General features: G+C 39.1%; 3 protein-coding genes across 3 annotated transcripts; 2 read left to right on the top strand and 1 right to left on the bottom strand.

Moving 5' to 3' along the window:
* Window positions 1-7412: 7412 nt before the first annotated feature.
* TFPI2 (tissue factor pathway inhibitor 2) lies at window positions 7413-12161 on the bottom strand. The gene is made up of 5 exons (XM_068550645.1): window positions 11835-12161; window positions 11377-11559; window positions 9970-10149; window positions 8593-8763; window positions 7413-8262 (listed from the first exon to the last, which is right to left on the bottom strand). The coding sequence occupies exons 1-5, from the start codon at window positions 12118-12120 to the stop codon at window positions 8180-8182; spliced, it is 903 nt and encodes a 300-aa protein (XP_068406746.1). The 5' UTR covers window positions 12121-12161; the 3' UTR covers window positions 7413-8179.
* A 16343-nt stretch (window positions 12162-28504) lies between these two features.
* Window positions 28505-40759, top strand: GNGT1 (G protein subunit gamma transducin 1). Its single transcript, XM_068549988.1, has 2 exons — window positions 28505-28600; window positions 40538-40759. Exons 1-2 carry the CDS (start codon window positions 28505-28507, stop codon window positions 40664-40666), a joined length of 225 nt encoding a protein of 74 aa, XP_068406089.1. The 3' UTR covers window positions 40667-40759.
* Window positions 40760-47790: 7031 nt separating this feature from the next.
* Window positions 47791-52698, top strand: GNG11 (G protein subunit gamma 11). Its single transcript, XM_068550644.1, has 2 exons — window positions 47791-48321; window positions 52271-52698. The coding sequence occupies exons 1-2, from the start codon at window positions 48226-48228 to the stop codon at window positions 52394-52396; spliced, it is 222 nt and encodes a 73-aa protein (XP_068406745.1). The 5' UTR covers window positions 47791-48225; the 3' UTR covers window positions 52397-52698.
* The last annotated feature ends 19391 nt before the right edge of the window (window positions 52699-72089 follow it).

The following is a 72089-nucleotide window of genomic DNA, read 5'->3' as shown; positions in this document are numbered from 1 at the left end:
TTGATATGTCAGATTTATTTTCACTTAGCTGAAATCTATTCCATTGTGATTTCATCTTTGGCACATGTGTTATATAATATTATGTGTTTAATTTCCAAAACTCAGAGATTTTCCAACCATCTTTCTGTTATAAGTTTCTAGTTTAATTTTGTAATCAGGGAATATACTCTATGTGATTTTGATGCTTTGGAATAGATTGAGACTTACCTGCGGATCAGCAAGTGGTCCATTTGGTAAATATTCCATATATACTTAAAAACAATGTTTATTCTGAATCTGTTGGGTATAGTGTTTTGTTATTAAAATTTCCTATTTCATTAATTTTTCCTACTTTTTCATTTACTGAAAGAACTGTGTTAAAATATCAAATTATATAAATTACAATATGGATATGTCTATTTCTCCTTTTAGTTATCTCAATTTTTCTTTCATGTATTGAACTTTTTATTAGACATGTAGACATTTATAATTATTATATCCTCCTATTGATTAAATTGAGCCTTTTTATCACTGTGAAAGTCCCTCTTTATTTTGGCTATTCTCCTTGTCTCAAAATCTTCTTTGTCTGACATTAATAAACTATTTTGGTTAGTGTTTATATGGTATGCCTTTTCTACTCTTTATTTTCAGTTATTTATAACATGTATATAAAGCATGTCTCTTGTAAACAGTATTGAGTTGAATCTTTTCAACTCAATTTTTGATTTTTGTTTTTTAATTCAGTATGACTATTTCTTCCTTTAATTGGAGTGTTTAGCCAACTTATATTTAATAATATTACTTAGATAGTTGGGTTTAAGTCAGCTATCTTGCCACTGTTTTCTAATTGTCCCATCTTTTGTTTCTTCATTTCTTTTTTCTTGCTTTCCTTTGGATTAATCATTATTCCATTTTTCCTATTAGTCCATTCTTTCCTCTATTCACTTTTTAGCCCTATCTGTTTTGTTATTCTTTCACCAATTACCCTTAACTTACTGTATGTATTCTAGCTAGTAAGTTGTAATACTTCCCAAAGTATACAAGAAGCTGAAAAGAGTTTAATTCCATTAACCAACACTCCTACCTTTGGTGCTATTAATTCCATATATCTAAAACCTACATGTTTTAAATACATAAGATATAATACTCAATACTTTTAAACAGAATATTCATTTATAGTTTTTCACACTTCTATCTTCTAGTGCTCTCATTCCATTTTGCAGTTATGTGCTTCCATCTGGGATCATTTTCCTTCAGAATTTCCATTAATGTTTTCTGTAGTGCAGATCCGCTGACAACAGATTCTCTTGGCTTTTATTTATATGTAAACATCTTCATTTATCCTTCCATTTTGAAGGATATTTTTGCTGGGTGTACAATTATTGGTTTGCAGGTTTTGTTTGTTTGTTTAGCACTTTAAAATGTTGATCTGTCATTTTCTGACTTCCATAGTTTCTGTTGAAATATCAGTCATCAGTCTTTTTGATGCTCATTTGAAGATACTTGTTTTTTCTAGTTATATGAAGATTTTCAATTTGTTTTTAGTTTTCAGAAGTTTGACTGAGATGTGGCCAGTTGTATTTTTCTTTGTATTTATTCTGTTTGGAACATGTAGAGCTTCTTGAATATATAGACATATGTTTTTAGTTAGGAGAAGTTCTTAGCCAGTAATTTTTCCAATATTGCTTCTTTTTATATTCTCTATAATAATTCGTATAGTATATAACACTTTCCTTATCACTTTGTTCAAAATGTTGCAGTGTTTTATTGAGGAAATATCTCACAGTCTACTGGGCTTTGGCACAAATATCATACTTCCTGCTTTCTTGTAAGGATGTCACATAATCAATTTAAGAGTTGAGAAAGTGCTAAATGAACCCTGCTTAATGACATATCATGAAATAATGTAGCTTCACAATCCAACTTGCAGAGGAAAAACAAAATAACATCACTATTTATACAAATTGGAAGAAGATATCTGTAAATCATAACTAACAAAAGATTCTTACCCAGAATACATAAAAATATACAAATTAATGATACAGAGTCAAAGGGAAAAATGGAAGAAATACAAATGGACAATTTATAGAAGAGGAAATGAGAATGGCCAACAAAATATAAAAAAATGATTCTCAGCATCATTACTAATCAGGAAAATAAAAATTAAACAACAATGAGGTACAATTTCTCACTTATGAATGGCAACAATTAAAGACTTTGACAGTGTTCAATGTTGTCAAAAACTTGAAGAAAGAAATTTGTATACATTGGTGCTTAGTGGTACTAATATTTTGGTGAGCGATTTGGCAAAATACAGTAAGTTGAAGATGAACATGTCTTTAACTAGCAATTCCACTTCCAGGTCCATGTGTGTGTAATATGAGATATGTATATAAACATTTGTTATTATATTGTTTATAAAAGCACAAATTTGGGAATATACATCAATAGGGAAATGGATGAATATACTGTACTGTATTCATGTGCTGGAATAACATTGTGTAGTCAAAATAAATGAAGCAATCTACATGAAACAATGTGGATTTATAGACTATACCTAAAACATAATGGTAGCAATGCATGATGACAATGGATACATAGTGTGACATCATATAAATAATTTTAAAACGTGTAACAATACTTCATATTGCTGTGGGTGAATATATTCATAATACAAGCATTAAAATATGCACAGAAAGTATATACTCCAACATTAGGAGAGCAGTTACTTCCCAGGAGAGTAAGGGAGAGATAGGATGACAGAGGAACATTTGAGTCTTAAGCTCTATTTGCAACATCTCATTTCTTAAAATAGAAAAAGCACCTGAAACAAATCTGGCAAACTCCTATCATGTATTTTAAATTGGGTCAGTTATAATGTTTTCTGTAATTTTCTATATGTTTGAAACAATTCATTATTAAAAATTAAATTATAAAATATTAGCTCTATTTTTATGTTAACATTGTAAGCTAAGTTTAAAGGGAAGTATTAACCTTTAATGAGAGAAAATGTATAATTTTTTTAAGTGCAACATTTAGTAATAATCTTGGAAATACCAATTAAAATAATGATTAGATACCACTTAATTATAAAGAAGTGATTTATTTTTCTGTTTATTTTAAACCAAATTGTTGGACATTTGCATACATTCTTAGATTCTTAGGTGGGGATAAATTGATTTAACTTTGTAATGCAGTTTGTTAGTATATACTGAGAGCATAAAAATGCTCATATCTCTTGACTAAGTTATTTCTCCCTCAAGGAGACAAATGTTAATCACTTAGTGGTAAAATACTGGATTGTTTTTATTTTTATCCTTATATTTTTCTTTTATTTTCTGTATTATACAGTGAGTATGATAATATATTTTAAAATGAAAAACACCTATTAATTTTGCTTGAAAAACCCGAACACCCTAACAATAAAACTCCTGGGAAAATAATTAAATACTGCGTTAGAGAGACTAGGAGTTGTATTGGGTATAGCCAAGCCCACAGAACAAATGGGAGGGTCAAGGAATGCTGTGCCAACAAGAAGATTCAACTTGCCAAGTAGCTCTTAAGGAGGGATGGATACTATTTTCGAAGGAAAATTAAACATTCTAAGGCATAAAACAGTGTTCCTCACGTGTGATGCAAGTATACATTCTAATCATTTGGAGCCAGTGTTTTTAATGTACATCTTTGAGTGCCAACTCAAACCACTAAATCAAAACCCCTGGGCAGGAGCTGCGGCGGGGTCTGGGGCTCGGAGCAGCGGCGGCGGGAGGAGGCGGACACGTGGCAGCAGCAGCGGTAGCAGCCCCGGCAGCGGCGGCAGAAAAGGCATCGGCCCGAGCCGCCGGCCGTCTTCCCTCCTTCCCGCCCCGCGGCAGCCCTAGCTCCCTTAAAAAAAAAAAAACAACCCTGGGCATGGGGCTTAGGAGTCTGTACTGTGCCTGGCTGCCCAGATCGTTCTCATGCACAAAATTTAATAACTGTATTATAGAAAAATAAAGCACTATGACATGCTTTGGAAGTTGAACACAATTTAGTGCAACTGAATTGTAGGTTATAGATGATGGTGTAATCGGGGAGATGAATCTGGAGCAGAATGTCATGGTCCATTTGTAGGAAGTCTTAAATGACATACTAGGGGCTTGGACAGTAACATGAAGATTCAATAGGAAACCACTAAAGAGTGTTTTTTTTAGAATTTTATTTATTTTTTTATACAGCAGGTTCTTATTAGTTACCCATTTTATACATATTAGTGCATGTATGTCAATCCCAATCTCCCAATTCAACCACTAAAGAGTTTTAAGCAGAAGAGTAACCTGATAAGATTATTTTTTTTTAAGAAAGATTACCCTGGCCTTAGTGTGGATGATTGGATATGGAGCAGACATAGGCAGGGAGGAAACTTGGGAGAATGTTTTAATTTTCCTGGAGTAAGATAAGGAGGATTAGAATAGGTTTGAATAGATACACTTGGCGACCAATTGATACAGGGGTGAAGGGAGAAGAAATAATTGTAGATGATTCTGATTCCCACATTTACTTGCTTCCATCTCTATATTTATAACAGAATATATATACAACGAATATTTAAAGCTACAACTCTGCACTTTTCTACTTTTTCTTATTTTTATTGCAAGACCTATTTCTCTTCTTTTTTATTTTTTAGAAACATGAAGCTCCTAAAGACAAGCTTCTATGACCACTCTTACAATACAGGGAAGGACATGCCAAAGGACAGTCCCTTACTGAATAACATCATTAGCTAAATGTCTACAAGACTGTTGGCAGAGATAACATGTACACTTGGAGGTACCATGATCCAGGCAATCTAGAAGGCTCCATTGCAGTTTCTATGGGTGAACATGTGACAATGTGTGTGCATAAGTGGTAGTCCAGAGTAATTTTTTTCAGTAAGAGGCTGTGATATTTGAAAGCTAGCCATTCCTTTTTTGTGTCACGGAATGAGACATTCCTTTTAAACAGCTGTCTGGTGAAATCACAGTAGTGACCTGTCTTCAAGATGATTGTGGCAAAAAGGAATTTCCCTTCGACTGCAGAATGTCCTACGGCAGTTCTATTTATTTCTTCATTAAATTAAAATGGCAGTGTTTTGGGGTATTAGAACAGTTATATCAGAAAGGCTGCCTCCTACCCTTGCTGAACAGAAAGCTGTAGCTGTAAGCTAAGTCAGGTCCATGATCCCCAAAGGGCTTTGGTCCCAGGGTGGGTTAAAGTCAACAAATAAATCAAGCCTCCCTGTAGTGCTTGGAACCCCCTAACCACCATGCCCAGAGGCTCTGTATCACTCACTCGACCATCCCAGAGCACACACAAGATCCTTCTGCTATAGTCATTCTCAGAAACCACCAAACAGTCATAAATACAGGCCTTATTCAACTGAAAACCTTTTAATGACGGGCTTTTTGTTGTTACATCTCATACTCTCTAAAAGCACTGTCTCCTCCTCTTTTTCCTCCTTTTAAAAATTTTTTTGGTTTGTTGGAGAAACTAGGATATTTGTCCTGTAGAATGTCCAATATTATGTATTTGGCTGATTGACTTTCCCTGGTTTCTTCCAACTTGCTCCTTTACCCCCCAAGAGTGCCTTACAATCTGGCAATATGATAGACAGTAAGCTCTAGAGACTGGCCTAACTTCAGGTTTAATTTTTTCTCTCTTTCTTTCTGCAAGATTACTTCATCAGAAAGGGTGTACACTTCTTATTGCATCACATCCAGAAGTGAATAACGTCTGTTGGCACACTTTTAGTAATGTTAAAATTATCCATGGGCTCAGAGACATTAGTCTGATTTCTCCATGGTACTGTTCCCCATCAATCTTTCATGCCATGGTTTCAGCATCCACAGATGATCGTTACCTAGATGCATACTTCATTAGGGGTATCTTCTAACATTTTATTGCATGTATTAGGTGGCACATAGCCCACTACATAGCCCATAGCGAGATCTCAAGGAACAGCTATTGCTTTGGGAAGATGACAAGGGCTTGTCGTTAAAATTGCTGGGAGTACATAACTAGCACCCTTTTGTTATATATATATATATATATATATATATATATATATATATATATATATATATATATATATATATATATATATATATATATAGACAGGCATACCTTGGAGATACTACAGGTTCGGGTCCAGACCACCGCAATAAAGCGAATATCCTATAAAGCAAATCACACGAAGTGTTTGGTTTCCCAGTGCATATAAAGGTTATGTATACACTATACTGTAGTCTCTTAATGTTATATTCATATTTATATACTTATATATATTGTGGTCATTATTTGTTTTGATGCTCATATTGCCTCATTTTAGGTCAGTGGAAGTCCCCTAATGTTACTCTTTGTTTTTGTGACGTGATTCATTAGTCTTTTTTTTTGATTCATTAGTCTTTGATAGTTTCCTTGCTTTTTACAGCATAAGATGGTCCAGGTTCACCTTACACATTTTCTGTCCCAGACCTAGACTCAGCGAGCTCTGGTTTCTTTTAGTGACCATAATCTGGACAGTAGGTGTACTTACTCCTACTGAGGTGTCAAAAGACTGTTCAATGAAAGGGTGGGAAATACATTTTTATAGAATATATAATATAGTATTCTATGTATGATAGTTTCAAAATAACAATATTACTAATCAGGCTAAAAAATGCATTTTTAGATATCTTCAGAATTTATTTGACTCAGATTATATCCTCCAAAAGATACAGAGTCAAAATATTAGTTTTGAAAGTCACTGAAAATAATTATATACCCTTTTTGTAGTTATGCCACTATTTGATATTCATTTAGGTTCAATTGTTTTGTTTCCAATTTTAGAAGGAATGCTTTTTATTCTTTTTGATTTAATTTTGTTTTTTAATTACACAAAATATTTACATGGTCCAGGATCAAAATTATAGTAAGGTACATTCACATAAATTTCACTTCCATACCTGTCCAATCCTTTGTCTCCTACCTCATAGGTAACCATTTTTAATATCTTTGTATCTTCTGTGATTTGCGTGTGTGTGTGTGTGTGTATTTATTCATATTGTTCTAGACCTTGTTTTTCTTTAATGTATCCTGAGGATCAGATGATATCCACATATAGATAATTTGCTGATTTTTCATCCATAATTTCTACAACCAACCCCCTATTGATGAGTATCTGGTTTGTTTCCAGTTTTCAGTTATTCCAAATAATATATCAACTACAGCATATAGCATTTTGGGGGTTTTTTTTTGTCACAATACCTTTGGGATAGATTTTTAAAGGAGGGATTGCTCAAGAAAAGGACAAATGTACTTATAATTCGGACATATCAGGGGCATACTTTTAAACATTAATCTTGCCAAGAAAATGTAGGAATTTTTAAAAATCTTGTTGTTACAGAGAAAGAAAAAAACTGTTTAAAATGGGATGATCATATTTATCAGGAATATTTTATTAGTGGAATTTAAATTATTAAATTTTTGCATTGTCTCTGGTATAGTATAAATAAGCGCCTTGAACAGTACAAAAATTTTAACAACTTAGGCTGAGTGGGGATGGATGGATAGATGAAGAGAGAGAGAGACAGAGAATCCCCCCACCCCGACCCGAGGAGAACATTTCTGGTTGTAATTACTTTACTAGCTTTTTAATTTAGTCAAAAAAGTTACTTTATTTTATTTTATTTTAAATGACACCGTAGAAATAGAAGTAAGTTAGCAGTCTCTACATAATAGCATTTGTAACATTTTTTGAAGTGTCGGTAAGTCTGCAAGTTTGTCTCCTTGGGCCCAAAATATAATCTAACTTTTAAGTGCAAAATTAAATATATTTGCTGGTCCTTTTTATAATCCTGTGTGTTAAAAGAATATGATTATATTGTCTTATATTTTTCAGTTACTATCATCTTCTGAAATCAGGGAGAGCAACCCCAAGAACTGGGTGAGTCATATTTGCTTTTATATCTTACGCACAGCAAGAATTTAACCTCATAAAAAAAATAGTTGAACATTAAATTTAAAGTAATAGATTCACATTTGAATAGCAGCTAGTTATGTATAAAAAATACACAAATTTAAAAATGTAACATATAAGAACTGGTGAATAAATCACTAATGATTCGCTTACTTGTGTTACCATATTATCCTTCAGATATAACCATAAAGGCATTCACAAGATGACATATGGAAAAAAAAAGGGTTAAAATTGCTTCTTCTTAATTTTCAGTCTTCTACTTGCAAAGAGAAGCCTTGGCATCTTCTTGTTCTTTTTCTTTTTCAAGGCTAAGGTCAACAAAATAAAAATAAACATCATATTCCCCAGTCTGTAGGCTCGCTATAAATCACCACTTCCGACATGCTTACAAACTCACCTCATCTTAATTTTAATGATTATAAAGTCAGTTTTACTCACTATCCACTTAGTCAATAACACTCTACCTAGCCAGTATAAGCATTTTGACAAAACTGACCAGTACTAAAGTGCAATCTATGTAGAAGTAGTCTAGAAATGGCAATATGCTATTAGTAAAATGGATACATCAAAATATAATTTTGCTTATGAGTTATTTATAAAGTTAGTTTAAAAATTGAATAAGAAAAAAAATCCACTACCTTTTACACAAATGCGTTTGCAGTCCTTCACGTTAACAAAGTTATTGTGATTCCCTCCACAGCCAGTATAGGTGAAGGCCTCACAGGCTTTGTGTCTTGGATTAAAATAATAGCGAGTTGCATTAGCAGAGCATAGTCCCTCATCTTTTGGACTATAGCAAAATGATGGACCTTAATGAAAAAGAAAATAAAATTAAAAGTGCAATAATACCAGATTTACTAAACTGTGCTGATTACTGAAGTAACTGAAGAAAATCTAATCCCATAGAAGCTTCGTTCTGAATCCAGAATATCATACTACGCCATTTAAAAAGTGTGCCTTGAATTTCAAAACAGCTTACATGCCATATTTTGTTAATTCTAAATTTTTATAAAGTGGACAGAATATCAAGCTATATCCTTGTATCGTTTGAATGTGTAAAGAAATTAAACCCAAAAAACAGATATGGCCAGGTAAAAATGGGCTACATTTCACGGGGAAATATGTGACATGCTTTGGTAAACTCTCGTGTGTTGGTAGTTTTATTTTAAATGTTTTTATCAGCTCTCCTTCCATTATTAATCAAGAATACATGTATCTAGTTCCCAGGTAGCCACTGGAACACTTACATTTACATAAACAATTTAAAAGAACGCCAGCAACAACCATCTCCTCATTAATTCAAGATTTTGCATATTCAACACTGTATAGCTACAGAGCTTTATCAAAGTCTCTGCCAAAGCAAGTTTCCCTTGTTTGTTGAACTTATTTATCTCTGTGTACTTGTATCTCCTGTGCCTACGGAAAATGCCTATACAAACATTACATACTACCCAAGTAACCCATGATTTTAGGGATTGCGTGGGGGGGAATGTAGGTAAGAAGTGGGGAAGAGAGAAAAGAGGGATAGAGATAAATTTGTGCTACAATTTGTAACTACTAAAGAACACAGAAATCTAACCAAAAACTTTAGAAATTTTCAGGTTTCACCATCTGAAGTCTTTCTATCGCACTATCTCATATATACAACTGATTTTATACAAACCTGAGGTCATGTCATTCATTAGTGAAGATTGTAATTTTTTACATGTAAATTAAGTAGATGAGAAATAGTTCTAAAGAAACAATGCAGAAGAGGAAGCAAAACTTGAATCATAGCTTTGTCACTTTCCAGCCCTGAGAACCTGGCAAGTTGTTAACTTCTAGCTCGCACACTAATATGTAGAACAGGGGATAATAATACTCCCTCACAGGGCAATAGTGTGAAGATTGATATCATATTATATGTGAAATCACCAGAATGCAAAGCATGTTCATTCCACATCACATTATTAACTTTTTCACCCTAAAGCCTTAATAAAGAAATGAAATAGAAACACCGTAAAAAGAATATTTACCTTTCTTTGGCGCACAGAAGCCCATACAAGTAGCTTCATCTGGGAACCGGTTCTCACTGCTGTGACACCCGCCAGATATGAATTTTTCACATGCCATGGAACTTAGATTGAAGAAATACACTTCTCTGAGCTCCCCACACTGCCTCTTACTGACTTCCAACCGGCAAATCTTGGGAACTTCTAGGACAAGGAGAGCATAAAACAATGTTAGTAAAAAATTAACCTTCTTAGTATTACTTTCAAAACTATACTGTATTTTCAGAAACAACTGGTGGTGGCCGGGGATGGAGTGGGGGAAGGCATCATATTTAGTGCTGGGCTAGTAAACCCCCAAAAGACTGCCCACTAGTCCAGTTACAGTGAGACCTTGTATCCCTGGGTCCAGAATCCACAGATTCAACCAACCCCAGACAGAAAATATTCAGGAAAAAAAATTCCATAAAGTTCAAAAAAAAAAAGCAAAACTTAAATTTGTCCTATGGTGGCAACTATATGCCTAGCATTTATGTTGTATTAGGCATTGTAAGTAATCTAGAGATGATTTAAAGTATAAGGGAGGATGTGCATAGGTTATATACAAATACTGTGGATTTTGGTATTGGGGGGTGGGGTCCTGGAACCAATCCCCACAGACACTGAGAGGCAACTGTATTCGGCATTTTTTTTTTTTTTTTAACAGTGTCTCCAGACCTGACTTGGCTATGATGAATTTTTCAACTTCAGTGGAAAGACTGTTCTCTCAGAGTATTCTGATTGTTTCTACATACGAAGTTAATCAAACTTATTCATAGGAATACACATTTTTCCCTGGCTCAATTCCTTGAATAGCAGAGTCCCATGTTCTGTTACAGGCCTTAACAGAGATAATAAACATAATTAAAATAAAATCGAAAACAGCATCGTGAATCTCCACTATATCTCTATACTAATCTAAGACCTGATGGGGTGTCGGGGACAAAAGTAAGGTTATAATTAGCTAAATCACACTTTAATAACAAAATCCACTAAAAGTATTTCAGATTGATAGTGGACATGAGAAAATGCTATTCTCAAGGAGGCATAAAAACCATAGGTTTAGAACCATGATAAATATAGACAAGCCCTTATGTTGCACCTAATACGGTATACTCTTGCAGTGTTACGTCTTACTGGTGAAATCTTTTCCTGAGTCTGCACACGCAGTGTATTATGATAAATGCCAGTTAGGAGAGAGGAGATGTCTTAGGCGTTGTAAACTTTGTGATCACTTGTGGTAAACTGAAAAGCATTAAAAGCCTTACTTAATATTTGAGAAAAGTCAGGCTAAAACACTGTATTAGATGGGGTCTGGAAAATAAGCTAAGTTACTACTGGCCCTTCAGTGCAAGGAGCAGCGCAAGAGTTCTGAGTGTGCGTGCGAGCACTTACTCGGTATCCTCCAGCAAGCTTCATCGCAGGCCTCCCAAGTTTCGAAATTGTTGGCATTGCCCTCGCAGCCCCCATACATGAACTCGCGGCAGCTCTGGGTATACCTGTCATAGTAGTAACTGGGGATCCGAGCCCGGCAGGGCCCTTCGTCCGGGGGCAGGAGGCAGATCTCCGCGTTATTTCCTACAGGAGGGGCAGAAGGAGAGCCAGAGAGAGAGAGAGAGAGAGAGAAGGAGGTCAGCCACATCTCCGCGGAGGGAGAGGCTTCCCGGGGAGTTCTGTTCCGGCAGCTTCCCAGCACAGCAGAAGGGCATCTGCAGAGAAAGAAAGTGCAAACTTGGGCGCAAGTGCCCCGTTGCATGGTGCACGGCAGGGATCGGGGAAAGCGGGGCACAGAGAGCGAGTGCAGGGGTCCGCCTGGCCGGGGCGATAGGGGGGTCCCCTGGGCAGGGAGATACCTGGCGGCGCTTGAGGAGCATCTCCCAGCGCAGTCCCCACCAGGAGCAGCGGCAGGACCACCAGCCGGAGGGGGCGAACAGAGTACATGGTGTCCGGATTCAAGCTGCCCGTGGGGTGAGGCGTCCCCAGAATGTGCCAGCGGGAGGAAGGTGCACAGCGTCCAACCTCGAGGCAGTCTGAGTTCCAGCGTGGTGGGTGCCGCTGCTTTATGTAGGGTGAGCGTCCTTCTGACCCGGGACAGGGCGGAGTGCGCCTTTGCGGAGCCTGGAGGGGAGACTGATTCATGCCCTGAGAGCTCTGACCCTGCCGCCCCCGGGCGCTGGAAAGTGTGTGCGGGGATGTGGGGGGGGGAGGGTGGGGAGAAGAGGAATTCCCCACCAAGTTGAACCTGCCTCCCAAACTTTCTCCAGTGGCCGAGCAGGGATGACCAGATGGGGCATTGTGTCAGAGATGGGAAGTCCACAGGCTAGAGGGAAATGACCTGGGTGTGATTGCACAAGGTTCCAACTTGCAGCATCACGCTGAAGCTTGAATCCACACTTTGAAAGCACAAAGTCCACGTCTTTGAAGGGCAGAAAGTGTGAAATTCACAGGGCCAAGGGGAGCTGGGCTCATTGCATTAGACCCTTTAATAGAAATTTAAGTATATGTATTTCTTTACATTTATATATAGATATACACACATATTCATATTTCAATCGAGCTCTAATTTACATTTCATAAAAGGCTCATAATATTACAGTTGGATCAATTTTGACAACTATATATACCCTTGTAATCACCACTCCAATCAAGAATTAAACATTTCCATCACCCCAGAACATTCTCATACCCTTTCCCAGTCAATCCTTCCATCCCCAGGCCAGGGGCAACCATTCTGAGCATCACAGATTGGTTTCACCTGTTGTAAATCTCATGCAAATGGAATCGTAAGATATGTACTGTTTTGTACTTCTACTCCAGTACTGTTTTTAAGACACACATGCTATTGTAGAGTTTGTTCCTTCTAAGTGTTGAGCAGTCTTCCAATGTATGAGTATACAACAAAGGTCCTATTATTGGACATTTGTGTTATTTCTAGTTTGGGGCAACTATGAATAAAGCTGCTTTGTGTGTGCAAACAACTTTCATTACTCTCGAGTAAAATATTTTAAAATATTAGAAACTGCTAAACAGTTTTCCAGAATGATTATACCATTTTACACCCCCATCAGCCATGTATTCGAGTTTTAACTATGTTTTTGGAGCTGGAACATGAAAGTCCAAAGAGAGGTGGCCTTAGGGGGGGATCCTGAAGCTTTGGCCAGATCAGCCCCTTCCCTTACATTTCTTAGTGTCAGTGCATCTATTATAGTTCATTGTTCCTTTGATATATTAGCCTGAGCCTAACTTTTTATTTATACAAAACAAATTATCTACACTGGGATTTTACATGAAATATCAAGGATATTTTTGGAGAACATTTTAATGGGTTCTCTTGATGAATGTGTCTTCCCTTCCTCCCCCTTTTCCTCTTGCTTTATTTAATATTCTTAAGGGAATAATTATCCTTGGCTTCTCCTAAAGATACTGGAGGGAGTTTACAGGAGTTCTCTTTCAAGTTTCTGAGAATCTCTATGCTCAGTGAGTTAAGAGTCTGGAATGTTTTCACACTATAACCCCTTGGGCCAGTTTTCAGTTATCCTGATGCCCTGACAGAGAACCATATTCCTTGGAAAACTAACCTGGTCTGGAAATACTCTGTGTCATTTATTCTGTCAGATTACTAGATATCTATGATTAAGAATGACAGAGATGTAAGGATACATGTTTAACAACAAGCTCACCAGGAGGAAAGAAAAAGGGCAGGGGGTGGGGTGGTGGTTTGTATATTTTACTGATTTCCATGGAGTAAATGCTCTCACTTTGGCTTGATTTCAGGCTGCCAGAGTTGGAAATAGATGGATACAATCAGTTCACCAGAGCCAGTGTGAGCTGACTCCAGCATGCCAAACCCTGGGGCAGCCAGCTGGTTTTGGAAAAACACACTCATATGAGAATCAGATTAGACCTTCACAATACCTCCCAAATATTATTAGGGGAGGAAAATTTTACCAGACGTTTTATACAGGATCATGTTCGGAAGAAAAGCTAATTCAACGTCAAACTTAACCTATTTCCATTCTTCTGAATATGATTAAATATATCTCCGAAACGGACTAAAACAAATTCAAGGACGGAGACTGAGTCAGACTTACCATTTAGCATTAACTATTGTCACTTCTGTTCTTTGTTCTCAGCTGCTGGCAGTTTGTTTTTAATCATCTTTGGCTTCATGTAGAAAGAGAAATCTTTGGAATTAGGGCAGATTATTTTGGGAAATTGCATGGTGCAATGGGAAAGCAGACTTGGGAGTCTGAGGAAACCTGGATTTTATTCCTTGTTCCTTTGGACAAGTTACATAAACTCTCAGAGCCTCAGTTTTCTTATCTGTGAAATGGATATAATAACCGTCCCTTACAAGTGTGCTATAAGGATTAAAGGGAAAGCGCCTAGGAACTCTGAGAGATGTGCTCCTCACATACAGGCACAGACTCCATCGGAATCATCCCATGTCTCAGTTCCCACTCAAAGCCTTGGCAGAGCATTTTAAGATGGAGCATTAGCCACAACTGAGAAGCACAGCAACATGAACTGGCCTTGCGGGACTACAGCCTGTGGCTTTGCTCCCATCAGCTCTCCTCTTTGGCTGCGCTCAGAGGTCACCTCTCCACGTAGGAAGGTGTCACACAATCAGATACCCCTTTGTGATAGTCTCTTCTGGGGAAATGAGCTTCAGGGTTCTCTCAGCCCCAGCAGAATACTCAGTCCACTCAGGCCTGCTGTGTAACAGATGGAGGGGGAGGGGTTCAAAACCAGGCTTTTCACCCCTCTGTGGTACGGAGTCTATAGACACAGGTTGAAATCTGTATTCAGAGATTCTCTAGAAATGTTAGCTTCCTCCCTTGTTCTATGCCAAATCGGGTGCGTCTCTAACACCTCTGTGACCGCTGAGCAGGGACAGGGAAGGAGAAGTGAACAAGTGGGGGGAGTTAGAAGTTTGAGATTGTCAAGCCAGATGATCAGGAAGGAAATTACTCCTCAACTGCAAAACACTTGAGTATTTTTATATTCATGAAAAAGATATTTTCCAGTATAAGAGGAATTTAAAATTCCTGGGACTACTTTAAATTACTGGATTTATCCTTAGGACTATGTGGAAGGAGCCATGTGACCACCACGATCAGCCTCCCCATAGGGATGTCATAGTACTTCTATTTCCTTAAACCAGTGTCTAGGCCAAAAGGTTACCACAGCTGAGGAAAAGAATTCCTTAATCCAAAGTCAACAGGAGGTACAAGGCTGGAGGGAACTGGGAAGAACAGTCACCCAGATTGATTTGTCATTGCCAGACCAAGTGACAGCTCTAGTGGCTGCGGCTAAAGACAGAGGCTCAAAATAGTTTAGATCTCTGTAAAATAAGGCATGCAGTTCTTATAATTTGAATGCTGAAGAGAACTATCAATACCATCTGTTCCAGTATTTTTATTTTACATTTACAAATTGAGACCTAGAAAGATAAAATGGCTGGTCATGTTTAATTACCTTAGTTTGTTGGCAGAGCTGAGGCTAGAACCCACATTCTTGATACTCACTCAGCCTTGTATTCTTTCTGACATACCCAGACCTAGGCTCTTTCTACTGTATCAAGACCTTAGAGCAGAACACTAAACTCCAGAATTAAAACACACAAAGGCTCCCGTGAGTTCAGGAGCAGCTTTGAGGTGCCAGATCCTTACCTCTGTTCTTTTCCACACCCTCCCCCGCGTTGGACCCATAACAAGTGGATGTGAAGTTGACTTGGAACACAGTAGCTCCTAGAATTCCCAAGCCTTGAGCATGCTGTTCTATCCTCTGAGAGCCCCACAGTCTTGAAAGGTGACCGTGAATTTAAAGAAAAGATTGAGGTAGATGGTCTTCCTCTCTGTCAGACACCTTAGGGAGAGGTGGCATGTCTAACTCATGAGTGAGTGAGGAGAATTAATTTAGCCCAGTGATTTGGGGATGCGTATAACATAACATAGTCACTTAAGGAGTTACATTGGTAACTTCTTGATAAACAAAGTTCTTGCTGCCCGTTAGTTTAGCCCTGTCAAAATAAAATCGGAAATGAGTCCAGCTGGCACTAACAAGGAGTTTGCACATCTGCTAAGAAAGGCAGTTAATCTCTTCTGAGAGATTAGGGGTCATGAGAGTTTTGTTAAAGTTTAGACAGCTCCTTCACCAACTAGACATTTTTCCAGCGGGTTGGGCCTTGTAGGAAATGTTTGCTCTAATGCACCCTCTGTCGGACACAGAGTACATTTGTCAGTGTTATAATAAAGTGGAGTCACTTAAAAGATGAGACATTCCCCATGCCTAATTTTATTATTCTCCTTCTCCCTAGGCAGAACAAGATAATGGAGTGTATAATGTGTCTCTTACCGTGGTCATTCTCTCATTCACCTATTTTAAAAATAAGCAGATTAAACATTTAAAATGTGCCCAACTTTGTGCCTTTGTGCACTTTAGGGATACCAAGATGAATAAACACATTAGGGATGTCACGGCAAAATAGGGTAGACAGATGAACACTCTATGACCCAGTCGCAATATAGTGTTCTTATTATAATATTAAAAATATGTACCAGGTTCTATGGGACTATGGAGGAGGAAATAAATAAAATTTAAGCAAGAGTTCAATTAGAAATAAAAACCAGTCCACACAAACATATCTCACATTACATCTTCAGTGCCTGTGGGACACAGACACTTTTCTTCATCAGCTAGTTGCTTTGGTTGGTTCTTTTAGTAGCTGTGGTTATGGCAAAGCATTGCCTTCTGCAGAAGGGCAGAATCTCAGAAACCCCCTTTCTCTTCTTCCTAGATGTATGTTCCCTCAAATGTCGTGCCTACTTAGGATGCAGACCGTCTTTTTTCTCACTCAGGTGCTGCACATTTAACTATGTAGGGCACGCAGAAGGTTGGAACAAATTTTGGACTATTTTATCCAAGACCTTTCTGGCATAATGCAGCTTCACCACCTACCCAGAATTCTAGCTGGGGTAACCAATCCACTAGAGAGTGACACATTAAGAATGGGGGAAGAAGGGGAAAATTTCCCCTAACTCTTGGAAACCTCAATAGCAATAACTACAATACTGGATAAAATGTTTATTATTGAGAGTTTGCATTGTACCCTGCATTCATTAGCTCATTAAACCCCCCATGATAACCACTTGAGACAGGTACTTTATTCTCCCCACTCTGCAAATGAGGAAGCTGAAGCTTTAGATAGATACATGACTTGGTCAAAACCATACAACTAGCAGTCTGAATTCTGGTCCCCTGGTCTCACTGTGCACACATCCTTTTCTTCCACATTAGTGGGGACCAAAGTCAGGCTCATTATATAGAGCATGTGCTCGTGACCCTCGTTCAGTACCTGGACAGCTCTATCTCAGATTTCCTTTTTCTTCAAGCATGAAGTTTGTAATTGAGAACTAGCAGATAGCTACAATTTAAATACATTGCTCTAATGCTCTAAGAGAAACATCTGCCAGAGTTGGTAATCAGATTAGAGGATTGAGAGAGTTAATCCCTAAAGACCTTATTATCAGGGTTATATTTAGCAGTAAGTAATGGATCTTGACCTTTCAAGTATAAAGATACCCTTTCATGAAAATGCCTTGTTATTTTTATACTCTAACCCAAATCTCATGTTGGTTATACATTACTTACTAAAGTGTCATAAGCCCTCCAAATGTTCATTTGTTCTAGCTTTATGTAGAAAAGCTGTGTATCTTAAATCACACAGGAGGGACAACCTGCCATTTGGGGGCAGGAGAAAACATTAGTTGCAGTTTGAAATGGGCATACATCTGCTAGCACTACCACTATTTTTTTTTCTCTTATTGACTGTCTATTAGCTGAGGGAAAAACTGAGTTGAACTGAAATGTCTGTATTAGAAGAGAATTGAGTACACTAGTCTGGACTGGATATACTGAACCAGCCAGAGAAGGGTCAGTTGTTCCTCCTGGTCAACTGAATGTCCTGTATTCTCTGTCTTGCTTTTTCTTACATTGGAGGGCGTGCCCTGGTCCAGTCAGAGACCAACCCCTTGGCTACTGCTCTGGGTCCTTTCCTCTCTTGCCTTCTCAAGGACTTCACTCACTCCTCTGCGACATTCAGCACATACACCCAGGTTTTACGTTTCCATCTGGAGCGCTCTATCTCTGATTCTTTTTCATCCCAAACTTAAAATTCTTATTTGGTTCTACATCCCTTTCCTGTTAGGACCCCACTTCACTGCTCCCTTTCCCAGCAAAACTTATCAAAAATGTTATCTTCACTCTCTGCCTCCACTTCCTCATCTCCCTTTTTTCCCACATTCCACTCAGTAAACTTTCATACTGGGAAGAGGAAGAACAGGAAGTGCTCTTGTCAAGAGTAACTCATCATGTTGCCACATCTTACTGGACCTCTCAATACATATGACAAAGCAGCTGGCCCTAAGGTCACCAAAGACCACATTTTCCCATCTGCATTGTGTCTAACCTCTCAGCAGTATTTAACAATTTCAAATCCTTCGTCATTCTTGAAATGCCTTTTTTTTAGTCTTTACCATACCACATTCTTTTGGTTTTTCCCTACTTAGTTGACTGCTTTTCAATCAATCTATCCTCCTCTGCCTGCCAATTAAAGGTTGGGCTGACTCAAGGCTCTAACTCTACTCTCTCCTTACGTGATTTCAAGTACATATACACATAAACTTTACATACACATATACATATATTTATGGATAGTCTCGATCTCACCGCCGGATTCCAAACACTTTTATCTACTTAACATATCCACTTGGATGTCTAACAGGCATCTCAAACGCTATGTGTCCTAAACTGGAGTGTTGGTGATAACCCCCAGTCTTGCTCATTTCTGTAAATGACGCACTTGGATTCTCAAGCTAAAAACCCTGGAATCATTCTTAACACCTCCCATCCGTTCATTGCCCAGTCTATCAATGGTCCTGTCGATTCTACCTCCAAATCACGTTTTTAATTTGCCCATATCTCTTTATATCTGCAGTCACCAGTTTAGTTCAAATCTGTCTGTTCTTATGGGATCATTATGTTAGGTTAGTGGAAACTCCCAGTTTCCACTTCTGTTCTCCATTAAAGCCCACAGAGCAGAGTATTTTTAACACATTAGACTGTGTCACAACACCTGACTCCTTCAAAATAAAAATGAAGCCCCCCATTTAGCTCCTCATTTTATTTCTCACCATGGAAGTCACTAACTCTGAGTGACTATGGGATCTGACCACTGTCTCCCTTTACTGACCTCATCCCATCACTCTTTCTTGATCTTACTAGACTCAAGTTACACTGTGTGTTTTATTCTCCTCCTACAAGCTTGTTCCCACCTCGGGGCCTTTGCATGAGCTGTTCCCTCTGCTTAGCCCTTATCCCTGCACCAAACGCTCATCTCCTGATCTTTACTTCCCTGACTCCTTCTTGGCATTTGGGTGTTGGTCCCACTGGCACTACCTCTAATCAGCCTATATGATGTTGCCCCATATCTCAGTCACTCCTTATGACTTCATGGTATCACAAACTATCCTGATAGCTTTATCATTTGAAATCACTATGTTTATTATTTTACTTTGACTTGTCTAACCCTCTCACTATTATATAAGCTCTATGAGAACAGGTAACTTACCTGTCGTACTCACCATTGTATCCCGATGCTAAGAACAAGACCTGGAAAGTAGGATCTCATAAACGTCTGTGGAACAAACAAATTACTTATTATTGCCACAATCACACTTCCTTCCAAATATCTTGAAAACCCATCTGGCTCGGCAGAAACAGAGAAATAGAGTTGCCCTGGGGAAGGAAGCGAGTTGTCACAATATATTTGAAAGTCTGTGAGTCACACGTGCGTGCCTTAAGTATAGGCTATAGGTTGAGAGAGATTGGTATTCATGTAACAAAAATAGCAACAGATACAAAAGCAACCGGCTTTTTTTTTTTTAATCTCTTTATTTTATGTTGGAGTATAGCCGATTAACAGTGTTGTGATAGTTTCAGGTGTATAGCAAAGGGACTCAGCCATACATATACATGTATCCATTCTCCCAGCAACTGGCTTTGAAAAGCCAGATATGATAAAATGTGTGATCAACTTGATTAGATGGAAGAAAAAACCCAAAATACAAACTACCTTTTATGTGATAAGAAAAGAATCCTCAACTGAAAAGAATGATTTATAGCGTGATGTAGTATAAACACAGTAAGAGATAAGAAAGTTGATTTCGTGTGCTGCTTCAGCCCCTAGCAATCAAGAGTGCCTGGTCCCTGGTAGTTACTCAATAAATATTTGCTGAATAAATAAACACTTGTCAGCTGCTATCATTTTATTGGTCCCCGTACGAAGACAGAAGGAAGAAGAGTAGACACATACAGATATAAAGGGATAGAGGTATTGCATATGTGTGTTCAGCACAGTGTCTGGCACGTGGTAAATGCTCAAAAGTTGTTAACTAATCCTCATCACAACAAACTCTCTTTCCTTTATTAATTTTGTCTCATCTCCCTCACTTTAGAGGGTTAGTGTTTAATCCTTTGTTCTCTTCTCTTTCCTGTTCATCCTGGGTATTCCCATCCATTCCCATGGCTCTCTCCTAAGCTCTGGCCTTTCCTCTGAACTCCAGACTGCCCATTCAAATGAATGTGTTAACAAGCATCTTAAACATGGGATTCCCCTTCTCAAGTCTTCCTCATCTCAGGAAAGAGCAAATTCCTTCTTCATTTGTTCAGACCCAAATCACTGATGTTATCTTGACTTTTTCTTTCTTTCTTTTTTTTTTTTTTCCTACATCTGATCTCTCAGCATATCCTTTTACCTCTACTTTCAAAATATATTTAGAATCTCACCACCTGTCCCCACCTACACTGCTATTACCCTGGTTTTAGCCACCATCATGTCTCACCTTAATTACTGAAATTGTCTCTTCTCTGCTTCTACCCTTGCCCTCTATGGTCTAGCCTCAAAATAGCTGCCAGAATAATGCTACTAAAATATATGACAGATAGTATCATTCTATTACTCAAAACCCTCCAGTGTTCCCTAAGTCACTCAGAGTGAAGCCAGAGTCTTTACAATGGCCTGAAAGACCCACGTGATCACTGATACCATAAACGATTCTTCCCCCATATTCACTTGGCTCCTCATATTCAAACTAGCTCACTCTTCCCCTTGTACTTACTGTTCCCTGGAATAATCTTCTCATAATCAATAATAATCAATAATCAATAATCATGCATGGCTCACTCCTTCAGGTCTTCATTCAAATAACATTGTCTTGGAGAAGCCTGCCCTGGCCACTCTCTCAATAATTGAAATACTTCTCTTGACACTTCCTATTCCTTCTCTGTTTTATTTTTCTCCTTAGGACTTATCACACTATATTGCCTCATTTAATTTTTTTAACCTTATTCATTGCCTCTCTCCTTCATTAGACTGTAAGTTCCCTGCAGGCAAAGTTTTCTGATTTTTTTTTCTCTGCTCTACCCTCAAGCATCTAGAATAGTGTCTGGCACATAATAGCACTTGGTAAATATTTGTTGAATGAATGAATAAAATGTTAGCTGTTATTCTTTAATAGTCCCAAGTATAACGTCAGGATGAAAAAGAACAGTATGAGACATAATTTATACCCATATGATTACAAGCTTATTGTACATAACAGAGTAGATTTGTTTCTGAAAAAAATGCGTCAAACTGAATGTTTATAAATCAACATATTTAAAGTGCTAATAACAACATTTCTATTTCAAAGAATCTGTGATTGACCCTCTGTATAAAACAAAGGACTTTTAAAAATTAATTTTAATAGTCTCCCCTAATATAGCCCTTATAAGTTAAATATTTTATTAGTCAAGTTTTCTTTTTTTTTTAAAGAAATTTATTTATTTATTTTTGGCTGCATTGGGTCTTCGTTGCTGAGCATGGACTTTCTTTAGTTACGTCGAGCAGGGACTATTCTTCGTTGTGGTGTGCGGGCTTCTCACTGCGGTGGCTTCTCTTGTTGTGGAGCACGGGCTCTAGGCATGTGGGCTTCAGTAGTTGTGGCACGCACGTTCAGTAGTTATGGCACGCGGGCTTTAGAGCGCAAGCTCAGTAGTTGTGGCACATGGGCTTAGTTGCTCCGCGGCATGTGGGATCTTCCGGGATCAGGGCTCGAACCCGTGTCCCCTGCATTGGCAGGTGAATTCTTAACCACTGCACCAGCAGGGAAGCCCTAGTCAAGTTTTCTTACTTCAAAATACGTTAATCTATGATGTGTAAAAGCAAACAGAAAACAAGTAGCCTTTTGACTTTACACTAGGCCATTTTAGTTCTAAATAAATTATCAAGAAACCTATGGAAACTCTGAAAGACATTAGTGAGACACTAAGCTATTCTACGTAGTTCTATCCTTAACATCCCTCACCCGTACCTACAAAACCAGTGAAAACCATAAACAACATGACAGTTTCAAAAGGCCCCCTAGGGGGCACTATTGCTCCCATTGAGAACCAATGCTCTGTGGATGGGGTACAGCTCTGAGATACTTTCTCCCCCTCCTCTTCTCTTCTTGGCTTTTTCGGGCCTTAGCTCCTCTGATAGTAGTAGTGCAGGATGGAGGAAGAAGTAAAAAGTGACATATATTCTACCTAATGGGGGTATGTTTCTCTCCTGAATTAGCTGTAACTGCTACCTTAGCTTGTTGGTCTATGAGTCTTCATTCCTCCCCTTATATTCTGGTGAAGGTGGGGGTAGGGATACTTGGTAACAGTTCCAGCAATCTGATCTAGCCCCTCTTAGGTCTTCCCATGGAGAGTGGCCCAACCTGAAAGTTTAGAATGTAAGTGGCCTAGTTAGTGGAGGAACTGGGGGGATGGAGGTGGTTAGTGCCCTTGGTCGTCAACTCTGTGCTTTCTTTCTCTATGTAATTCTGGAGTAATGGAGTATATATTAAAAAAAAAAAAAAAAAAGCAAACCTACTCCTTAAAACTAGTTTGAAGAGGGTAACTGAGAGAAGTGAGCTAGAGTGGAAAACATCCCAGACCAGAAAACAAACATTTGTGTTATAACCCCAGCTCTGTGGTCACCAACTGTGTGATTTGGGGCATTTCAATTCTCTGGATCACCTTTGCCTCATCTGCAAAATGGGATAAAGAGCAATTAAATGATAAAATGGCCAAAAAAGCACATGAAAAGGTGCTCAACATCACTAATTATTAGGGAAATGCAAATCAAAACTACAATGAGGTATCACCTCACACCGGTCAGAATAGCCATCATCAAAAAAATCTACAAACAATAAATGCTGGAGAGGGTGTGGAGAAAAGGGAACCCTCCTACACTATTGGTGGGAATGTAAATCGGTACAGCCACTATGCAGAACAGTATGGAGGTTCCTTAAAAAACTAAACATAAAACTACCATATGACCCAGCAATCCCACTCCTGGGCATATACCTGGAGAAAACCATAATTTGAAAAGATACATGCACCCCAGTGTTCATTGCAGCACTATTTACAATAGCCAGGACATGGAAGCAACCTAAGTGTCCATCAACAGAGGAATGAATAAGGAAGATGTGGTACATATATACAATGGAATATTACTCAGCCATTAAAAAATAACAAAATAATGCCATTTGCAGCAACATGGATGGACCTAGAGATTGTTATACTGAGTGAAGTAAGTTAGACACAGAAAGACAAATATCATATGATATTGCTTATTTGTGGAATCTAAAAAACAGGTACAAATTAACTTATTTACAAAAACAGAAGTAGAATCATGGATACAGAAAACAAACTTACGGTTACCAGGGGATAAGGTTGAGGAGGGATGAGATTGGGATTGACATATATACACTACAATATATAAAATAGGTGACTAGTAAGAACCTGCTGTATAGCACAAGGAACTCTACTCAATACTCTGTAACGGCGTATATGGGAAAAGAATCTAAAAAAGAGTGGATATATGTGTATGTATAACTGATTCACTTGCTGTACACCTGAAACTAACACAACATTGTAAATCAACTATACCCCAACAAAAATTTTTTTTAAAAAAGAGCAATTAAATGATATTATATCTGAATCCTTTTATTTTTTAATTTGTAACTTTATATTTTCACTATTATTAAAATGAATATATGTATATAACTATATATTTGATATAATAAATTTACATATAATTTTTAAAGATTCCACTTATATAATTTTTGAAGGTTCTATATTATTACTTTTTTTTTTTTTTTTATACATCTTTATTGGAGTATAATTGCTTTACAATGTTGTGTTATTTTCTGCTGTACAACAGAGTGAAACAGCTATATGCATACATATATCCCCATATCCCTTCCCTCTTGAGCCTCCCTCCCACCCTCCCTATCCCACCCCGCTAGGTCGTCACAGAGCACGGAGCTGATCTCCCTGTGCTATGCAGCTGCTTCCCACTAGCTATCTATTTTACATTTGGTAGTGTATGTATGTCAGTGCTACTCTTTCACTTCGTCCCAGCCTGCCCTTCCCCCTCTGTGTCCTCAAATCCGTTCTCAAAGTCTGCATTTTTATTCTTGCCCTACCACTAGGTTCCTCAGTACCATTTTTCTAGATTCCATATATATGCATTAGCATACGGTATTTGTTTTTCTCTTTCTGACTTACTTCACTCTGTATGACAGACTCTAGGTCCATCCATCTCACTACAAATAACTCAGTTTTGTTTCTTTTTATGGTTGAGTAATATTCCATTGTATATATGTGCCACATCTTCTTTATCCATTCGTCTATCGATGGACATTTAGGTTGTTCCATGTCCTGGCTATTGTAAATAGTGCTGCAATGAACATTGGGGTGCATGTGTCTTCTTGAATTATGGTTTTCTTAGGGTATATGCCCAGGAGTGAGATTGCTGGGTCACATGGTAGTTCTATTTTTAGTTTTTTAAGGAATCTCCATACTGTTCTCCTTAGTGGCTGTATCTATTTACATTCCCACCATCAGTGTAGGAGGGTTCCCTTTTCTCCACACCCTCTCCAGCATTTGTTTCTAGGTTTTTTGATGTTGGCCGTTCTGACTGGTGTGAGGTGATACCTCATTGTGGTTTTGATTTGCATTTCTCTAATGATTAGTGATGTTGAGCACCTTTTCATGTGTTTGCTGGCCATCTGTATGTTTTCTTTGAATCCTTTTAAATCCTTGACTTCAGTACAACTCTGAGCATTTGAACTCTCCATGCAGACAATATATGCTGTGCTCCTCTGTGTATCTAGGTGTCCTTGAGGGTGGTGAGAGTTTTGATCCTCACTCTTTGGAATTTTTCATACAAGACCCATGGTATCAAATTTGGCAAGCATTCTCAAATCTTCTAAGATTCACCTCCACCAAATGAAGTGTGTTTGGCTTAAATTATTATTAAATATGGTGAATCACAGCATTTTAGAGTTAAGAAATCATTTGTTATTAATATGAAGTTATATACTGGAGGGGAGCAGAATATGCCACCCCAAAGTACTCCTCTCTGGCATAAGGAGTATTTTGAGCTAATTATTTTTAAGAAACAGCAGACACAGGAGAAGCCATGAAAACCAAGTAGAAGTTATCCTCTTATAAGAGACATTTACATTTATAAGGGAAATCTCCACTTGTAATTGTGTCTCCCTCTCTGTACCAGAAAGAGAAGGATGAATCTAAATCTCTAAAAGCTCTTATCAATGGAGAAGGCAGCATCTCAAATCTCATAATCCTTGTTTACTGTGCTTTGCCTGCTAACCTCCCATGTCTGACTCCTCCTCCCGCCTCCCCAACATCTTCTTTTGTCTTTAGCTGGAAGCAGCGTTTAAGGTGGTGGCTTGGGCCATTTGTGGGAGTTACTCAGTTTTCCTGGGTCTCTCCCACATACACAGGAGGTATATACGTTACTAAACTTTTGTTAGTTTTTCTTCTATTAATCTTGTATTACAGGATGGTCTCAGCCAAGAACCTAGAAGTGTAGAGGGAAAATTATTTTTCCTCCCCTGCAACATGGTGCACTTTTCTCTATGTCTAGGTGAATATTTCTGATGTAAGTTGCAAGTGACTTTATCAATACTTTATGATTCTCTTCTGTATACCAAACAATATACAAAACAATACACAGGGATAAGGACATAAGTTATGAAAGATATGGATGCTCTTGTAAAGGTCTTTACAATCCTTTGTGTCTTAGAGTTCTTAGAAGCAGAGATAAGACAGGGACACTTATCCAAGTGATTTATTGATGGTGAGCTCCCAGTAGAAATCTCTGAAGGAAGGAGGAAAGCAGGATGAAGGAGGAGAAGGTAGGCAAAGATGCGATTTCAGAAGTCTAGCTTCATCCTGAACCCATGGGGTGCTCAGGAAGTTTCTCAATTACACCAAGGCTTTTCAGCCCAGAGGCAAGTCATCTGGGCTATTAGAACCCCACTTCAGCCAGCCATTTGCTACAGGACACCCACAGGGGCCCGTTGTCATAATCTTCCAGACATCACCAGCTGAAGTGGCTAAGGACAAACGTATGTAAAGGTTTGGTGGTCAACAACCGCAGTTTCTGGAGGTATAAATACCCCACCCTGGAAAGGGAAAGGGGGGCCTGGGAAGGGCACCAACGGCATCTACTACACATGGTATTAAAGGAGCTAAATCATGTCCACATGATATCCTTGAAGAGCATTTATAAAGCCACCTATCAGCGAGTGACAGGTAAGACAACACAATCTGAAACTCTAGAGGTACAGAGTAAGTGAGTAACATCAGCTAACATGTACTGAGGGCTTGCTCCATGCTATGCAGTGTTATGCAGTCTTTATTCTTCTCAGAAAAAATCTACAATGTAGGTACTATTATTGCTCCTATTTCCTAGTAAACTGAGGCACAGAGAAGTTACATAACTTGATCACGACCACACAGCTAGCAAGTGCCAGTGAATGATTTCATTGGCAATATATGGTAAAGTTTCCCTGGAACAGAGAAAATGAAATTCTAACCCCTACCCCAAATCAAAATCTCTTAAGTTGGGCCCCCATTTTAACAAATTCCTAAAGTGATTCTTCAAAGTCACTGCCAAGTGGAAAACATTTTCCAAGATGGAGAAAAGTTGTGCAAAAGACAATGTCAACAGGTAAAAATGAGGTGCTTGTGAATTTTTGCAGATAGTCTAAAGGGAGTAAGAAGGAAGGTAAGAATAACACTGAGAATGGGCTCTTGAATACCAAGCAATAATTACACAGGAAGATACAACTTTTTTGTTGTCATATTGATTCTTAAGAACAGAATAAAATAAAAATTAAAAGGATACCCATTGGCTTTGGGTACCCGTCGGGTGTTCTCTTCTACTTCTGTGCTGGCCTATGTAGGCATTTATCCCTAAAAAATAGGTTAAACTACCTCTTTTCCAGAGAAGAACGGAATATTATAAAACTAAGAAGGAAAAGAATATTTCCTCAAATGTTTCGGAAATGAAAGTACTATATAAATGCAAGGAAGTAAGTTAATTGCTGAAATGTGATTAGCAGCATATTTTTATGTCGATGTATGATGTTGTTTTCTGAAATAACGTGTGACCTGAATGTGTCTACTTTAATAAAAATACGTCATCATAGAAGTTGGACCAGAGAAACAAAAGAGAAGAGGGGACCGAAAGAGGAGAGATTTATAAAGCATGATGCCACTTGGCTACAAAGAAATGTCTTCCAGGCAATTTCATACAGGAATCATTAGCTACTGTGCCATCTTCCCATTGCCCATTGATCTAATTAAGAAGAAGAAGACATTGTTAAAAGGGCAGAAGAGTCTGGTTTTTTATGATGTACATCAGGAGATCAGACTCACCGCATCCCCTTTAACCTGCTGCATTTGCTCGATCATTGCTGTCCAATTCGTTGTGACAATTACGTGCAAAAAAATTCCAGGAGAAACACATCTAAGTAGTATGCTAGTTTGTTTCTAATTAACAAAGTTATTTGTTTGTTATATTTTCATTCCATTGGTTTATATTTCAATTCATTATTTATAAGGAACTTATAATGACACTTTTTGTATGTTTCTCTGTTAATACCAGATCAAATACTCCAGCGATTTAGGGGATTAATGGGCAGTCCTCAGAATGACCTCAAACTAACTTAAATGGCATAAATCACATGAAGGAGGGCTTTGGAGTTGGAGATAAGGGTTGGAACCTCAAGTTTTTACACTGTGTCAAAACAGGGAAAAGGAGGAGCATTGGATATTTAAGATTATATACTGACTGAACTGACCTCTCCCCACAAACCTACTAGCAGGTGTTTAGAGTCAAATACTTAGTTTAATCATATTAATGAAGATTATAAGGAAGCTTTAAAATCTCAAGGCTAGTGTGCAGTGCTAGAATTGTTCAGAGAGCATTCAAGAGAAATTGATTATCATAGGAAGTTAAAACAAACGGTTCACTTAGTAAGTTAAGAGCTGAGGGAAGGGTTGGCTAACATTAACTTGACGTGAGTCTAGCAATTCAGGTGTATAAACTTTCTACCTTTTCAGCAGGCAAAAGATGCCAGTGATCAATATTGAGGACCTGACAGAAAAGGACAAATTGAAGATGCAAGTTGACCAGCTCAAGAAAGAAGTGACACTGGAAAGAATGCTGGTAAACTGCTGCTCTGTTTTGAATTTTATTTTTAAACTAGAGATGACTGTAGCGCTACCAGGTTAAAAACCATTGAAGGGGAGCAGAATTTGCCACCCCAAAATATGCCTTTTTGGCATATGGATTATTTTAGGCTGATGATTTTTGAAAAATGGCAGACACAGGGGAAGCTCTGAAAACCAACTAGAAGTCACCCTTTCCTAAGAGACAGTTACATTTATAAGGGAAATCTCCATTAGTAAGGGTGTCTCCTTCTCTGTATCAGGAGGAGAAGCATGACTCTAAATCTCTAGAAACTCTTATCATGGAGAACACAAGGACTTAGATCTGCTTAACAGCCTTACCCTTGTTTACTGTTGTTAAAAAACAAAATTCAACTGAGTAAATTTGAAGATATAATTGACTTTATTAAATAATTCATGAATTGGGCAGCATCCCATCTAGCAAGTAGAAAGGCTCACCAAGGAGCTGTACAAAATGGAAGGTTTTTATAGGCACAAGGCGGGGGTGGGGGCGGGGGGGACAAGGAAGTCATAAACAAAAGAGAATTATTTCAGGCAGGAGCAACTTCCTTTGGGGGAAGAGCAGGGGTCTATCATGCAGATTACCTCACTAGTGCTGATCAGGAAATTACAGACTGATAGATATAAATTCCACTCCTGGGAAAGGCTGAAACTGCAGTTAAGTTAGGTATTAAGTTTTGGTTTGTTGATGTGGGGCTTTGTCCATTTAGGGACTGTTCTTTGTTTTTGCTTTTTTTTTTTTTTTTTAATACTGTGCTTTTCCTTTGTTTTTTTTTTTTTTTCCCAAATAAAAAACGTGTATTTGGGGTCTTAAGAATTACAGCTCAGGAGACAGATTTGGCTAGAACGGAAAGAGTGTTCCAGGGAAGAGAAAGAGTCAGCGGCTTACAAAGGCAAAGCCAAGAAGTTGTACTCTGACATAAGGGAGGAAATATTTGTCCTTAAGGGATAGGCTGCCGTGAATTATTTTAGGGTAAGGTTCTGGTAATTATCTTAAGCCCATAACTGGCTCCGCACACCCCTGTCATCCACACCTACCATCTTCTTTTGTCTTTCACTGCAGTGGGATTTAAGGTGGTGCCTTGGACTATTTCAGGGAGCTACTCAGTTTTCCTGAGTCTCTCCCTTGTATACAGGAGGTATACATGTTATTAAACTTCTGTTTGTTTTTCTCCTGTTAGTCTGCCTTTCTTATTAAAGGGTTATCTCAGTCAAGAACCGAGAAGTGTAGAGGGAAAATTATTTTTCCTCTCCCACATCATTCACTGGAGAAACTCAATATAGTTGAAAACAAGTTGTTCAGATAAAATTCATCAGAAATTAAGAAAATTAATAATCATAATTATCTTTTGATTAGAGTTAAAATCAACAGTTTGGCAAACTAGTTTCCATAAGCCAAATCCAGCCCTTAGCCTGTTTTTCTATGGCCACTAAGCTAAAAATGTTTTAAAATTTTTATAGAGTTGTTTTATTTTTTATTTATTTTTTAATTTTTTTTAACATCTTTATTGGAGTATAGTTGCTTTACAATGTTATGTTACTTTCTCCTGTATAACAAATGATATACATATATCCCGATATCCCCTCCCTCTTGCATCTCCCTCCCACCCTCCCTATCCCACTCCTCTAGGTAGTCACAGAACCCCAAGCTGATCTCCCTGCGCTATGAGGCTGCTTCCCACCACCTATCTGTTTTACATTTGGTAGTGTATATATGTCCATGCCACGCTCTCACTTCATCCCACCTTACCCTTCCCTCTACCCGTGTCCTCAGGTCTATTCTCTACGTCTGTGTCTTGATTCCTGTCCTGCCCCTAGGTTCTTCAGAAAAAAAAATTTTTTTTTTTAGATTCCATATATATGTGTTAGCATACAGTATTTGTTTTTCTCTTTCTGACTTACTTCACTCTGTACGACAAACTCTAGGTCCATCCACCTCACTACAAATAACTCAATTTCGTTTCTTTTTATGGCTGAGTAATATTCCATGGTATATATGTGCCACATCTTCTTAATCCATTCATCTGTCGATGGACACTTAGGTTGCTTCCATGTCCTGGCTATTGTAAATAGTGCTGCAGTGAATATTGTGGTACATGACTCTTTTTGAATTATGGTTTTCTCAGGGTATATGCCCAGTGGTGGGATTGCTGGGTCGTATGGTAGTTCAATTTTTAGTTTTGTAAGGAACCTCCATACTGTTCTCCATAGTGGCTGTATCAATTTACATTCCCACCAACACTGCAAGAGGGTTCCCTTTTCTCCACACCCTCTCCAGCATTTATTGTTTGTAGATTTTTTGATGATGGCCATTCTGACTGGTGTGAGGTGATACCTCATTGTAGTTTTGATTTGCATTTCTCTAATGATTAATGACATTGAGCATCCTTTCATGTGTTTTTGGCAATCTGTATATCTTCTTTGGAGAAATGTCTATTTAGGTCTTCTGCCCATTTTTGGACTGGGTTGTTTTTTTTTTTTTTCATATTGAGCTGCATGAGCTGCTTGTATATTTTGGAGATTAATCCTTTGTCAGTTGCTTCGTTTGCAAATATTTTCTCCCATTCTGAGGGTGTCTTTTCATCTTCTTTATGGTTTCCTTTGCTGTGCAAAAGTGTTTAAGTTTCCATAGGTCCCATTTGTTTATTTTTGTTTTTATTTCCATTTCTCTAGGGGGTGGGTCAAAAAGGATCTTGCTGTGATTTATGTCATAGAGTGTTCTGCCTATGTTTTCCTCTAAGAGTTTGATAGTGTCTGCCCTTACACTTAGGTCTTTAATCCATTTTGAGTTTATTTTTGTGTGTGGTGTTAGGGAGTGTTCTAATTTCGTTCTTTTACATGTAGCTGTCCAGTTTTCCCAGCACCACTTATTGAAGAGGCTGTCTTTTCTCCACTGTATATTCTTGCGTCCTTTATCAAAGATAAGGTGACCGTATGTGTGTGGGTTTATCTCTGGGCTTTCTATCCTGTTCCATTGGTCTATATTTCTGTTTTTGTGCCAGTACCGTACTGTCTTGATTACTGTAGCTTTGTAGTATAGTCTGAAGTCCGGGAGCCTGAGTCCTACAGCTCCGTTTTTCTTTCTCAAGATTGCTTTGGCTATTCGGGGTCTTTTGTGTTTCCATACAAATTGTGAAATTTTTTGTTCTAGTTCTGTGAAAAGTGCCAATGAAAGTTTGCTAGGGATTGCATTGAATCTGTAGATTGCTTTGGGTAGTAGAGTCATTTTCACAATGTTGATTCTTCCAATCCAAGAACATGGTATATCTCTCCATCTGTTTGTATCATCTTTAATTTCTTTCATCAGTGTCTTATAGTTTTCTGCATACAGGACTTTTGTCTCCTTAGGTAGGTTTATTCCTAGGTATTTTATTCTTTTGGTTGCAGTGGTAAATGGGAGTGTTTCCTTAATTTCTCTTTCAGATTTTTATCATTAGTGTATAGGAATGCAAGAGATTTCTGTGAGTTAATTTTGTATCCTGCTACTTTACCAAATTCATTGATCAGCTCTAGTAGTGTTCTGGTAGCGTCTTTAGGATTCTCTATGTATAGTATCATGTCATCTGCAAACAGTGACAGCTTTACTTCTTCCTTTCCGATTTGTATTCCTTTTATTTCTTTTTCTTCTCTGATTGCCATGGCTAAAACTTCCAAAAACTATGTTGAATAATAGTGGTGAGAGTGGACAACCTTGTCTTGTTCCTGATCTTAGAAGAAATGGTTTCAGTTTTTCACCATTGAGAACGATGTTGGCTGTGGGTTTGTCATATATGGCCTTTATTATGTTGAGATAAGTTCCCTCTATGCCTACTTTCTGGAGAGTTTTTTTTTTTTTTTTTTTTTTTATTTATTTTATTTTTATTTATTTTTGGCTGCGTTGGGTCTTTATTGCTGCAGGCGGGCTTTCTCTAGTTGCAGAGGGCGGGGGCTACTCTTCATTGCGGTGGCTTCTCTTGTTGCAGAGCATGGGCTCTGGAGCGCAGGCTCAGTAGTTGTGGCGCACGGGCTTAGTTGCTCCGCGGCATGTGGGACCTTCCCGGACCAGGGCTCGAACCTGTGTCCCCTGCACTGGCAGGCAGATTCTTAACCGCTGCGCCACCAGGGAAGCCCATGGAGAGTTTTTATCATAAATGGGTGTTGTATTTTGTCAAAAGCTTTTTCTGCATCTATTGAGATCATCTTATGGTTTTTATCCTTCAATTTGTTAATGTGGTTTATCACATTGATTTGCATATATTTAAGAACCCTTGCATTCCTGGGATACACCCTACTTGATCATGGTGTATGATCCTTTTAATATGCTGTTGGATTCTGTTTGCTAGTATTTTATTGAGGATTTTTGCATCTATGTTCATCATTGATATTGGCCTGTAGTTTTCTTTTTTCGTCACATATTTGTCTGGTTTTGGTATCAGGTTGATGGTGGCCTCATAGAGTGAGTTTGGGAGTGTTCCTCCCTCTGCTATATTTTGGAAGAGTTTGATAAGGATGGGTGTTAGTTCTTCTCTAAATGTTTGATAGAATTCGCCTGTGAAGCCATCTGGTCCTGGGCTTTTGTTTGTTAGAAGATTTTTAACCACAGTTTCAATTTCAGTGCTTGTGATTGGTCTGGTTATATTTTCTGTTTCTTCCTGGTTCAGTCTCAGAAGGTTGTGCTTTTCTAAGAATTTGTCCATTTCTTCCAGGTTGTCCATTTTATTGGCATATAGTTGCTTGTAGTAATCTCTCATGATCCTTTGTGTTTCTGCAGTGTCACTTGTTACTTCTCCCTTTTCATTTCTAATTCTGTTGATTTGAGTCTTCTCCCTTTTTTTCTTGATGAGTCTGGCTAATGGTTTATCAATTTTGTTTATCTTCTCAAAGAACCAGCTTTTACTTTTATTGATCTTTGCTATTGTTTCGTTCATTTCTTTTTCATTTATTTCTGATCTAATCTTTATGATTTCTTTCCTTCTGCTAACTTTGGGGTTTTTTGTTCTTCTTCCTGTAATTGCTTTAGGTATAAGGTTAGATTGTTTATTTGAGATGTTTCTTGAGGTAGGATTGTATTGCTATAACTTCCCTCTTAGAACTGCCTTTGCTGCATCCCATAGGTTTTGGGTCATCGTGTTTTCATTGTCATTTGTTTCTAGGTATTTTTTTATTTCCTCTTTGATTTCTTCAGTGATCTCTTGGTTATTAAGTAGTGTATTGTTTAGCCTCCATGTGTTTGTATTTTTTCCAGATTTTTTTCCTGTTATTGATATCTAGTCTCATAGCGTTGTAGTCGGAAAAGATACTTGATACGATTTCATTTTTCTTAAATTTACCAAGGCTTGATTTGTGACCCAAGACATGATCTATCGTGGAGAATGTTCCATGAGCACTTGAGAAGAGAGTGTATTCTGTTGTTTTTGGATGGAATGTCCTATAAATATCAATTAAGTCCATCTTGTTTAATGCATCATTTAAAGCTTGTTTTTCCTTATTTATTTTCATTTTGGATGATCAGTCCGTTGGTGAAAGTGGGGTGTTAACGTCCCCTCCTAGGATTATGTTACTGTCGATTTCCCGTTTTATGGCTGTTAGCATTTGCCTTATGTATTGAGGTGCTCCTATGTTGTGTGCACAAATATTTACAATTGTTATATCTTCTTCTTGGACTGATCCCTTGATCATTATGTAATGTCCTTGTTTGTCTCTTGTAATAGTCTTTATTTTAAAGTCTATTTTGTCTGACATGAGAATTGCTACTCCAGCTTTCTTTTGATTTCCATTTGCATGGAATATCTTTTTCCATCCCCTCATTTTCAGTCTGTATGTGTCCCTAGGTCTGAAGTGGGTCTCTTGTAGACAGCATATATACAGGTCTTGTTTTTCTTTCCATTCAGCCAGTCTGTGTCTTTTGGTTGGAGCATTTAATCCATTTACATTTAAGGTAATTATCGATATGTATGTTTCTATTACCATTTTCTTAATTTTGGGGGTTTGTTTTTGTAGGTGTTTTCCTTCTCTTGTGTTTCCTGCCTAGAGAAGTTCCTTTAGCATTTGTTGTAAAGCTGGTTGGGTGGTGCTGAATTCCTTTAGCTTTTGCTTGTCTGTAGAGGTTTTAATTTCTCTGTTGAATCTGAATGAGATCCTTGCTGGGTAGAATAATCTTGGTTGTAGGTTTTTCCCTTTCATCACTTTAAATATGTCCTGCCACTCCCTTCTGGCTTGCAGAGTTTCTGCTGAAAGATCAGCTGTTAACCTTATGGGGATTCCCTTGTATATTATTTGTTGCTTTTCCCTTGCTGCTTTTAATAGTTTTTATTTGTGTTTTTATTTTTTGATAGTTTGATTAATATGTGTCTTGGAGTGTTTCTCCTTGGATTTATCCTGTATGGAACTCTCTGCACTTCCTGGACCTGACTATTTCCTTTCCCATGTTAGGGAAGTTTTCAACTATAATCTCTTCAAATATTTTCTCAGTCCCTTTCTTTTTCTCTTCGTCTTCTGGGACCGCTATTATTCGAATGTTGGTGCATTTAATGTTGTCCCAGTGGTCTCTGAGACTGTCCTGAATTCTTTTCATTCTTTTTTCTTTATTCTGCTCTGTGGTAGTTATTTCCACTATTTTATCTTCCAGGTCACTTATCCGTACTTCTGCTTCAGTTATTCTGCTATTGATTCCTTTTAGAGAATTTTTAATTTCATTTCTTTTGTTGTTCATCATTGTTTGTTTTCTCTTTAGTTCTTCTAGGTCCTTGTTAAATGCTTCTTGTATTTTCTCCATACTATTTCCAAGATTTTGGATCATCTTTACTATCATTACTCTGAATTCTTTCTCAGGTACAGTGCCTATTTCGTCTTCATTTGTTTGGTCTGCTGGGTTTTTACTTTGCTCCTTTATCTGCTGCGTATTTCTCTGTCTTCTCATTTTGCTTAACTTACTCTCTTTGGGGTCTCCTTTTCACAGGCTGCAAGTTCATAGTTCCCATTGTTTTTGGTGTCTGCCCCAGTGGGTAAGGTTGGTTCAGTGGGTTGTGTAGGCTTCCTGGTGGAAGGGACTGGTGCCTGTGTTCTGGTGGATGAGGCTGGATTTTGTCTTTCTGGTGGGCAGGACTGAGTCCGGTGCTGAGTTTGGGAGTGTCTGTGAACTTATTATGATTTTAGGCAGCCTCTCTGCTAATGGGTGGAGTTGTGTTCCTGTCTTGCTAGTTGTTTGTCATGGGGTGTCCAGCAGTGGAGCTTCCTGGTCGTTGAGTGGAGCTGAGTCTTAACGTTGAGACAGAGATCTCTGGGAGAGCTCTCACGATTGATATTACGTGGGGCCAGGAGGTCTCTGGTTGTCCACTGTCCTGAACTTGGCTCTCCCACCTCAGAGCCTCAGGCCTGACACCCTGCCGGAGCATCAAGACCCTGTCAGCCACACGGCTCAGAAGAAAAGGGAGAAAAACAAAAGAAAGAAAGAAAACAAATAAATAAAGTTATTAAAATTAAAAAAATTTTAAATACTATTAAAATAAAAAAGTAATTTAAAAAAAAGAAGAGAGCAACCAAACCAATAAACAAATCCACCAATGATAACAAGCACTAAAAACTAAACTAAGGTAAACATAAAAATCAGAAACTAGTCAGTCACATACAGCAAACCTCAAGTTTACAGTTGCTCCCAAAGTCTACCACCTCAGTTTTGGGATGATTCATTGTCTGCTCAGGTATTCCACAGATGCAGGGTACATCAAGTTGATTGTGGAGATTTAATCCGCTGCTCCTGAGGCTGCTGGGAGAGATTTCCCCTTCTCTTCTTTGTTCGCACAGCTCCTGGGGTTCAGCTTTGGATTTGGCCCCGCCTCTGCGTGTAGGTCGCCTGAGGGTGTCTGTTCTTCGCCCAGACAGGAGGGGGTTAAAGGAGCGACTGATTAAGGGGCTTTGGCTCACTCAGGCCGGTGGGGGAGGGAGGGGTACGGAGTGCAGGGCAAGCCTGCGGTGGCAGAGTCCGGCATGATGTTGCAGCAGCCTGAGGCGTGCCATGTGTTCTCCCGGGGAAGTTGTCCCTGGATCACGGTACCCTGGCGGTGGCGGGCTGCACAGTCTCTCGGCGGGGGAGGTGTGGATAGTGACCTTTGCTTGCACACAGGCTTCTTGGTGGCTGCAGCAGCAGCCTTAGCGTTTCATGCCCGTCTCTGGTGTCCACGCTGATAGCTGCAGCTCACGCCCATCTCTGAAGCTTGTTTAGGCGGTGCTCTGAATCCCCTCTCCTCACTCACCTCAAAACAATGGTCTCTTGCCTCTTAGGCAGTTCCGGACTTTTTCCCGACTCCCTCCGGGGTTAGCTGTGGCGCACTAGCCCCCTTCAGGCTGTGTTCATGCAGCCAACCCCAGTCCTCTCCCTGGGATCTGACCTCCGAAGCCCAAGCCTCAGCTCCCAGCCCCTGCCCGCCCCGGCAGGTGAGCAGACAAGCCTCTCGGGCTGGTGAGTGCTGGTCAGCACCGATCCTCTGTGCGGGAATCTCTCCGCTTTGCCCTCTGCACCCCTGTTGCTGTGCTGTCCTCTGTGGCTCCGAAGCTTCCCCCACACCCACCCCCCTTTTCCACCAGTGAAGGGGCTTCCTAGTGTGTGGAAACCTTTCCTCCTTCCCAGCTCCCTCCCACTGGTGCGGGTCCCATCCCTATTCTTTTGTCTCTGTTTTTTCTTTTTTCTTTTGCCCTACCCAGGGGAGTTTCTTGCCTTTTGGGAAGTCTGAGGTCTTCTGCCAGCATTCAGTAGGTGTTCTGTAGTTGTTCCACATGTAGATGTATTTCTGATGTATTTGTGGGGAAGAAGGTGATCTCCACGTCTTACTCCTCCGCCATCTTGAAGCGTCCTCCTATAGAGTTGTTTTAAATAAAAGGGAAAGAAAAATAAAATGAAGAGTATGAGACGTCATATTTTAGCTAAGCAATAAAGTAAAACAATGCATATAGGCATTTCGTTTTTACTTTTCTAAATTGATAAGCTTCTCTTTATTTGATATTGTTCAAATACTTTTAGCCAAGACATCCCCTCCAGCACTGTCATGGCCAGTAATGAATGAATACATTCTATTCCTTCTTTGCAAATAAAAATGAGTTCACGCACAAGAACTCACTGGTTTCTCCTAAAAACATTTGTCAGATCTCAGAAATGGTTACCAAAAGTCCTCTGCCAGTAGAAGGAGGAGAAATGGCAAAGGAATAAAAGTTTCCACCAAACAGTGACTGAAGCTTAGAAAATGTAGATAAGTATTTTAGATTTCTTTGTTTTGGGAACATCAGTAAGAACAAAAACTCCTCCACAAGTGATAAGAGTATATTTCATATTTCTTAAAAAAAACAAAAACAAAAAAACCTCATCAGGCCAAAGCGAAAAAAGGAGCTTGTATTATCTTCATACTTTGCTCAAAACTCTTAGTCCCAGTAAAAATTGGAATTTTGGCTTCTTTTATGTTTATAGTTGTCTCAGACTTCCCTGTTGCCCTTTCCATACAGGCAAAACATGTATTGCTGTAAAGATAAAATTAAATCTGTAAACAGCACGGAAGCTTGGAACACACACCAAAAAAGTTTAAATCCTTATGTTTGTAATTTGGGGAAAATAAACTTTTGAGGTAAAGGAGGGTTATCTTTTTCTTCTTTATTTGAAACATCCAAAAGCTGTTCTGTTATTTATATACTCAGGATTCTTTTGTAGGCAGTTTGGTTGTCGTCATGTTTACTATTCACTTGTGGCAAGTTCACCTGGGAATTTTTGTTTTGGATAAATATCACATCCATCCCCATTTGTCAGGTTTTGGGGTTCCTTTGCCCTATTACTCAATGTGTCTTTGTTCTTGGAAGTCAATTTAATCTAATATCAGACTGCCAAAACTACACACACATGCACACACACAGAACTTTCCAGGCCTGAACCCAGAGCTCTGACACAGGATAGCATAGTGTCATCACAGTACGGGTAAGTGGGTATCCTCTGGAGCCATATTCCTGGTTCAGATTGTGGCTCTACAACTTACTTCCTGTGTAATACTCACTTAAATGAGCTAACTCATCTGTGCCAGTTTCTTCTTCTATAAAATGGGAATAGTAACAATATGTAATTATTATTACTTTAAAAATTATTATTTATATCTGTGAACCAGACTGATTCATAATGTGCCTCAACCTACTTTGCTGTTAGGGCAGCATTACTGTCAGAGTAAGACAACTCTTTGCATCCAGTTTCTAAAGCTGAAAGATTTGCGATGACTATAAGCGAATATAATAGGCAAAAACTAGAAGCAATCTTTATAGTAATAGCTACCATTTGATTGACTATCTATGTATGCCAGGTACTTAATGCAGTCTGTGTTGCTTCTCCTATTTCATAGATGAAGTAACTATACCTTAGATAAACTATTTTAACTAAGGACACACAGCTGCTGGTAAGTGGGTAGAGTCAAAATCAAACCTGGGATGGCCTGAATCCAATGCCCATGCTCTTTCCACCATGCCATGTAATCCTGTATTAAACTATATATACTTATAATAAGGCTCTGTGAAATAATTTTGAAGCACATCCACTCACATAGGATTTTAGGTAGTCTGTTGCTCCTCCATATCCTCAGATCCTAGCCAGACACTGTCAAAACTAACCCCTCACTGAGTCCTGTTCCTGACAACTGGTTGGGGCCCAAAGAGCTGGTGTTTGGAAGATGGGGGAATAAGTGAATCTAAATCTCAAGTTTGAATTTTGAGGAGGAAAAAAGTGAATCTAAAGTGTTACATATTTCAAACGTGCGCATAAACTCCAAGTATCGTCCTGTGAAGGAGCCACCTGACCAATGCCCTGCCCCCGATTAGAAATGATCTGCTCTAATATGTAGATAATGAGTTTGCAGAGTTCGAAGTAATCTCAAATCTTCTGTCTAATGTTGCTTAGATCTTTCATGCAAAAATGGTGTGAAGATTTTATTAAAACAAAACAATAAATTCCTTAGGTAACTTACAGAATGGTCACTTCACGGACTGCCAGAAATGAAGCAGTTTTGTGTTAATGCCATGAAGGATAAATTAAGTGAAAACAAAACAAGTTGACAGTTAAAAGAAACGAATAATTTGGTCCCATGTGTGTATATGTGTGTGTATACACACACACACACATACACACACATACACATACTCATACTTACACATGTATAGAACTTTGCCTCTCTCTAAACAGTATGTTACATGGTACATTAACAGGCTCTGGCTGAGTCCATTAAAATACTAAAGCCTGATTTTTCACAGAGTCATTACTATAATGGAGCAGACGACTAAGGAGCAAGCTCATAAACAAAACGAATGATTTAGTTCAGCCAATATTTATTTACTGAGCACCAACTAAATGCAGGCTCTGTTCTAGATGCCTGGGATACATGTGAACAAATCAGCCAAAGGTCCCTTTGGAGCTCACCTTCAAGTTCACAGTCATGATCAATCATTGTAGACAAGCTTAAAATAAAATTACATGTGTATACTTCTGAGAATCCAGGAGTGGTGATAAGCCTGGAATTTAACAATTATTCATTCCCTTCCACCTTCACAGGTCACATTTTTGGACTGAAGAAAACGATTTAATCAATGCTCACTCTGGTAATGTTCTTGACTTGTGTTGTCAGCTGTGTTCTGATCCTTGGACCCGGTCTCCTCTAAAGAAGCTGAAGGCAGAGTGCGCTGAAAGCCCTTAGCTGGAGTATGGCAGCTAGTTAGCCTTTGCCCAGAGATATCCACAAGGGCAGGGCAGGGAGCAGCTATTTCTTCTTCTCTGGTAGAAAGTACAAATGCATTGGCAGAAAGCAGAATCACATAAAAAGATAGAACACACACAAAAATTATTATTATAAATGCATTCTTGGATTCTGCAGTATTCTCTATTAAGCCAAATGAGTCATCTCTTTCTTTTTTTTCCTTTAAGGTGTCCAAATGTTGTGAAGAAGTAAGGGATTATGTTGAAGAAAGATCTGGGGAGGATCCATTAGTAAAGGGTATCCCAGAGGACAAAAATCCCTTCAAGGAGCTGAAAGGAGGCTGTGTGATTTCATAAAAAAAATTTTTTTAATTCCATGGAATATCTTGAGCTTTAATGACATACTATTTGGTCATATGTAATAGTACTATTAAGCATGTACATGAATTTTTAAATTATAAATATGAGCATTTAATAAAATTTGAACTGTGATAATGCACAAGTCTATGCTTTTCTTAAAGTACTTAGCACAGGGTTTAACACATAATTGACAACAAATATTGATTGACCCATTTCTTTAATAATATGTTTTATAAATGAGTCTATATTATTCTGGATGCCAGCATATAGTTAATGTTTTATGTTTCTCCATTACCCTTTCAGCACTCTTAATTTCATGGTTAGACTTGTATTTTCCCTAACCTTTCACTTACGTAGAGAATTAAGAAATCTATTCTTTTTTTTTTTTTTTTTTTTTTTAATATTTATTTATTTATTTATGGCTGTGTTGGGTCTTTGTTTCTGTGCGAGGGCTTTCTCTAGTTGTGGCAAGTGGGGGCCACCCTTCATCGCGGTGCGCGGGCCTCTCATTATCGCGGCCTCTCTTGTTGCGGAGCACAGGCTCCAGACGCGCAGGCTCAGTAATTGTGGCTCACGGGCCTAGTTGCTCCGCGGCATGTGGGATCTTCCCAGGCCAGGGCTCGAACCCGTGTCCCCTGCATTGGCAGGCAGATTCTCAACCACTGCGCCACCAGGGAAGCCCAAGAAATCTATTCTTTTGATTCATGGAAAACCTATCTTGGCAGAATGTATGCTGTGAAGAGTTTTGTTGTTGATGTTTTGTTTTTTGTTTCCCTTTCTCAACCCCCAGTCAGCAGCAATGGTTTTAACATAACCTCTTTCTGCATTCTTACCAGTTCTACTTGTCACCAATGACATGACTTTTTCCCAGAATGCCAGTTGGATTAAGGGTTCAGTCTGTGGTCATGGAGCATGGTGGATTTAAGCAGCACTCAAATAAAGGTCATGAGAAGCCAGAAAGGTCTGGCTCTGGCACTTTACTGCCTGCCTGACTTTGGATAAATTACTTAATCTCAGTTTCTTCTACTGTAGGATAGGGATAATAATGATCCAACCCCCTTTTTCATGGTGGTTAAATATTATACTAGGGTAACTACAGCACTTAGCATATTGTCTGACGTGTAGTAAGACCCACTAAGTGTTAACTAGTATTATTACTGGGAACAGAACTAGACAAAATACTTAGAATCCTTTAAGATGCATGCTATTCCATCCCCTCCCCACGAAGACTCACCAGTATAGTCCTTTTTTCCTGCAGCAGTGTAAGGGCAAGATGATAGAATAATAGCCATCGCCTGCATCATCTTCCTAATCAGTTTCCTCCCGGCATCTTAACTGAGTTTTCATAAGCCAAATTTCACTACCTTTGTGCTAATGACTAAGAGATAACTTGCCTATGTTTCTTTAACAAATGACAAGTGTAAACTACCCCAACTCGGAAACTATTTTTGTTGTTAGTGTCTCTTTGTTGCTATCCCACATTTACAGTGCTGTTTTTGGATACATTAGTAATCAGAATACTCAGAAATGCTAATTGATTGTCACCCTTTTAAAAACAAGATAAGAGTTACCTATGATTGGGCCTGGAAGGGAATCTAAAGGTCGTCTCAGGTTTGGCTCCTAGCACAGTGCCCTCCTACTCTGGCCAGAGTAAATGTTCAGCAAAGATCTGTTGACTCTTGTCCAACCCCTTCATCTTGGCATGGAGAAAATCGAGGATCAGAGAAATGAACTGGCGAATTTCTCAGGGCCAGATTCTCTATCTCTGGATGAATCGCTAGCAACACACTCCAACACATATCAAACTGTTAACTGAGTCTAAGCGCGTACTGCTTGCTGCACGACAGGCCAATAATCAAGAGATGAGTTCTTCAGGCAAAAGGAATAAACAACTCTATTCGGAAAGCCAGCAAACTAAAAAAGATGGTGGGCTTGTGTCCCAAAGAACCATCTTGCCTGGGTTAGAATTCAGGCGTCTTTTATACTAAAAGGGGAGGGAGTCAAAGTCAAACATTTCCTGGTTCCCATCAGCCTCTGGAGGGGATGTATTCATTTCTTCCTACCTGCCATCGTTCACAGGTGGGCCTGGTCAGGATGTTTCCTGTGAGCTAAACAAAGGTATTTTAGCTAAATGCATATTACCTAGGAGGCAGGGTCCCCAAATATGGGCCATTATGTATAATTTAAGCTTATAGGCAATATCCCTTTAGTGATTAACTTGTAATAGAATACAAAAGATTCTTCCCTATTACAAAACATGCTTTGTGTATTAAGGGATTCCAAGATAAACTACAGGAGTCTCGTCTTTTTTCCTCAGGAGAAGGTTTTCTCCCCTGTGTAAAATTACGAAAACCCTCTCCAACCTCACCCCCAGCACTCCCTATCTCCCTTTCCCACTCTAATTTTCCTCCATAGTACCCACCACCTTCTAGCATCCTATATATTTTATCTATTTGTTTGTTTGTTTAATTGTGATCTATCTCTAGGAGCTTTTTCCATGTGCCATTTAATGTTTATTAAGTGTTCAATATATATATTTCTTTCTGATTAAAAAAATATGAAGTCTTGGCTTTGGCATTTAGTAACATGTATAGTCCTAACAACATCTCTACCTTTCATCTAACAACTGGAAATAGATTCGGGAGCCAGAAGATGCTACATTAAAACCCTGACTCATCCACTTTATAGCTGAGACCTTCAGATAAGTAATTTCAACACTTGAACTTTGTAAAATGGATTAAGGTGGATCCTTATGTGACTATATAAAATCATTTAGATAGGAGATAAACATATAGAAAAAAAGTAATAAATGTCTTCTATTATTATAAAACCTTTAGACTTCCTGTAGTCAACAGACTTAACTATTAAATAATCCCTGACGTGCCACCTCATTTTCTCACCTGGATTTAGTCATACTGATCTCTCCACCTGAAATGTCCCTCCACTCCATCTCATTTCAGCCTTTTGAAATCCTACCCCTCTTCTGAGGCTCACTAAAAACTATCTCAGTCTCTCATTCCATTCCCAGCGTATATCTCTTAAGTCATTTAACATTACTTTGCTTTCTCTTACTATAATTTATATGGTTGTCTTAATATCAATGCTATACTATAAATTTCCCAAGTCAGAAACTCTGTTCAGGGCTTCCCTGGTGGCGCAGTGGTTGAGAGTCTGCCTGCCAATGCAGGGGACACGGGTTCGAGCCCTGGTCTGGGAAGATCCCACATGCCACGGAGCAACTGGGCCCGTGAGCCACAGTTACTGAGCCTGCGCGTCTGGAGCCTGTGCTGCGCAACAAGAGAGGCCGCGATGGTGAGAGGCCCGCGCACCGCGATGAAGAGTGGTCCCCACTTGCCGCAACTAGAGAAAGCCCTCACACAGAAACGAAGACTCAACACAGTCATAAATAAATAAATAAAAGAACGTGAATTTCTTTAAAAAAAAAAGCAAACTGGGCCATTAAAAAGCAAAAAGAAACTCTGTTCATCTTTGAAACTGCCATATCAATTAATAAATTGTCTCTACAATTTAATTAACTTAATAAGTGTTCAATTAAAAGCAGGCAAGGTAGGTATTTTTTATATTGTATAACTCAGAATTCTTATTGGCTTAACAAATGATTAAATCAACCATAGGGTAAAATTCCTGTTGCTTAAAAATACAGATTGTCAGCAGAAATTTGAATAAGATAAAAATTATAGGAAAGATGTATAGAGAAAGATGGTCCAGGAAGAAGGAAATAAAATCATGAATGTCCCTCAGCCTACACAGCTACAACTGGCAGTCAGTGACTCTGGGTTTTTTTCAGAAGTTTTTATTCCAGGGCCACCATTGCACATATAAGTGAGTTTAAACTTTAGCAAGAAGAAAAAAAAAAAAAAAACCCTCACTGTTATTTTAATTTGGATTGATTTGATTTTAGCCCAATTTCAAAACAAGGCTAATTTCAAACTTCCTAAATTCTTAAAAGAATGTATTGTCACAAGGAAGACGTTAAACTGAGTAATGAAAAAGACCAATTATATGCAGTAGAAATTAAACTCTTGTATGGACAGAATTGGTAAATCATTTTGATACCATGAATTGTAAGTAATTGTTAATGAAAATTGGAACATCAGACCTGGTCATCCTGTGATTTCCTATTATTTTTATCTGGAAAAGGAATCTTATAATAAATTGAACCAATATCAAATGAACCGAGTACATCAAATGTGGGTTAAATATTTCCCATAAAGAAACAATCATTTTCATGGCCTAAACAGTCACCATTTACTTTATAAATTTTAGAAGAGCAGAATTTGGGAGGTAACCTAGTTTTATTTATACTACAGAACAGAGGCAGAAAGGATCTATGTCTTGAAAAAATCACAAGATAAAATAAAACCAGAACCCTGATTTTTTTTGAGCTCATGTTATATTAAATCAACTCCAATAAAATTAATCTCAACATTTGCTTATAGACTTTTCTTTACATGGATTTTTAACAGCATACTTAATACATTAGAAAAATAGTCAAAGAGTTGTTTTCCCTTTCTTTACATGACAAGGTAAATATGTCATAGTCTTTGCTCTTTTATACTTTAAAAGTGAAAATAACCACATGGTTAAATTTTTTTTTTTTTTTTTTAAAGATTGATTGATTGATTGATTGATTGATTGATTGATTGCTATGTTGGGTCTTCGTTTCTGTGCGAGTGCTTTCCCCAGCTGCGGCAAGTGGGGGCCACTCTTCACCGCGGTGCGCGGGCCCCTCACCATCGCGGCCCCTCCTGTTGCGGAGCACAGGCTCCAGACGCGCAGGCTCAGCAGGGCCTGGGCCTGTGGTTCACGGGCCCAGTTGCTCCACGGCATGTGGGATCCTCCCAGACCAGGGCTCGAACCCGTGTCCCCTGCACTAGCAGGCAGACTCCCAACCACTGCGCCACCAGGGAAGCCCGCAAATTTTTTTTTTTTAATTTAGCAGATTCTTTAAAACATTTGTCAAGAGACAGTGGGCTAATAAAGGTTCATTTCTGATTACATCTGTCATCTTCACTGCAGAATGGTTTCTACACATACTGTTTTGTAAAGTAACTTCTATTAGAGGTAATATGTACAATATAAGTAAAAAGTTAACATAATTGGATACAACTAATAATGGATTTTAACATTTGTTTATCCAAAATGTTTTGCTGATGAAATATGTCTTCGAGAATACACGAGAAATTGCTTACCATGGTTGCCCTCTAGGAGGTGAAGTCCGTGCTTAGGAATAGGGAGCTACATACTCTTGTTTTTTTGTTTTTTAAAGAAAAAAGTACCCATCATTTTACCATTTAAAACCAAACAACAACAAAACGTGTGATCATGAGATGTCAGCATTTCCCAACTCATTTTAGTTTAATCAATTTACTTAATATGATATTATTAGCATGTGAATTATTTGATAAGAATAAATTTTTTAATTATACTAATATGTATTTCATTTCTAATTTAAGTCTCATAATACTGTGGAAGAAGTTAAAGAACCATTATGGATTTATAAATATCACTGCATGCAACTAGATGATTTCACAGGGAAGAAATTTCAAGGCCAAAATAACTCTATTCTTATGATTTGGAACAGACGAACATTAATTTACTTAACCAACTTATTTAATTTGGGTGCTGAACTTATTTAATTCAGGCCACATTAACTTACTTTCACTAACTTATTTAAGCTAGTTTTAACCAACCTTTTAAATTTAAGCAATGGGGAAATTAAAAAACAAAAAATCAGTTCTGGAAACAGATGTGAGCTTTTTGTCTTGGCTCACTGCTTGCTAACAGGGAAAACTCCTGCAGCTGATCCAAGTTTTTTGAGCCTGGGAGATCCTGGAATGTGTGGTATTTCAAATACAGAAAATGAAGCTCCTAAATATTTTTCTTTGTGAAAGTGATGTGTCAGATGTAGATACATAAATACAATTAGAAATGAAATTCACCTTAGCTAATTCACCCCTCCCCTACCCCATGACATATCTCACAAACTAGAAAACCAAAATCCAGGAAGAAATAAGTGACTTTTCTAGTGATGGCCAGTGGCAGAGCAGGGACAGCAATCCATGAGTACTGGTCAAGGGGCTCATTGTTCTTTTCATTCTAATATATTCATTGAGGATAAGTGGGTGGAGCCTGTTGAGGAATTATGAACAAACAAAAACCTCTGTTTACAAAACAGGGAATGGCTATGGTGTCTAAGGCCGAGTACCCTGAAATATTCAGTTACTGCCTCTACTCAACTTGAATTTGACTCCATAGGCAGGAGGTAATCTCTGGGGAGAAAGGAATATGTATCTGACTGCTTGGGATACTTTATTTTTTCTTCCTACATGCTTTATTTTTCTTCTAGTCTTTTGAGCATCATTAACAAGGTTTTAGATAGTCAAAGGGAAACCTTGTATTGCATGCAAACGTTTGTCACATCAGACATTGTTCCTGGCTTCACAAAGTAGCAGCTAGATGCATGGTGCTTTCCAGAAAGTGGAGTAACCAATACTAAGCGGATCCACTGCAAACATCCAGGAAGATGCTTGAGCCAGGAATTCAAAACCCTCGGTGTCAAGTGTCACCCAAACCTTGACAGATGGGGAATGGAGAAATACTTCCTGGTAAGAACTTCAAGGTTTCTGCTGTCTGTCTTCTCTAGGATCATCCGCTTATACTTTGAACATTACAAAACATTCCCCTGAAGAAAGAATAAAACTCTGCTGTTGAGGATGCCTGTTTATTAATGTCAGAAAATGGCCGTGCGAGTTATAAACAATATTCACATCCCGATGCCCTTTTTGTTCCAAAATTTGTTAATCCGCTTCAGGCATTTAACAGACTGGGTGTGTATACATCAACAGATGTGATGGGCGTTTCTGAGATTGCAGCTCAGTTTCATTTTTCTCTTGGGCCTTTTCTTAAGCGTCCACATTTCCCACAGTAAACATGTATGTAGCTGGAGGAAAGTTACATGCTGTATATTTTTGAAACTCTTGGAGAGGTGAAGGGCCGTTATTTCCTGCCGGGTAGTGTCCTTCTTTTCTTGCTTCACAAACAAAACCCGGATGTGACTTGGGGGTGGGGGGGTGGGGAAAGCAATGGAACAAAAAGTAAAACTTTTGTTGTTTCTCCAGGAAGGTGGGCTCGCTCCACTCCAACCCTTTGGCCCCAGCCCAGGCCGGTGCCCCGCGGGCGTGGCAGGGTCGGGAGCCGGGGCGGGCCCGGCCAGCATCCCCGCGGGAGACCGCGCAGCGCAGCTTGCAGCCTCTCTGCATCCTTGGGCCCCCTCGCAAACTCAACCCTCCCCGGGTTCCCGGGGGCAGGCCTCCTCGGGAAGTGGAGACCTGAAAAAGAGCAGGGGTTTTAAGATCCTGGGACGCTAGGCAGGGCTGGCGTGAGGGGACGTCGTCTGGGCCCTGGGGGAGGCTGTCACCTCCTGCGCTGGCCGGGTGCGCAGGCAACGTAGTTAGTTCGGGACGCGCCCTGGTTTGCGGCACTTCCAGCTGCTCCACTTCCACAGCTGTCCCTGCGCCCAGTCTGGGGCGAAAATGCCGGCCCTTCACATCGAAGATTTGCCAGAAAAGGAAAAGCTGAAGATGGAAGTTGAGCAACTTCGCAAAGAAGTCAAGTTGCAGAGACAACAGGTAAGTTGGATGTCCCAGAATATTTCCTTCTCTGAAATGAACTAAAGTCAGCTTTTCCTAGTTTGTCGCAGTAAAACAGTTTTTGGCTCTTGGCGGGGGCGGGGGGGGGGCGCGGTTTGGGGTTTTGTTTCGGGTTTTTTTTTTTCCTTTTTTCTGCAGCTTCTTTTGAAGAAGGGCTTTGGTGGTGCTTGGGAACTGCCAGCTGATGTGGGGAAATCACAGGAGGTAAAGGAGAGAGCAAGGATCTCATGAGTAATTTAAAGCCAAATGTTTGAGAATGAGGGGAACAGACAAGAAATTCTGCCTGCTGTTAGTTGGTTTTAAAAACTACTCAAGCTGTAGGGAAAAGGCAGATGGCTACTTAGTTCCTTGATCTTTTTCATAATGGGAAAGAACGGTATTTAAAAGGTTTTAAAAAAAAATCACAATGTAAGTCTTGAATTACCTAGTTTTGAGTTTCATCAGGGCTCTCTAGGAAGTGTGTGATGAACAGTCCAGTGGGGCTTGGGAGCAAAACATTACAGTATCTATCTTTATTTATTTGTAAATCTCATCCCTTTATAATTTCCACTTTATGTTTTGTAAGTATGTGCAATGAACTAGTACCTATACAGTAGTATCTGTATTTATTTATAAACAAATAATTATACTGCGTACAAAAATTCTTTTTCGTGATCATGATTAGAAATTTTAGAGACCACTGAAGTGGATTACAAATTCTGTTAGAACATATGTCCCAGTGTTCAGAAGTCTCCACTGAAATTTGTTGGAGACTTTGTAATTTTTACTTTAAGTTTTTACTGGGAATACAGGCCTTCGTTTCTTCCCTTTTTCCTCAATCAGGCAACCTGTAGTCCAGGAAGAGGTTTTTGGATAGATAATTTTTTAAGGGAAAAATAGTCCTTTCTCCCCAGCAAGAAACGTAGTCCTTTCTCCCCAGCAAGAAAAATTTAAACTGATTTTATTTCTCTATGGTCTAATACTAGAAAAAGTTAAGGAAAAAATGGAAAGGAAGTAGGTGTGGTTAATACGTTCACTTACCTTCCTGCTCTAGTTATGGTAAATCTGTTCATAACAAGAGTCTTGTTACTCAGAAGGGACATTTTGAGTGATGTTTGGAAGGGGCAGGCTTTTTTGTGTTTTACTCTTTATACATTTCTTTTCTCAAATTTAATCTGTAACTTCCAAATCCCTAGTCTTCCAGGATTTTGAAGTTCAAAGTCCTTTTTGTACATGTTGAAAGTTTCTGTAACTTTAAAAATACTGCTGTGTTTAAAGGAAAAACCAAAGTTACAGGACCCAGTGAATAGGATTGTTTCTTGAAACTTTAAGGCATCCATTCTGTGGATGGCAAAGCCCACAGTTTGGTATCTGTTGATCACTTAGATTTTTTTCACGCATTGAACCTCAGAGGTTACAAATTAAACAGAGTTGCATATATTGAAGTAAAGCATTGTCTGTGCCAAGCTGAAATATCTTAATATTTGGTATCACTGTGCAGAACTTACAGGGAAAAAAAGAGACAAGTGTCTTCCAGTTATCAAGCTTCAAATTAGAAATTGGGCAGGGGCCTGGATGCAGCTGACCGTGTGGAAGTTAAAGGTATCATTCATTAGCAGTTCCTCCCGGCCAGCTCCCTCCACTCCTTAGGACACACCCTGCTGGATTGGCTTTCCAGTTCCAGAAACCCCAAGTCTGTGCCAGAGGGAGAGAAAACTTCAGGGATAACCTTAGAGGGTAGAGGGAGAGGCATCTACGTCCTAATAATAAGATTCCAGCATTTCATTATGAACTTTGAATTATAGAGTGTTAGTGCTAGAAAAACATGGGTCTTAGAGATCATTCAACCCACTCACTTTTAAGGATTAAAAAACCTGAATCCCGAGGAGGCTAACCAGCCTTTTATTTAAGACCCCAGAGATAATGATAGAGCAGTTATTAAAACACCAAAACACATGTCTTCTTGATACCCAGTCCACTATTCTGTCAATAAATTGTTCACTTCTGAGCTGTGTACTCCGCTCAGGCCAAGGATACAAAATTCACAGGCTGAATTCTGGCTCTAGCTAGTTGTTGTTCAAACATATCCTCTTGACCGTGGAAGGAAATGCATCAGAGAAGTCATTATTCACTTCTGGAGGTTACACATCTTTTTGGAAACCTAATGAAGAAGCCTCTCTAAGAACAGACACAATCTGGGGAAACATGAGTCTTATCCACAAATTTCTCTGTGGCCACAGAGCCCAGCTTATGGACGCTTACATCATCACCTCTGAGAATTCACTTAAAATGCCCGCACAATGAACGTCAGCAATGATTGACAGCAAATGTTACCTGAGAGAATGGTACTTGTAAAGATTTGTAAAGATTTTATTTTGCCACATTTTAACTGTATCACCTAGGCCTCCACACTGACGTGCCAAGAATCTTTGAGGTGTGGGAGTAAAACACTAAATTTTTGATTTTAAAAAAATTTTAATTGCGGTATAATAGACATGAAACATTATGTTAATTTTAGGCGTGTAACATAGTGATTTGATATGTGTATATATTGCAAAATGATATATTTTTGGCTAGTTTAGAATCTCATCCTTTAATAATTTCTAGTTTATATTTTATGATTATACATGATGTATTAACACAGTAGTAACTGCACTTAGTTATAAGTAAATAATTATGTACATTTTGGGATACATATGCAAACATTTTTTAGTGATCAACATTAAAACAGTTTGAAGATTACTAATCTAGATTACAAAATCAATGGGAACATTTGCCTAGTTTTAAGAGGACTCCACTGGAATTTTCTGGAACTTCTATAACTTTTACTTCTAATTTCTTACTAGTAATGCAGGCCTTCATTAAGACAGTAATCCTTTTTTTTTTCTTTCTTGTTTATTCCCCTCCCTTGTTCTAAAATCACTCTTACAAACTGTCTCTTTTGAATGGAGTTTTTGAAGAAACTATTCAATCCTTCCTCCATTCAGAAAAAGTTTAAACTACTTACATAAACACAAGCCTCAGATAAGCCGACTAAGCCTCGGATAAGTCTTTTCTTATGATCAATTCTGAGCAGAAACATGGGGTGGGGATGGGGGGGGGGACTTTTGGACAACATTAGCCTCTCCGGAGTCAGACTTTCTCCAATGCTTCTATCATTTTATGAACTTGCAGAACCTGGCACATACCCAGGAAGTGAGACTTTTTGCAGGACACACCCCAAAACATTTGGGGAGTATCTACTATTGCATCTGTTCATTAGCATGGAAAATTGAAAGTGAAGTATGTTTCAGTTCCTAAAGTATGGTGGACACGTCATAACTGTATTTTAGCAGAGGAAGGAAATCATATGAGGCATAGTGGATAGAAAATGCTGGAGGTAATTTTTTTCTTTTAGCAGCTTTATTGGAGTATAATTGCTTTACAATGCTGTGTTAGTTTCTGCTTTATAACAAAGTGAATCAGCTATATATATACATATATCCCCATATCTCCTCCCTTTTGTGTCTCCCTCCCATCCTCCCTATTCCCACCCCTCTAGGTGGTCACAAAGCACCAAGCTGATCTCCCTGTGCTATGCGGCTGCTTCCCACTAGCTATCTATTTTACATTTGGTGGTGTATATATGTCCATGCCACTCTCTCACTTTGTCCCAGCTTACCCTTCCCCCTCCCCGTGTCCTCAAGTCCATTTGGAGGTAATTTTTTTAATACAGCGACTTTCAAACTTTTTTGACCCTGACCATAGTAAGAAATATATTTTACATAGACTGTATCATTCATATATATTATATAGGCTCTGTGCTGCGCTCTAATATTTTTATTCTATTCTATTTCATTTAAAAACTTCTGGTTGTACCCAATTATATTAATTTCACTGAAGGGTGGTGACAAAGTTTGAACAATCCTGACCTGATTCATGCTTTCTTTCCTTTCTTTTTCTCCTTAAGGTGTCTAAATGTTCTGAAGAAATAAAGAACTATATTGAAGAACGTTCTGGAGAAGATCCTCTGGTGAAAGGAATTCCAGAAGACAAGAATCCCTTTAAAGAAAAAGGCAGCTGCATTATTTCATAAATAACTCTGGGGAGAAACTTCCTCCTCAGTGGAAGAAGTAGTTTGTTGTAGTTTTCTGAAATAAGACCAACGTGCCTTTTAAAGAAGGAACAACAAAATTTAAAGGAGACTTTCTTAAGTGCTCACAGAGATATGGTTTTGTCTGAAAGCTATGTGCTTCTCATCTTGCGCACTACACACCCCTTTTAAGAGGACAGAGAGTATCAGATGTACGATTATGGGAATAAGGACATCACTTGTGCATGACTCACCTCTTTCAGTATATTGCTTGATGCCTCAAATAAAGTTTTATCTCTGGAAAATGAGTGTTGGTGATTTAAGACGGCTGTTGTTTTGGGGGGTTTTTTTGGTTTTTTTTTTTTTTTTTTTTCTGCATTACCTTTTATACTTCTCCCCATAACCTTTTGGGTGTTTGGGACCTGTATCTAAAGATTAGGTGGTTTGATAAATCAGGTCTCAGATCCAGTTCTGACTCCTGGAATGTTTTCATCTAACATTAACTATTAGGGAACTGAGTGAGTAGAATTCCTAAAGGTGATGGAGTCAGATTATTTGAGTCAGGAACCAGGCCAAGCCACGTCTACGCTAGCACTTCCCGGTTTATCGTCTTACAGATTTTGTTCAGAGTGTTGCTACGATAGTGGCCTGGAGAAAGGGAATGGGCTGGGGATCAGAGGAGCCCCTGGGGGCCAGCCCTGGTCTGTCCTCCCGCAGGGAGCTGCATCTCCAATGTGATCGCCAGGTCTTGGCGTGGCGACCCTCCAGTTCTGTGGCATTGGGCATTGGCACAGATGCTTAGCTCTGCGCCTATGCCTACCAGCCTCTTCCAGGAGGCCCGGGCCAAGCTCGCCTCCTTTCTTTCTCCAAAGGGACAAATTAACCTTTTGCCACTTTCTAAACTTAGCTTGCCTTGTTTCTCATTGCTTCATTGGAATTCTTCATGTATTCTGGCCACTCATCCTTTGCTGGTGACAGGTGTTGTGAATACTTTCTCCCGATTCACAGCTTAACTTTTCACCATGGGATCCTAGCTACAGAGGTTTTAGCCTGAGGATGCAGCACACCAAAGTATATGGCCTGGCCCCAAAGATATCTTGGAAAAGCTGTGGACCAAGATTGTAAGGGTCCTGCAGGGTATGTAGGGGTGGAGTGTATGGTCAGGCCACTCAAGATGGCTGTTCTCTTGCTCTCTGTACATCCGCTGCCCGACCAGGGCCTGCTTCACATACCCGCTATGCAGGGGACTGACTGACCTTCCTATGTCCTTGCCCCAGGCCCCAGCTGGTGATTGTTCTTAGCAAAGGGCTGGTGAGGGGCGTGCCCCTCTACCGGTTTCCCTGGTAACTAATGAGCCGGCCTGACGTCAGTTCCCCTATAACTGGTAACCTCTCCCAACACACCCTCCACCGGCCCCTCCCCATCCACCCTTCCCCGGAGTGAAGACTGCTGTCCTGTCCCGCCTGCAGTCCGCGCTATACAGTGAGGTGTCACTCCAGGACCTTGCTTCAGACATGTAAGCTCCCCCATCCTTTAAACCATTGATGTCTCTGTTGCTGGAAAAAAAACAAACAAAAAAACCAACAACGAAGTATATGGCCTGCTCAAGTCTTTCATGAAGGCACCAGCAGCACAACCTCAAAGAAAAGGACCTTTCTTCCTTTCTTTGAGCATTTTTCCCCTCTCCCTCTGTTTTTTGGATGCAAATTGCTCCAGGTTAAAGTGAAAGGAAAGACAAGCAAAACCCTGACAGGTTAGCTCCAGCTCAAATGGGTTTAGTTACTAACTTGCCCTGCAATTTTCAGTGTGGCATAGAAGCCCAGGTTTCTCCTCAAGGAGGTCTTTTCTCCTGCTTATATGCATAGGTGTACCTTATTAAACCAGAGAGGTGCCAGTGACCTCTAGAAGCTTCCTAAAGTATATCAGCATCCTCATTCCGAAACTACCTTCCTTCCCCTCTCAGAGAAGGAACAGGATACCCCAGGCCTTTGAAAGAGCAGGTTATAGCAAACCAAGAGCTGGAACTATTTCCTTCAGTTTCCTGCCTTTTTTCCAAGTGTTGACATCAATTGGGATTACTGGGAGCCCAGGGATAATTTTATCCCAAAGCATGATCAACTCCACGGTGGAGTTTAAAAAAGTAAAGATATATTTTTTCCAACAACCATAGAACAATTAGTATTTGGGATGTATTGCTACTATTAGTTATTTAACGTTTAAGGTGGCATGGGATTAGTACCTTGGTGCTTGAAAAGTTTTACTTTAATGAGCTGTTTCATTTCTTTCAAGTCATAAGGTTTTCTTCTCTTGTATAGGGAAGCAAACATCTATTCTGGTTATTGGGAAGGTAGATCAAATGATTTGCTTCCTTCAGGGAGGGCCAAGTCAGCACCTGTACCCCCTAACTTCCTGAGAGTTGTGGATTACAAGGCTGATCCTGAATTTCTATGAGTCACATTCACCTATTCAGTCATGTGTGCCTCCAAGTCCTAGCGTTTGCTTTTCATGTACTTTCAACCGTATGACAAATTAGTCAGCCCACTTAAGGTTTTTTCCTTAATAAATATCCAATCTCATAGATGTTTCTACTAAATCTAATTATGTTTTTTTTCTCACTGTTTCATCATAGTAACTCAGCAAACCTATAGAATTGTAATAAAATCCTCTTGATTTTAGAGTGTTCAGCTGCTAAAAATGTATTAGCTTACATTAGGAAGAAAATGAAAAAATATGGTAACTGTGTATTTGGATATATTGTAAAAGTAACTTTCAGTAAGTGGGAATTTGTTAAGTAGAATTTAAATCATGGGTTTAATTTCTTCCCACATATCTAGTTCTGTAATCATTCAGTATCTGATTAAATAGTTACTGTGCTTTGTGCTTTGAGACTTAGATTCTATGAACTCATATTATATTAGCAAAATTGGTTTTTCTATTTCTAGGCAGAATTAACAATACGAAGCTTAACCATACTTGGTATTTCAGGACAATTTATTTTGTATATTGATTGCAAACTGGTATCTCATTATTGTCTAAATTTGCACTTCCTTGATTTCCTGTGATTTTTGCAGTCAGGTTTTCATGTACCTGTTGACCATCTTCACCTATTTCACTCTCTCAACACCCCACCTCTAGCAACCACCACTCAGTTTCCTGTATCAATGAGTTTGCTTTTCTTTTCTTTTCCTTTTTTTTTTTAGATTCCACATATAAGTGAGATCATATGGTATTTATCTTTGTCTGTCTGACTTATATCACTAAACATAATACCCTCAAGGTCCATCCATGTTGTTACATGGTAAGATTTCTTTCCTTTGTTATGGCTGAATAACAATTTCATTGTATATCTATAACACAATTTCTTCATCCATTCATCCATCAATGGATACTTAGATTGTTTCCATATCTTGCCTATTGTAAATAATGATGCAATGAACACAGGAATGCATATATTTTTAGAAGCTTATGTTTTCATTTTCTTTGGATAAATACCCAGAAGTGGAATTGCTGGATCATATAGCAATTCTATTTTAAATTTTTGATGAAGCTCTGTACTATTTGCACCAATTTACATTCCCACCAACAGTGCACAAGGGTCCCTTTTTCTCCACATCCTCACCAACACTGTTGTTGCTAGTCTTTTTGATAATAGCCATTCTAACAGGTGTGAGGTGATATATCAATGTGGTTTTGATTTGCATTTGCCTGATGATTAGTCATGTTGAGCACATTATATTATACCTATTTACATCTGCTTTTATTTGTTTAAATAAACTTTGGACATTTGTACAGGGAACTAATAAAAATTGCTACCTATTAGGGCCAATGTTGGGTATAGTCAGGTGGGAAAGGATGAGATGGAGATTTCTCATTGTATATTTTTGCATAAAGTTTTGATTTTGGGATCTTGCAAATATATTATCTAGTTTAAAAATAAAAGTAATTTAAAAATAGAACAAAATTCATATTTCTGTGTATAGCCTTTTGAAAGTAAGTATATTTGGGTATTAATATCATATGAATCAGTAATAAGTGTGTATAGTTTACAGGATATGACTAATCATCATACAGTTTGATCTGTTAAGCTTATCCCACCGAGTAAGACAAATATATTTGAGTCAGTAATAGTTATACTCTACCCTTATCTCTTCTAATTGAGTCTTAGAAGGATGATGATCAATGAGAAGTGAGCCCCTCTTTCTATTAGAACAGTCTAGGAGAGCAGGGACCAGTGAGAAGATATCTTTGATATAATAGAAGGAGTGGGAGGATCACAGAAGGAAAGTGCTGGGGCCCCTCTCCTGTTAGGGTGAAACCTCATACCGTACTCTGTGCATTGAGCTGTCCTAACCAGGGAAGACCAGGACATCAGCAGCACCTTTTCCAGTCAAGCTACACTCAATCTGAAGGGAGGAATCCACAGACCATTAAAAACCATTCACTGACACTGGGAGAATGGAGAGCCTCACTGATGCCATTGCTTCCTTTTCCTTTTGGCTCAGACACACATTTAAATGATGACCTCTTTTTCTTTAAAAAAAAAAAAATCTAATATTAAAGAGTGCATAATTTCATTGAACATGAAAATGGACAGGGAGGGATTAAAATAGGTGGATTATAAATTTCAGAAATTGGCTCCAAAGTTATTGTGCAAAAGTTACACTTAAAATGAAGGAAATAGATCCTTGTAAAATTCTACAGTCATGAAAAATAATCCATATTAACATATATGTAAATGTATGTATGCATTTATTTATTCAACAACAAAAATATTTGGAGCTCCCTCTATGTACTGGGCACTGGTTTAGGCCTAAAGGATACAGGAGTGAATTAGATAAAACCCTTAAGATCATGGAATTTACAGAAATTATACTTACTCAGATATAGGTGGAAATTACAGAGTATATTATGATTTATAAGGATAAACAGGAAAGTACGTTTTGTATTTTTCAGTGGTGATGATGATGGCATGATGATGATTATGTAATTTATGATGGCATGATGATGGTTACATTTAAATGATTATTATTATTATTAATTAATTAATTTATTAATTTATTTATTTTTGGCTGTGTTGGATCTTTGTTGCTGCGTGTGGGCTTTCTCTAGTTGCGGCGAGCTGGGACTGCTCTTCATTGCAGTGCGTGGGCATCTCACTGCAGTGGCTTCTCTTGTTTCAGGGCACGGGCTCTAGACATGCGGGCTTCAGTAGTTGTGGCACGCGGGCTCAGTAGTTGTGGCACATGGGCGTAGTTGCTCCGCGGCATGTGGGATCTTCCCGGACCAGGGCTCGAACCCATGTCCCCTGCATTATGATTATGATGATGGTGATAAATGATACTGCTGATGATAAGAGCTTATACGTATGAAGTGCTTAATATTTGTCTGACACTGGAGTAAGCTTTTTACATAGATCATGTCTTTTAATTCTCACAAGTACCTTATGTATTGGGTAAATAATTCACTCAAAATCATATAGCTAGTGTAACTAGCAAAACAGAGACTGTGCCTTAAACATTATGCAATCGTACTCTCTTTTAGAAGCCAAAACATATTCAGAGTGAAAAGAACTATTAGCTCAAGACTTTTCTGAGGTGGCTTTTGGCATATGTGTAGCCAGCTACTATAGCCTCAGAAATTTTTGCCCTGTGTATGACATAGAGTTTTATAGTCACTTATTTTAATTGTTTTCATTTGTTGGTTGATTGGTTGATTTTTTTTGTAATCACAGCCTAGCATAACAATTTTAACTTATCAAATGGGTGAATTTTGCTTTGTTAAAATCATATCACAACTCTGAATTATTATAACAATGATGAATTCTAATTATACAATCAAATAGCTTTGCTCATTTGCTGAATACTATAATGTCTCAGTTTAGTACCAGAATTTATCTGATAGAAGCTGCCTGAATTATGGTAGAATGCCAAGAAGAGATAAATCAGACTCTATAAAGACTTTCTTGCAAACACCAAAATTATTAGTGATAGCCCTAGAGAACTGCTTACAGGTACCAAAGAATCTTTTCAAAGAAGTCATCAAATTCAGTCTCTGTAAACTGAGTTTTCTTTAGTAAAGGTAGCCATAGGTTTTAGCTTGTGTCATCTCAACCTTTTCTTACAGCCAGCCTGAGACAGGCGAAGTAAATGACCTACGTCACAGAGTTGTTTTGGGAATTAATGGGTTTGATTGTCTAGGTTGTGAGTAGAGCTCCTTAAATTCATAAAAAGTCCTCATGTATTGACGATGATCAGTATTTATCAACAAACACCCTCAAATCCCATTTGGAAATAATTAGATTAAATATAAATATATAAAGAATTATCCATCCTACAAACTTGGCGTAGTTACTCCGACTTTCACAGCTCTGATGGGCACAGTACAGAGAAGGAAGGGGAAGGAGTTGGTCTTGCCTTATTGGGTGTTTTGGAATAGTATTAAAGCCTGGATATGTCTCAATCTAAGGGAGACAAGGAAGAAAGGAGAGAAACATTTAAAGCGATATTAAATATTTTGACAACATCATCTAAAAACTGATAAAGACTGATATAGTTCACTGATTACTTAAGAACAGTTCAAAGACCATTGTTGCTAAATATTTCCTTCTTATAACTAAAGTCATGTGTTAATGAGGAACATACAGCAAGGATGCACTTGCTCTTTAATTGCCCATGTCCTGACTTGCCTTTTCTTTTATTGTTTTAAGTAATTGTTGAAAGATTGGGTTTTCAACTGATTCTTATTTACATATATTATTTTAATATAAAAACAGATATAAGGTAGAATAAATTAATATTTATTAATATTTGGACTTTCCCATTTGGAGCAGGGAGTAATCCAAACATTTAAAAACCATTCATTTTCATTTGATTTGACAAACGGATTAAGGGCCTGTAAACATGATACTCTACGGACAAGTTCTGCCAATATTTTGCCTGCATTCTAGGAATCGGCAGTCGACACAAATGGTGGTGGCAGTTATCAAGTTCAATTAATGAAGCCAATTTTATGTGCAAAGTGTAAGTGGATTAAGTGTCCGAGAAAAGGAGGGGTAATAAGTGACTGATGAGGGTAAACCTAGGACGTTTTCTACCTTTTCTTCTGGGAACATTTCATGGAAAGAGACACAGTAGCGTAAGTGAAGGAAAAGAATTTGTGGTATTAAACTAAGAGAGAGAAATTCCACTTACTGAGTTCAGCTTGGCCGACTAAGAAGGCATTTATCAAATTTATATTGCAAGAACAGAAGGAACTTATAGTTAATTGGGTACACTGTCATTGATAAAAAGTCTTTAAAAATGCCTTTCAGTTATTGTGGGCAACAAACTACCCCAAATCCAGTGAGTTAAAACAATGCATTTATTATTGTTTCTGAGTTCACCAGTCAGTCTATCTGGGCCTGGCTCTGTTGATCTTGGTGGGTGTCACTGATTCATCTGTAGTCAGTTGATGGATCAGCTCCAGGCTGACTAGTCAGTGGGTTTTGGCTAGGGGTTGGCTGCGGCAAAGTTGGTGACTTTCATCCTTTAATAGGCTTGCCTGGGCTTGTTGTCATAGTACAGCAGGATTCTAAGAGAGTGGAAGCAAAAACAGTGTCTTAAGGCTTAGGGAAAGAACAAGCACACCATCACTTCCACTGCATTCAGTTGTGCAAAGCAAGACACAAGACAAACTCAGATTCAAAGGAAAGGACAATAGATGCCCCCTCTTGAATGAGCGAGCTTCAAAGTCACGTGGTAAAGGGCACAGATACAAAGAAGGGCGGAAAGTTGGGGATATTTTATCATCTACCTGCATCATTGGGTGAGGATCTTGGCCTCAGTTTTGGACCGTGGAAGCCAACAGGAACAACCTAGGGATACAGGGGAAAAGCAGCTCCAATAGAATAAACAAGAAGGTTTTGGTACTAAAAGCATAACATGGGCATGTTTAGGGCACAGACTCAGGCAGTAATTTAAAAAGGTGGGAAGGGGAAGATTAGAAATCTGTATCAAAATGAATTTGAGAGTTTCAGTAACTTGACAAACCTTCACAGCTAGTGTGGCAAAGCTGAATTGCACTAAGGAGAAAATGAGCAGCCTCTTGAAAATTAATTTTACTAAATCACTAAATTGGTGTTTTACAGACACACCAATTTCTGGAAAGCAGAAGATTATGGCTTCCGATTATGTCCTTTTCGCATCTTATGTTAGAGAGTAGAAAGGACCCCTGCAACTTGATCACCTCTTCAAGCAGAGGGGCTCATGTTCAATAGGGTCAAACCCCGTGAAGTCACAAGCTTTTATTTCTGTTCCCAACACCGGTCAGTCAGTCTGGTGAGGTTAAAAGCCAATCCCGCTAATATTTCAGAAACTGATAATATTGTGCCACTCCTAGCTCACCCTCTGGGGAAGCCTGCGTTTCTTTCTAGTCTCTTCCTAATACTCAGTCTTAGAGGGCTGAGATGAGAGAGACGTCCAGAGTGAATTGGGGTTGGCTCTTTAATTTACTCCTGTCCTCCCAGATTTGCTCTTGTTTTAATTCTTCTGAACATTTCGTCTGAATGTGGACTTTAGAGGGACCCCTACTGACATTTCTTTGGGTGTATGTGTTGGAATTTTTTTTCTTGGTACATTTCTCTTATGAAGGCTGAACTCCTTCTCCTTAATACTGATCAGTATTTCTCTGGCTTCTGATGTCTTTTACTGTGCCAAATGTTTCTCACATAACTTCTCATACTTTGCTATAGTTAAAAGGGTGCAGGTTATCTAGAAGGGAAGGAGTTTGCAAATGCTTTTTGAATAACGAGTAGCACAATCACACATTTGAGAACACAAAAATCATGAGCTTAAACTATCCCCCGCAATCTAATATTTGTGTTATTATCATGCATTTGTACAAACTAAAAAATGGGTAAGTTTATGAATTTGTCGTATATTGGAATGGATATAAGGCAATATCATAAATGTATTTTCCTGAGGTCACAAATCATAATACTACACTAGATCAGGGGTCGTCAAACTTTATCTGTAAAGGGCCAGGTGGTAAATATTTTAGCCTTTGCATGCAGTACTATCTCTGTGGCAGCTACTCCAATGTGAAATCAGCTACAGACAATACAGACAATACAGAAACGAACAGGTGTGGCTCTGCTCCAATCAAACCATTTTTATAAAAATAAGCAGCAGGCTGTATTTGGCCCACAGGGCCCTGCTCTGAATCACTGTCTTTCAAACTGCATGTTAAGACCTATTAGTGGTCAATTTAGTGGAAAGTTACCAATATTGTTAATAAAATAAATTCAAATAAACTAGAACATCAGCATACATTCCATATAGTAAAAGGGTATTTGTCTTATGAAACATGTATATGTTGAAATCAACACGTAGAATTCATTTCTTTTTGTAGGTTCCAGTCAACAAAAATTTGAAGGTTGCTGGTCTAGAGTGTTAGAACTGGAAGTCCAGCTTTTGATAGTATAAAGAATTTAACCTCATCCAAAGAGAGGTCTGGCCTTTCCCTACCTACCACTGGGGGTGATCTCTAAGCCCTCTGAATGTCCTGCCTGATAAGAGTGTCTGTTTACCTGGGGACTTTGGGCCATGTCAGACAGTTTAACAGTGTGACTTATGGGGAATCTTTGAGTCATGTGGTATCAGCTTGATCTCTAGAGAGGCTGTAGACAGGCCAGCAATGGGGGCAGTTGACCATGGAGCCCCAACAAAGATTCTGCATATGAAGGCTTTGGTGAGTTTCCCTGTTTGGCATTACCCCATGCATGTCACACATTGTTTCTGAGAGAGCAGTGTTGGCCGTGATTCCACTGGGAGAAGACAATTGGAAATCTGGAACTTTCCTAGACTCTGCCCCATGCATCACTTCCCGTGGCTGATTTTACTCTGTCTCTTTAGCTGTAATGAAGTGTAACTGTGAGTATAACAGCTTTCAGTGAGTTCTGTGAGTTCTTCTAGCAAATTACTGACTCTAAGGCTGGTCTTGGGGACTCCTGAACTTGTAATTAGCATCAGAAGTGAGGGAGGTTTTGTGGACTGTGTCTTTCTAATTTCTCAGATGAGGAAACCATGGGCTAATGACATTTATAAAGGCTGTGCAGCTAAGTAGTAGCAAGGCCACAGTGAGAGTATCAGCTCTGTAAGTCTCCTTATTCAGAGGCTTCTTCCTATTCCTGTGTCATTCCTGCTAACAAATGCTAACATTTGTTGAGTTTTTCTGACTTTATGCTAAGGGCCTGATACACATTAAGTCATTTTATCCTCACAAGGACCCTATAACAGTTGTACTAGGATTAGCCCCATTTTACGGCGACAAAACTATGGCTTGGAGAGTTTAGGTACATTTCCCAGGGTCATACACGTTTTAAATGGTGAAACCAGCACTCAAAGCCAGAGACTCTGATTCCACCTGAATCTCATCTTCTCATTGCTCAGTATTGTTTCCTTGGATGTTGTACATTCCGTTCTCTAGAGATGCTGATTTTATTTCACAAGAAACCACCTAGTTACCTGGTAGATATGTACATAACAAAGAACTGAATCGTATACATCTTCAGTATTTAGTACATGGCACAGTTAACCCTTAATAAACAGAGGTTGATAATGAATGAGGATAAAAGATGTAGGGTCTTGGGTTAGAATCCCATATATCTTCTTGGTTTCCCACATTGTTGTTGGCATATTGGTTTTCTTCCTCTCCATCTTTTCCTCCTCTTCCTCCTCTCCCTTCTCCTCTTGCCTCTCTCTCTCTCTCTCATAACTTGCAATATACATAAGCATGTGTGCATGAGTTTTAGGAGTCAGTCAACCTTCTAAAATTTAATTTAAAATGCTTGTATATGCTTCCCCCACCTCCTCCCCGCTTTGGTAAGACAATCTACTATTTTCATCTCAAAAGTGTCAATAAGCCAAAAACGGTTAGGATTCTTTACCTTGAGAGGGAGGTTGCTTATATAATCCATATGAAAGGGACTGCCTTCAGTTTAGACCCTGCTACTGTTTCACTGCATTGGAGGCTTGGAGCCGAGTCCCACCAATTTTCCTTCATGGGCTGAGGGCTCCCCACTGCCATTTCCCGACCACCACCTGACTGCCTTCACTCACTCATGTTCGAAGTTCAAGCTGCTCCCTTTTGCCATCCTCTCTCCGTGCACGCAGTCACCTGCTAGCCTTGCTTCTTCCTTGATGACATCAGAGACCTTGCCTCCACCCTTCCCCCTAGTCTCCTGCCAACCTAAGATGATGAGGTGACCTTTGACACTCCCACCTTAGAATTTCTCAATCTCCTTAACCCCAGTGATTACAATGCTAGTTTTGCCCATGATACTCTTCCATTATACTGGCCTACTTTGTGCCGTGCCATTTAAGGTATTAAAATACTAGTATTTTTGTTGGTATGTTACCAATTTGGGATATTAATAATTTCTATCTTGAGCTATGCCCAGAAAGTATTAAAAATATGAACAAAATAACACTGTACTTTTTTTTTTTTTAATTTATTTTATTTATTTATTTTTGGCTGTGTTGGGTCTTCGTTTCTGTGCGAGGGCTTTCTCTAGTTGCGGCAAGCGGGGGCCACTCTTCATCACGGTGCGCGGGCCTCTCACTGTCGCGGCCTCTCTTGTTGCGGAGCACAGGCTCCAGAAGCGCAGGCTCAGTAGTTGTGGCTCACGGGCCCAGCCGCTCCGCGGCATGTGGGATCTTCCCAGACCAGAGCTCGAACCCGTGTCCCCTGTATTGGCAGGCAGATTCTCAACCACTGTGCCACCAGGGAAGCCCTAACACTGTACTTTTTAATGCAAAATCAATTCATGGTGTTAAAAGTCAAGATTGTTGTTGCTGTTAGGAGCACGGCATGACTGAAAGGGGGACAGGAAGAAGGCTTCTGGAATGCTGGGTATAGGTTGAGGTCCCTAATTCCACAATTGTTTTCACTTTGTGAAAATCTTTTGTGCTGTATACTCTTTTTTTTTTTTAATTTAATTTATTTATTTATTATTTTATGGCTGTGTTGGGTCTTCATTTCTGTGCGAGGGCTTTCTCTAATTGCGGCAAGCGGGGGCCACTCTTCATCGCGGCGCGCGGGCCTCTCACTATCGCGGAGTCTCTTGTTGCGGAGCACAGGCTCCAGACGTGCAAGCTCAGTAGTTGTGGCTCACAGGCCCAGCCGCTCCGCGGCATGTGGGATCCTCCCAGACCAGGGCCCGAACCCGTGACCCCTGCATTGGCAGGCAGATTCTCAACCACTGCGCCACCAGGGAAGCCCCTGGGCTGTATACTCTTATGATATGTACTCTTTTTGCCATCACATAGCAAATATGTGATACCTTTTAAGCTCTCTAAAAGGTATTGTTTTTGTCTTCATTCTAATTTCTCAGGTTACTAGTGAGTTGAGAATCTGATGTTTTAGTCATTTGTGGTTCCCCAAAGACAGTTTGTCCCATGCTTCCTGAGGTCCATGAGAGGATCTTAAAAACATGTGGGGGGAGACGCGAAGAAGGAAGAGTATGGCAGGGGGGTTGTAGGAGTTGAAGAGGGCAATGAACGGTGGGAGGTCATTACCTTGTCTACCTCCCAGACTGTCTCTCAGGCTGATTACTGATGCACTTCACTCTCCTCTTCTTATTCTAAGCCTGCTGCATTGTCAGGGGCCTGACCTCTGGCGCTCTTAGATGATTTATTTAAAACAGGATTTTATTCCTCAATCACGTAAGCCACGAGATCAAAGAGACTTCAGGCCTGAACCCTGACCCTCTTTCAGGGGGAGCAGCACCTGGGGCAGAATGTACAATATAATGACAACCACACGCTGCTTTGTGAAAAATTACCAACTTAAATATCAAAATTCCAGTATTGTTCTTTTGCCTCAGTATTGCAGTCATTACTTTGTTGCCTTCATCTTTTCTTTCACTTTATCTCTGCCAGTACTGGCTTATCTTTTTTTTTTTTAAGAGCTCCTGACTTATTTATTTATTTATTTATTTATTTATTTTTGGCTGTGTTGGGTCTTAGTTTCTGTGCGAGGGCTTTCTCTAGTTGTGGCAAGCGGGGCCACTCTTCATCGTGGTGTGCGGGCGTCTCACTGTCATGGCCTCTCTTGTTGCGGAGCACAGGCTCCAGACGTGCAGGCTCAGTAATTGTGGCTCACAGGCCTAGTTGCTCCGCGGCATGTGGGATCTTCCCAGACCGGGGCTCGAACCCATGTCCCCTGCATTGGCAGGTGGACTCTAAACCACTGTGCCACCAGGGAAGCCCCACAACTTAAATATCAAAATTCCAGTATTGTTCTTTTGCCTCAGTATTGCAGTCACTACTTTGTTTCCTTCATCTTTTCTTTCACTTTATCTCTGCCAGCACTGGCTTATCTTAAAATTCTTTCCCCTTCAATCCCAAACTTGTGAATTTTCCAGGCCTTCGTCTTTCTCTCTCTCCCTTATAGAAATCCTGCTGTTCATCCACCTTCTCCTTTACAGTCCCTCTACTTTTCCCAATTTTTTTCCCCACATTTTGAGCTTCTTTGCCTCTATCCAGCCGGGCCCAGGTAGTCACCCATTTTAAGCATCATACTTGTATTACTCTGACATCAGATAATTTCATACTGTCCTTTAAGAGTTTGACAAAAATCACTCAGATCTCCTGTTGTAGGCCCCCTGGGATGTCGATCCCCACGTATGTGAATTCCCGAGGCTTACTTTCTCAAGTCACCTCTGGTTCTGCGTTCTACCCAATTATCCCTCCAGCTCCCTCACATTCCACTTCGGGCCAATATTCTCTTCTCTGAGTCTTTTCTTCATTTCCCCAAAACTGTTCTCCCAGGGCATTTCTGTATGTAGCAAATATTATCCATGACTTGAGTGAAGAGGAGTTTATAAGATAAAAGAAGAAACAATCTCAAGTGAAGTATCAGGTATCTCTGGTACTGTCTTTCCACGATATTTCTCTCCAAGCCTTGCTATCCAGTTCCCGGGACGATGACGAGGTGTGGAGAAACCCTGACTAATTTTGGCAAAGCCCTTTGCTGCAGTGGGGTTCTTTTACTTCTCGCTTGGATTCTCCACTACATCGGTTGCCAACTCTCTGTCTTTTCTTCAAGAGTCCAGGCTTATTTCAACCAGCCATCTTGCTGGCAATGTCCTACCATTTTATTCAGTAGGAGAGTTTGAGAACAGAAGATATACACTCCCCTATTTTTTCTCCTTTCTACATGAGAATGTGTCAAATTCATCTTTCTTGATCCCTCTCTTTTCTGATGGAGAAGCAAATATTTTCCTTTTTTTGCTAAGCCTATCTTCTTGAGCTCTGTTATCCCTGGATCTCCTAGGACCTAAGTCTAGAAATTATGCTGTATCTTAGATTTTTCTTTCTCTCCCCTGATTGGTTTCTTCTTTTCTGCCTAAAAGTGTGACTTGGATTCTCTACCCAAATTGATAGTAAGAACAATCATAATAGTAAAACTTTACTAAAAGGAGAAACTTTCCCTTGTTCCTGCTCCCTGTCAGAGCAATTCTCTTCATGCTTTTATTCAATTTCCCACTTTTTAGAGCATTGCCTGTATCATTTGCCTGACTCCATTCCTTACTAATTACTCATTCTCTGAGTAATCTTTGAAATCTTGCAATTTCACTTCCATTCTCACTAACCACTTTCTCCACATGACTTTCTTTTTTTTTTTTTTGAAATATGTTTCTGTTTTATGAAAATAAGTGCAACTTGTGAAAAGTGAAAGACAGCATACTTTGATAAGCCCAAAGTCTTCTCTTCTATACACATACTTGTTCTAAAAATTCAAGATGAAACAACTTCCCTGTGTTGAATCAAAACTGCCAGGCATTAAACCTCCTCTAGGAACTAGACAAATCTTATGCTTTCTCAATTCAAATCAGAAGAAAGGTATAAACTCAGCTCCTATCCTCCAGGTTCACCTGTGACATTTACTCTAGGTAGACCATAATGAATCACATGTTTAATTGGATACCTGAAATGTTGCATAGAAGGTCATTCCTATCCAATTCACTTTTTTTTTTAATAGGTCCTTGTTGGTTATCTTTTTTTTTTTTTTAAACATCTTTATTGGAGTATAATTGCTTTACAATGGTGTGTTAGTTTCTGCTTTATAACAAAGTGAATCAGCTATACATATACATATATCCCCATACCTCCTCCCTCTTGCGTCTCCCTCCCACCCTCTCTATGCCACCCCTCTAGGTGGTCACAAAGCACTGAGCTGATCTCCCTGTGCTATGCAGCTGCTTCCCACTAGCTATCTATTTTACATTTGGTAGTATATATTAGTCCATGCCACTCTCTCACCTTGTCCCAGCTTACCCTCCCCCCTCCCTGTGTCCTCAAGTCCATTCTCTATGTCTACATCTTTATTCCTGTCCTGCCTCTAGGTTCTTCATAACCATTGTTTGTTCGTTGTTTTTTTTTTTTAAGATTCCATATATATGTGTTAGCATACGGTATTTGTTTTTCTCTTTCTGACTTACTTCACTCTGTATGACAGACTCTAGGTCCATCCACCTCACTACAAATAACTCAATTTCATTTCTTTTTATGGCTGAGTAATATTACATTGTATATATGTGCCACATCTTCTTAATCCATTCATCTGTCGATGGACACTTAGGTTGCTTCCATGTCCTGGCTATTGTAAATAGTGCTGCAATGAATATTGTGGTACATGACTCTTTTTGAATTATGGTTTTCTCAGGGTATATGCCCAGTAGTGGGATTGCTGGGTCATATGGTAGTTCTGTTTTTAGTTTTTTAAGGAACCTCCATACTGTTCTCCATAGTGGCTGTGTCAATTTACATTCCCACCAACAGTGCAAGAGAATGCCCTTTTCTCCACACCCTCTCCAGCACTATTGTTTGTAGATTTTTTGATGATGGCCATTCTGACTGGTGTGAGGTGATACCTCATTGTAGTTTTGATTTGCATTTCTCTAATGATTAGTGATGCTGAGCATTCTTTCATGTGTGTGTTGGCTATCTGTATATCTTCTTTGGAGAAATATCTATTTAGGTCTTCTGCCCATTTTTGGATTGCGTTGTTTGTTTTTTTGATATTGAGCTGCATGAGCTGCTTGTATCTCCACATGACTTTCCAGCTGCCAAATCCAGGGCATTTAAATTCTCATCCCTCGTGACCTTCTCTATCATTGGAATCTGCTTTACACTCAAAGTCCTTTCCTCCTTTGATCTTGAAATCTCACCCATCATGCTCTTCCAGCTGCCTCTGCCTCTTGGAGTTTTTCCAGCTTCTTTATTAGCAACTCTTTCCAGGCTCTTATACACAGACATGCCATGACCCCTGCCTTTCCCACTTCTCTCTCTACGCCTCTTCATGAAGAATCTCACTAGTGATCCAATAATACACTTCCTTTTTCAAAAACCCTCAATGGCCCTATACTATCTGCTGATAGAAGTAGAAACTACTCAGCTTGGCTTCAAAGTTCCACACCACACATTTTGAATCCACCATGTTACGTTTTCCTCCCATTGTTGTTCTGTATATACCTATCCAGGGGACTGCTGGCTGATAGCTAAGTAAGCCTTAAGCTTTTCTATCTCCCAGTCATTACATATGCCATTTACTCTGTCTGAAACCCTGTATTCCCTCCCTATCTCCCCCCTGTCCAGGTAGCCCCAAGGCTAGAATGCAGGCTGAGTGAGGGTTCAGCCTGGGTTATTAAAATAAGAAACTTGCTTAGCAGCTAGCCTTTCTTAATATATTATTCTTAAAGAACAAGTTAGCTTTTTCTCTCTCTAATCTCTTAAACAACTCTCCACTTTCAGAAGAGAAAAAATGTAAATCCTGTTCTATTTTTGGAAGATATTAGAAAGCAAGTCTATTCCTTTTATGGATTAAGAATTTGAATAGAAAAAAATAGCATTTTTTAGGTAAGAAAGGTAAAATAACATTAGAATGATGTTCCTCTTGTTTTTGTTTCACTTTGTTTTCTAACTAAATTTAAATTGCACATTTTGCTGTGTGCCAGAGCATTGAACTCTGTATTACAGGGGAGGCCGTGGATGGTATACAGTTCATGACTATGTCAGTGACAGCATGATCATACTGTTGACTGGTTTGGCTTAGACAGTAGGAAACATCTGGTAGTTTCCTGATATTTATCAAGACAGAACTGTGTTTCCTTTAAAAACAGCTTCACATGAACAATGTACTACATAATAGCAGAGGAATTTTATAGCACAAGTATAGAAAACAAGAATGCAACTATTAAATATAGAACTTAGTTTCAACAATGCTAACCAAAAAGTTAACTATACTCAAGAAATACATCAATATTTATATTCTTAGTAACATATCTTTACTAAAATGATGGACCTTCTGATTTTCCTTCCTATAGCTAACTTCTACCTCCAGTTAAATTGAGACATTGAAGCAAATGAAGAGGACTGTGCTGTCCCAACCATACCCTGCCTTCTTCCCAGGGCCCCTGACCAATATTTACATGATAGGGGCTGGCACTATAGAAGGTGTTTTGTCATGGTGATGCCACCAGCCCTTCCTCATCTGCAGAGACCTCTCTCTACACAGAGATGTTGCTGCTCTCCTCCCTCACTGCCATCCTCTCTTGCTTCATCCCACTAAAAAGAGTACCTTTTGAAAGCTTTTTGATCCAGAATAGTATTCTTTCCATTGAAAAGAATATCAGACAACCAATCTTGGATAGTGGTGCAAATTTTGGTTGTATATATATTTTTTAAATGTAAAGTTCAAATGTGTTACAAGCCAATCCCAGATGAATTTTGGAGGAAGAAACAGACTTGAAATCTGAAAACAGTTTAGAAAAATGAGTGAGGTCTGGTATTTCTGCTTGAATTCTGCAGGTTTCAAAACCTGGGTTCCAAAGTCCAAATCTTTCAGCTAAGGAATCTTAAAGTGGATGACTTTGCCTAACATGTCTACTTTCATATAAACCTGTGATGAATATCTAAATGCTGTGTTGCTTCTGATCTGTACATCAGAAGATTAAACTAAATAACTAATAGTTATGGTTCCAGAGTTAGCAAATATATCAACCCTCTATGCTTGGCCCAAAGTAGACATTGCTAATCAATCACAGGACACTCTCCTGCTGAGCTAGAACAGGTTTCATAATCCTTTCCAATAGCACTGCAGGTTTACTAATCATTGGAATTGACGTGACAGATTAAACCTATTTGCCTTCCCAGGTTCAGACTTTTCTAAACATAACAGATACAACAATTGTTTGGGCAAAACTCATTAATCACGTTTCAAAAGAAATGTTAAAAAACTATCTTGGCAGCCCCTCTTTTCTGTTTTGTAGGTGGCCATTTTAGGAGATGAATAACTGCAGGTGATCTGATTCCTCCCTTATCTTTCTTTTCCAACAGTGCCCTAAAACTTTATCTCATCCATTTCGAATAGACTCCTGAGTACATCGTTCTCAGGATCTCACAACTGAGCAATTTTTGGCAATGGTTGGAAAGACAAGGCGTCCTTCCTTTTTTCTGACCTTATCTTTCCCTCTTCCTTAAATTCCTTTAGTTTCTTCCATCCTCCAAAATATGTATCACTTAATCATTTCTTTACCATATTGCATCTCCTCTCCAATAATTGCCCCTCCACACTGTATAAATGTGTTGTCAGGTTTTCCTTAGCCTAAAGTAAGCAAGCAAAAACATAAACTTTTCACCAGTTTGACTCTCTCCTTAAATTAGTATCTTGTAACTTTTTTCTTCCTTTAACCACAACATTCTTCAAAGACTGAGCTGCTTTCATCAATCTCTTCCTAATCCCTTGCAAGGGAATTTGCCATGTGCTTTCCTCTCCCTTTGGCTCTTCAGAAGCATTCTTGACGTGCTTCCTTTCCTTGGCTTCTCTGGCCCTGCACAAATTACATTTCATCTTTGCTTGTCTTTTGTTTGTTTGTTTCCTTCCTTCCTTAACATTTTATATACCTCACAAGATTTTAGCCTTGACTTTCTTCTCTTCCATTTCTCTACTTATGCTTCTCTTTGGAAAACTCAGCTTTGAAATTTTCAGCTCCCATCTCTTGGAGTATGACTTTTAAATTAATAAGAACACCCCAGGCCTTTTTCCAAGATGCTAGATCCATGTTTTCAAATCGCCTTCTAAGCATTAAATAGTGACTCCCTTTTTGTGATTACTTTCAACCTTCAAGAGAGTTTTCAGCCTGAATTTTCATCTGCTGCATGTTCCGCATATCACATTTTGTTGCTGTCTTTCCGTATGTTTTCTGGGCCCATTCTTCCAGTTGTCATTGTCAGCTTTTTTAAAAAAATAAATACATTTATTTATTTATTTATTTATTTTTGGCTGTGTTGGGTCTTCGTTGCTGTGCGCGGGCTTTCTCTAGTTACAGTGAGCGGGGGCTACTCTTCGTTGTGGTGCACGGGCTTCTCATTGTCGCGGCTTCTCTTGTTGCGGAGCACAGGCTCTGGGCGCGAGGACTTCAGTAGTTGTGGCACGTGGGCTCAGTAGTTGTGGCTTGCAGGCTCTAGAGCGCAGGCTCAGTAGTTGTGGCCCATGGGCTTAGTTGCTCCACGGCATGTGGGATCTTCCCGGGCCAGGGCTCGAACCTGTGTCCCCTGCATTGACAGGCAGATTCTTAGCCACTGCACCACCAGGGAAGCCCTGTCATTGTCATCTTGATTGAGGCCTTTATCACCCCAAAACAGGAAACCTAAAA

This window comes from Eschrichtius robustus, chromosome 8 (genome assembly GCF_028021215.1).
Source record: "Eschrichtius robustus isolate mEscRob2 chromosome 8, mEscRob2.pri, whole genome shotgun sequence".
Classification (NCBI taxonomy): Eukaryota; Metazoa; Chordata; class Mammalia; order Artiodactyla; family Eschrichtiidae; genus Eschrichtius; species Eschrichtius robustus.
This window is presented reverse-complemented; position numbering and strand designations above follow the sequence as displayed.

Excerpts from the sequence above, each read along its gene's own strand:
- TFPI2 (XM_068550645.1), bottom strand. The coding sequence starts at position 12,120 with ATGAATCAGTCTCCCCTCCAGGCTCCGCAAAGGCGCACTCCGCCCTGT. Across the intron at positions 10,150-11,376 it reads AGCTTGCTGGAGGATACCGA|AAGTTCCCAAGATTTGCCGG; the intron begins GTAAGTGCTCGC and ends TCCTTGTCCTAG. Across the intron at positions 8,764-9,969 it reads CTTCTGTGCGCCAAAGAAAG|GTCCATCATTTTGCTATAGT; the intron begins GTAAATATTCTT and ends TTTTTCATTAAG.
- GNGT1 (XM_068549988.1), top strand. The coding sequence starts at position 28,505 with ATGCCAGTGATCAATATTGAGGACCTGACAGAAAAGGACAAATTGAAG. Across the intron at positions 28,601-40,537 it reads TGACACTGGAAAGAATGCTG|GTGTCCAAATGTTGTGAAGA; the intron begins GTAAACTGCTGC and ends TTTTCCTTTAAG.
- GNG11 (XM_068550644.1), top strand. The coding sequence starts at position 48,226 with ATGCCGGCCCTTCACATCGAAGATTTGCCAGAAAAGGAAAAGCTGAAG. Across the intron at positions 48,322-52,270 it reads TCAAGTTGCAGAGACAACAG|GTGTCTAAATGTTCTGAAGA; the intron begins GTAAGTTGGATG and ends TTTCTCCTTAAG.